The sequence below is a fragment of the Manihot esculenta genome, chromosome 13 (assembly GCF_001659605.2).
Source record: "Manihot esculenta cultivar AM560-2 chromosome 13, M.esculenta_v8, whole genome shotgun sequence".
NCBI classification, from domain to species: domain Eukaryota; kingdom Viridiplantae; phylum Streptophyta; class Magnoliopsida; order Malpighiales; family Euphorbiaceae; genus Manihot; species Manihot esculenta.
Window position 1 is genome coordinate 8,742,241 of NC_035173.2, and position 72,089 is coordinate 8,814,329.

General features: G+C 33.8%; 5 protein-coding genes across 12 annotated transcripts; 4 read left to right on the forward strand and 1 right to left on the reverse strand.

Moving 5' to 3' along the window:
- Positions 1 to 25,324: 25,324 nt before the first annotated feature.
- LOC122721482 (protein PHYTOCHROME KINASE SUBSTRATE 1-like) lies at positions 25,325 to 26,092 on the reverse strand. Its single transcript, XM_043949316.1, has 2 exons — positions 26,088 to 26,092; positions 25,325 to 25,985 (listed from the first exon to the last, which is right to left on the reverse strand). The coding sequence occupies exons 1-2, from the start codon at positions 26,090 to 26,092 to the stop codon at positions 25,325 to 25,327; spliced, it is 666 nt and encodes a 221-aa protein (XP_043805251.1).
- A 4,706-nt stretch (positions 26,093 to 30,798) lies between these two features.
- On the forward strand, positions 30,799 to 40,056 carry LOC110629128 (lysM domain receptor-like kinase 3). The gene is made up of 12 exons (XM_021776037.2): positions 30,799 to 31,760; positions 32,356 to 32,389; positions 32,523 to 32,527; positions 32,650 to 32,805; positions 33,210 to 33,406; positions 34,787 to 34,876; positions 35,860 to 35,953; positions 36,029 to 36,180; positions 36,258 to 36,349; positions 39,147 to 39,285; positions 39,466 to 39,564; positions 39,655 to 40,056. The coding sequence occupies exons 1-12, from the start codon at positions 31,130 to 31,132 to the stop codon at positions 39,817 to 39,819; spliced, it is 1,854 nt and encodes a 617-aa protein (XP_021631729.2). The 5' UTR covers positions 30,799 to 31,129; the 3' UTR covers positions 39,820 to 40,056.
- A 4,078-nt stretch (positions 40,057 to 44,134) lies between these two features.
- Positions 44,135 to 46,308, forward strand: LOC110630314 (ribonuclease 3-like protein 3). Of its 2 annotated transcripts, XM_021777745.2 has the most exons (3): positions 44,135 to 44,560; positions 45,513 to 45,659; positions 45,859 to 46,308. In XM_021777745.2, the coding sequence occupies exons 1-3, from the start codon at positions 44,174 to 44,176 to the stop codon at positions 46,117 to 46,119; spliced, it is 795 nt and encodes a 264-aa protein (XP_021633437.2). In that variant the 5' UTR covers positions 44,135 to 44,173; the 3' UTR covers positions 46,120 to 46,308. The 2 variants fall into 2 exon arrangements, with proteins under 2 accessions (XP_021633437.2, XP_043805442.1); XM_043949507.1 differs by lacking the exon at positions 45,513 to 45,659.
- A 2,160-nt stretch (positions 46,309 to 48,468) lies between these two features.
- On the forward strand, positions 48,469 to 52,333 carry LOC110630064. The gene is made up of 3 exons (XM_021777374.2): positions 48,469 to 48,829; positions 49,949 to 51,226; positions 51,761 to 52,333. The coding sequence occupies exons 1-3, from the start codon at positions 48,647 to 48,649 to the stop codon at positions 51,986 to 51,988; spliced, it is 1,689 nt and encodes a 562-aa protein (XP_021633066.2). The 5' UTR covers positions 48,469 to 48,646; the 3' UTR covers positions 51,989 to 52,333.
- Positions 52,334 to 65,872: 13,539 nt separating this feature from the next.
- Positions 65,873 to 71,548, forward strand: LOC110628979 (uncharacterized membrane protein YuiD). Of its 7 annotated transcripts, none has more exons than XM_021775803.2 (7): positions 67,542 to 67,680; positions 68,737 to 68,803; positions 68,921 to 68,998; positions 69,198 to 69,362; positions 69,908 to 69,958; positions 70,101 to 70,193; positions 71,098 to 71,548. In XM_021775803.2, the coding sequence occupies exons 3-7, from the start codon at positions 68,963 to 68,965 to the stop codon at positions 71,155 to 71,157; spliced, it is 405 nt and encodes a 134-aa protein (XP_021631495.1). In that variant the 5' UTR covers positions 67,542 to 67,680; positions 68,737 to 68,803; positions 68,921 to 68,962; the 3' UTR covers positions 71,158 to 71,548. The 7 variants fall into 7 exon arrangements, with proteins under 7 accessions (XP_021631490.2, XP_021631495.1, XP_021631493.1 ...); XM_021775802.2 differs by having other exon boundaries at positions 67,545 to 67,680; positions 68,743 to 68,803; XM_021775798.2 differs by lacking the exons at positions 68,737 to 68,803; positions 68,921 to 68,998 and adding an exon at positions 65,873 to 66,380 and having other exon boundaries at positions 67,517 to 67,680; positions 69,206 to 69,362.
- The last annotated feature ends 541 nt before the right edge of the window (positions 71,549 to 72,089 follow it).

Here is a 72,089-nt window from a genome sequence, read left to right on the forward strand (position 1 = left end):
AACTCAGCATATGTTATGTAACCCATTGGGGGCACTGATGAGATCCCATAGAGGGATCAATATTATGTTAATGTATATGCACAGGTTGAGTTTGGTTGATGTATGATTGGAAAGAAAAGTTTTAATTTTTATGCATGTTGTTGATTATGTATGAGATTATACAGGTTTACAGGTTAAATGTCAGGCTTGCTACGGGTCCCGGCGGCCTTAAGCCAATCTGGATCCTAGCGCCGGTAGCGGTCCGATTTTCGGGTCGTTACATAGAAGGTCAAGCACAATAGGAAAATCATGTCCACTAGGATAGGATGTGGAGTCTTGTCTTGAATGATGATGTGAAATGCCATGATTATAGGCATGTGCATTGATGCTATGATATGAATGATATGTATGTGATGAGGGTTCATGTGTGCCCACATGAACCATATGATGCTAATGTTTGCTTGTTATGCGCGGTTTTTCAGAAAACAGGATGAGGGGAACTCGTCGATCTGCACGATTGACAGGACTGCCACCTGAGGATGAGGGCACGAGCGCCCGTCCTCCTGCATTGCCTAGGGCAATGTCATGTAGATCAAGCAGAGAAAGAGTGTCAATGGACCCTATAAGGTCTTTTGATGCTAGCAGAAGGGGGACAGATAGAGGAGGAAGTTCTTCAGATGTGAGGGAGGTTATAGAAAAGGTCCAGAGGAGGGATGGGAATCTGGATGTCAGCATGATGGAAGAAGGGACAGGAGAGTCACAGGGAGGCGCTCAGGCCTCGGGGTATGGTTTTCCACCCCATTATCCACCCTTCCCACAGGGTTCAGGGTATCCGATGGGAGGCACCTCGGATTACTCCAGCTTTAACCCCTACCCTACCTACATGCCTTATCCACCTTTCTATCCACCTCACCCCCAGTACCCAGCTTATCCACCCTCACCCTTTTATCCTCACCCTGCAAACCCCACCTCGGGGAATGCTACACCCCCACCTCCACCACCTACAGAACCAGCAGCCCCAGTTACTCAACCGTCTAGACCTAGCTCAGCCAGTGGGAGCAAGGTCAAGATGACCGACTACATGAAACTGGGTGCTCCTCAGTATGAAAAAGGGGATGACCCATTTGTGTATCTTGAAAGGGTTAAGGTGATCACAGATGAGATTGGGGCTGATGACAGTAGAGCCATTCAGATGGTTGGGTTCACGCTTAAGTGCAAGAAGGCACGAGAGTGGTTCAAGAATTATGTGAACCCGAGAGTGGACAGCATGTCTTGGGAAGAGTTTGCAAATGAGTTTGCAGGATGGGCTTTCCCAGATAGTTCAAGGGAACTGAAGATGATAGAGTTTGAGCAGTTGAGGCAAACTGATGAGATGAGTGTAGAGGAGTTCACAGACAGATTCTTGGAGCTGTTGCCATTTGCAGGGCAAAATCTTGACTCGGACCAGAAAAGATCAAGGAGGTATATCATGAAACTCCATTCTAGATATTCCTCCTTGATCCAGTCAGCAGATAGGGAGAGCTTCCATGCCATAGTGGATATGGCCCGAAAAATGGAGGCCAGTGCCATCGTTCAGGGGACAGTTAAGCAGTCAGTGGCACAGCCTTCTGGTTCTAAGACCCCAGGCTCTTCTTCTTTTAGTGCAGCATCTTCAGGTAACAAGAGGTGGAGCAGTACCACCAAGAAGCCAAAGAAGAACAAGTTTTGGAACAAGGTCAAGTCCAGTCTGGGACTAGGGAGTGGCTCGAGCTCTAGTGCGGATAATGCAGTTTGTGCAAAGTGTGGTAGGCCACACAGGGGAGTTTGCCGCGCTGGGACAGCAGCCTGCTTCAGATGCGGGCAAGAGGGACACATGGCTCGGGAGTGTCCCAGGGCAGCTTTTGGAGCACAGTCTCAGCAAACAGCTTCTGGCAGTGTGGCTCAGCCAGCAGCTCCAGCCGTGACTCAGGCTAGTGGCAGAGGCAGAGGAAGAGGGGCAGCCTCTTCTTCAGCGGGTTTCAGAGGTGAAGGTCCATCAGTTCCAGCACGGATCTTCACCATGACTCAACAGGAGGCAGATGCATCTAACACCGTGGTGGCAGGTAACTTAGTCATTGGTTGTTCAGATGTGTATGCCTTGATGGACCCCGATGCATCTCATTCTTTTATTGCTCCGAGAGCCGTTGAGAGGTTGGGTCTGATGATCTCTGGATTAGAGTGTCCTCTCTGGGTCAGTGGACCCAAGTGTGATCCATCAATGGCAGAGTCAGTCTGCCAGTGCAGTCCAGTCTTTGTTGAGGGAAGATGCCTTTCCGCCGACCTTGTGGTTCTAGACTTGAGATATTTTGACGTCATTCTAGGGATGGACTGGTTATCTACCCATGGTGCTACCTTGGACTGCAGGGACAAGGTAGTCAGGTTCAGAGGTCAGGATGGATCAGAGGTTGTCTTCAGGGGAGACAGGAGGGGTACACCTAGAGGTCTGATATCAACTCTTCAGGCTCGTAGGTTGCTTAGGAAGGGATGTCAGGGGTATTTGGCTCATGTGAGAGAGCTTAGCAGTCAGGTTAGAGAGCCCGCCTCGGTGCTAGTGGTTAGAGAGTTCCTAGACGTCTTCCCAGACGAGCTGCCAGGTTTACCACCTGCTAGGGAGATAGAGTTCGAGATAGAACTGATGACTGCAACCCGACCGATCTCTATTCCTCCCTACAGGATGGCTCCAGCTGAGTTGAAGGAATTGAAAGAACAGTTGCAAGAGCTGGTAGAAAAGGGCTTCATCCGACCGAGCACCTCACCTTGGGGTGCACCAGTCTTGTTTGTGAGAAAGAAGGATGGATCCCTTAGACTTTGTATCGACTACAGGCAGTTGAACAAAGTCACTACCAAGAATAAGTACCTGTTGCCTAGGATCGACGATCTATTTGACTAGCTAGCCGGAGCAGGTTGTTTCTCCAAAATAGATCTGAGATCGGGGTACCATCAGCTAAGGATAAGGGAGGAGGATGTGCCGAAGACAGCCTTCAAGACCAGATATGGGCATTATGAGTTCCTTGTAATGCCGTTCGGGTTAACCAACGCCCCTGCAGCATTCATGGATCTCATGAATAGAGTGTTTAGCCAATACCTGGATCACTTTGTTATTGTCTTTATAGATGATATCTTAGTGTATTCCAGGAATGCAGAGGAGCATGCCCATCATCTGAGGTTGGTTCTGCATACCTTAAGGGAACATGGCTTGTATGCCAAGTTCTCTAAGTGTGAGTTCTAGCTGAGGAGCATCTCATTCTTGGGGCATGTGCTGTCAGAAAATGGGATAGAGGTGGACCCCAAGAAGGTAGAAGCTGTGGCTAACTGGCCTAGACCCACTTCAGTGACAGAGATTAGAAGTTTCTTGGGTTTGGCAGGTTACTACAGGAGGTTCGTTCAGGAATTCTCGAAAATAGCAGCTCCTCTGACCAGACTAACGAGGAAGAATCAAAAGTTTGTGTGGACCGACCAGTGCGAAGAGAGTTTTGAAGAGCTTAAGAAGAGGTTGACTTCAGCACCAGTGTTAGCCCTGCCTGTAACGACCCCAAAATGGACCGTCACCGGCGCTAGGATTCAGGTCGGCTTAAGACCGCCAGAACCCGTAGCAAGCCTGCTATACTCTCTGTGTACCTGTAAAACTCATACATGATCATACATTTCCTGTGAAAAATAAAAACTCTTTTCTCTGTACCAAGGCTTAACATGTGCATGCACTATCTCTGTACTCTGTACTCTGTACTCTGTACTCTGTACTCTGTACTCTGTACCCCTGACTAGAGCTTGCTCTAGATGGGTTAACTCATACCTGTTAAGCCTGGTTTTTAACATACAGTAAAACATATATACATATCCCGATCATGTACAAAACATACATCACTAAGTCAAGCACATTTCTAACTTTATACACAACTATTACAGCTCTTTCATATTACATGTCCACTCTAAGCTATTACAAATCTCTTTACTCTTTCTGTACCCTGCTGGACTGTCCCTGCACACTGAACCTGCAAAACTGGGGTTAAGGGAGTGGGATGAGCTCTATAGCCCAGTGAGTAGAACAATAAAACATCTCAGTAAAACATGATCTCATGGAATGCGTCATAACACAGACAAACCACATCAAGAGTAAACCTGTCACCATATAGTCCTAGTAACTCTGTGCCAGGGCGTAGAATCGAGCACCTGGTCTTCCTGTCATATATGTATATGTGTATATAACACCTCTGTACTTACCATTGCCAGGGCGTAGTCAAAGGCTCCTGGACTTTACTATATACCTGCCAGGGCGTAGTCAAAGGCTCCTGGTCTTTACTATACCTGCCAGGGCGTAGTCAAAGGCTCCTGGACTTCCTGTCTGAGACTATTGGATCATTCAGCATTTACCCACATCAACAACTAACTATGCAATGCAACATATTCGTGGATACTAATACAATCACCCTACTGCATAATCATGATGCATGAGATATGCTAAAACAGTCCATTGGGCAAGTTAAACAAAGTTAAGTTTAGTTCCACTCACCTCTGCTCCTCAAGCAGATACGGACTGACTCTGCAACTACTAATCCTGGTGACCTCCTCGATCTCTCGGGTCCAATCCTACACAAATGGACTCGCATGAGGTGTCAAACATACTCATAAACAATTCCCCAAAACCCCTCTAAAACCTCTTAAAACAATCACATAAAACATGCAAAAGAAAGCTGGACAGAACACTTTCGGCGGCAGGTTCGGCGGCCGAATGTCCTCTCCAGAGCCGAAACTCACTCACCTTTGGCGGCACCTTCGGCGGCCGAATGTGCATGACAGATCCGAAAGTCCAACTTCCGGAGGCAACCTTAGGCAGCCGAAACTACCTCCACAAGAGGTTTGGCGGCCGAATCCTCCCTTGGGCGGCCGAAGCTGGGTTCGTCCGAAGGACAAAACCTTGTCTCAACTCATGCACATCCTCAAAACACTCGGGGGCAAGCTGTAGCAGCCTAAGCCACCATGCAAGGTGTTCGGCGGCCGAATGCTTCTTCGGCTGCCGAACCTGAGTTCATCAGGAACTCAGCTTCACCCGCAACCTAGCTCCTCCATCCTTTCCTCTCCTCTAAACATGCATCACTTCATTCCTCAACATACATATACTCATGTATATGAACAGAGGGGTCCAACACTACCTATTAACCCCACCAAAACAGCAAACATAACACATAAGCACACTTCATCAAAACTAAACTTTTAAAAGCTGTTATAAAACATTAAAACAAGTTGAAACGTATCCCTTACCTCTTGAAACTAGAAGCTGACCAACCTGAACGTTGATCTATGGAGCAACTCCCCTTCAACCTCACCAAAGCACCTAAACTCTCCTTTTCTCTCACAAACCTTCAAAACCCTTTGAACACACTCAACCCGTGCATGGGTTGATTAAAACCTTGCAGATGACTCATGGGAGACGTGGCTTCATCTCTGGCCATGATCTGGTGGCAACACCTGTCCAAATCACGGACTGAGGAGCGTGCAATGGCTAACTGACCACCTCAGCTTCGGCAGCCAAATCGCATGCAAAACCATGCAACATTCGGGGGCCGAACTTAAACTTCGGGGGCCGAACATTGAGCACTTTCGGGGGCCGAACATAACCTTCGGCGGCCAAACCTGGCCTTTGTCCCCATAGTCTTTTCACTTAAAAACTTAATCTCATTTTATTCAAAACCTTTAAAATAGCTAAAAACAGGTTAGCAAACCTTACTCTTACCCTTCTAGAATCTCTGACATCCTCGAATTTCACCGGACGGTAGAAATTCTGATGCCTGAACTAGCCGGGTATTACAATCTTCCCCCCTTTAAAAACATTCATCCTCGAATGTTTAAAACAACAATAAACCTACAGTGAAACAAACAATTAAGGAAAGCCTAATACCTTCCTCTAAGATGAGACACAGATATGACTGGAGTAAAACTCCTAGGTTGTCTACACTTCCTGAAGCTGCTGACTCTTACCTGTTTAATCTGTGTCCACACTCTATACTGACTGTGCCGTGTTCTCTTAAAATCTACACCACTTAGTAGATAATGGACATGCTTCTCTGTTTCTCTGAACTATTCTACGCTTTTGCTGCGCCACTCTAATCTTTGCCCGCCTTTCTTTTTCTGTACTATACTGGCTGTTTGTTTTTTTTTTTTTTTTTTAACTCTCTCGCTAACTCTCACTAGCTAGTTCCCAACTCGTAGATCTATCGTGGAGGATCAGCAGCTCCTACTCGCTGTCTCCACAGATCATTAATCCTATGTGGGAACACCTGTCCTTAGTAATGATTTTGTTTAACTGCTCACAGTCGTTACAAAATCTTAAGGTTGCATCCTTAGTTTCTCACACCATCACTGGAACAGTCCAGGGTGAGGTACTAGGTCGGATATAACCTTTCTCTACTAAGCTTCTCTATCATACTCTAACCATGCTCTCTCTCTGCAGGTGCCATCCTGTAGGGTAGAAGGAAAGAAATGGTTCCGCGTCCATACGCCACTTCTATTCCAAACTCTGACTCCCTGACAGATGGTAAACCTGACAGCTCGTCTAGGAAATCCTCTAGAACTCACTAACTATGGGCATTGAGACTAAGTCCCCGATCTGACTACTAAACTCGCTCACAAGAGCTAGAACCTTCTGATAACCTTTCCTGTGTACCTTTTGAGCCTGCTGGGCTGACATCAAACCTCTAGGCACCTATACTCTGTCCCTTCCAAGGACTATCTCTGATCCATCCTAGCCTCTTACCTCTCCTACCTTGTCTCTGCAGACACAGGTAGTACACTGAGTAAGTAGCCAATCCACCCTAGAATGACATCAAATAGTCAACTCTAGAACCATAAGGTCAGCTGGATAGTATCTACTCACTACAATCTCTAAACTGCTCTAACTGACTGACTTTGCCTCAGATGGATCATACTCGGGTCTACTAACCCAGAGAAAACACTCTAAGCCTAGAAGTCATCAAACCCACTCTATTACCAGCTCACTAAGCCACAAGGAAGTAGAAACACACGGGTTCAAAACAAACAACATACACATCCGAACATCCACAAGTGAACATACCTGACGTCACTGTGTTCGATGTGATAGCTTTCTACTGAGTCAGGGTGAAGATCCGAGCTAACGCTAACGGAACTTCCCTCGGGAACTTACTAATGGAAGGCTAACCCTTTCCTTTGCCTCATCTACCCCTTAATCCCAGATTAAACTGAAATCTTCTCCTGAACTTACCCTTATTCTTATTCTTTTCTTTCTCTGTTCTCTTCTAGTTTACTTACTCTTCTCCTTTTTGTTTCTTAATCTGAGCTATACTCTTCTATTTCTTACTCTGTTCTCTCACTTATTTATTCTCCTTGAGGGCTGCACTCGGAGATGAGAGATCGCTCTCCCTATACCTGGATAAATCCAAGGCCATAGCATCGCATAGCAACACTCTCGAGCATTTTTCCTGGCTCACTAACCGCTAGCTACCACTCGTTTGGCTTTTCTTATCTATCGCACTCTGCTAGTGCCATCTTGTAAAGAAAACTCGGAATGGTTCTAGGTCTAGACACCACTCTTAGTTCTCACTCTATTCGTTTCGCAGGTGGTAAACCTGATGACTTGTCTGGGTCAATATTTAAAACTTTTCTCTGGTTGCGGGCACTAAAACTGGTTCCCTCCTGATCTAACTAACTGCTATACTCTCTGACACAAGCAAGAAACCTCTAAGAACCTCTCCGGAACAGCTTAAGAGCCGATAGGAAAGACCAGGACCCCATTCTACGGCCTGGCACAGAGTAAGGAAAGACCAGGACCCCGTTCTACGGCCTGGCACGGTTATGGGACTCGAAGACCAGGAGCCCAGAGGAGGCCCTGGGGCAATGGTAAGTAATGTATGTTATGACAGGAAGACCAGGACCCCATGCTACGGCCTGGCACAGAGTTAGCTTGGACTAATTGGTGACAAGTTCACCCAACCCTTATGTGAATTGTCTGTGTTATGATGCATTTCATTGGAGCATAGTGTTAATATGTTTTATGGTTCTACTCACTGGGCTTTTAGCTCACCCCTCTCCCTTTACCCCCAGGCTTGCAGGTACAGAATAGAGCAGGAGTCCGGATAGAGTAATGAAGTCATGTTTATGTAATAGCTAGCAATGGACATGATCAAATTGTAATGTAATGTCTTAATCAGTATAGATATGTATGAGATGATGTTTATGGATGTTAGAGGTGTGCTTGACCATAGATTGTTGTCATCCCTTTTAATACATGATCTTGGATTTTTATGATGTTTATGTAAACCAACTCAGCATATGTTATGTAACCCATTGGGGGCACTGATGAGATCCCACAGAGGGATCAATATTATGTTAATGTATATGCACAGGTTGAGTTTGGTTGATGTATGATTGGAAAGAAAAGTTTTAATTTTTATGCATGTTGTTGATCATGTACGGGATTATACAGGTTTACAGGTTAAATGTCAGGTGTAATACCCGGATAGACTCCGGTATCGGAATTCCTACCGTCCGGTGGAATTCCGGATGTCGGAGACCTCTAGAAGGGTAAAACCATGTTTTCATGAAATGTTTTAATGTTTTTGAGGTTTTAAGTTGAAAGGAAATGAGTTTTTGAATAAAAACAACCTTAAGGAAAAACTCAGGTTCGGCCGCCGAAACTCGAAGTTCGGCCGCCGAACATGCATGCGTTTCGGGTGTGCTTTAGGCCCCCGAAGGCATAAGTGAGGAAAGTCCAGGTTCGGCCGCCGAACCTCAAGTTCGGCCGCCAAACATGGCATGCATGCGGAGGCACTTTTGGCCCCCGAACGTGGCCTGGCCAGCCACTATAAAAGGGTCCCTTAGCCGAAAACAGACGAGCTTTTCCCCATTTTCGGCCAAGGTGAGTCCTTCCGCCATTCCTCACCATCCTTGAGTTCTTCCCTTCAAATCTTTCAAGTTTTTCACAAGCTTTTGCTTTGTTTTGAAGATTTTCGAGTTTAAAGCAAGTTTTGGAGCTTTGAGGTTCAAGAACTCAAAATCTCCCACCTTCGAGTTTAGGACGTCTCTCTCTCGATCTTCAAGAGGTAAGAGCCGATCTTAAGCTCATTTCATGTTTAAAGTAAGTTTTATGCAAGATCTATGGGGTAGAATGCATGTTTAGCTCATAGTTAGGTTTTTGAGTTAATGTTATGTTTTGAGCTTGTATGATGGATTTGAGTTGTTGTTGTGTGTTGTAGTTGGGGTTTAAGTTAGTTTGAAGCCCCTAGGAGCCAACGTATGTATATTTGCATGATTTGGATGAGTTATATGCATGTTGAGGGATTTGGGAGGCAAATGTGCATAAAGGAGCCAAGTTTCTGCCCTTTGGCAGAAACCAGGTTCGGCAGCCGAAGGAACTTTCGGCCGCCGAACATGGCTAGGGAGGCAGGCCTTTCGGCTGCCGAAGTTGCCCCCGAAAAGAGACTTTCGTCTCTGTCTGGGACTTTCGGCCACCGAAGGTGCCGCCGAACCTGCCTGGGTTTCGGCTCTGGAGGGACTTTCGGCCGCCGAAGGTGCCTCCGAACCTGCCCTGTTCTGCCTTCCTTTGCATGTTTTTGCATGATTGTTTGAGGTGTTTTAGGGGGTTTTTGGGGGATGTTTTTAGAGTTATGTTCTAGTTGTTTGGTCCCTCATTTGAGTCCACCTGTGTAGGTTCGGACCCGAGGAACCGAGGACCCCAGCAGTGAGTTCAGCTGCTTCTGAGTCGGTAGAGCTTCAGCCAGAGGTGAGTGGAATGTCTTTTATGTTTTAAATAAATAAATCAGTTTTAGCATGATTCACGCATCATGAATGCCATGAGATATAATAGGATGCTTGCATTAGAATCACGAATATGTTGCATTGCATATTACGTTGATGATGTGGATGAATGTTGAATGATCCTTTAGTCCCCATATGTTATGATGATGATGATACGGCACGGAAGACCAGTGAGGCCCATTCTACGCCCCTGGCACCATGTAAGAGAAAGACCAGTGAGGCCCATTCTACGCCTCTGGCACAGTTGGTCCATATTATGTTATGTTATGTAAGAGAAAGACCAGTGAGGCCCATTCTACGCCCCTGGCACAGTTGGACCATGTAGGGGACTATTGGTGACAAATTCATCCTTGATGTGATTAGCTGTGATGTGATGCATTTCATGTTATCATATGTTTAAATATTTTATTATTCTGCTCACTAGGCTCTAGTAGCTCACCCCTCTCCCAAATTCCCCAGGTTTGCAGGTACGGGTTAGACAGAGAAGTCAAGAAGAGTCATGAAGTCATATGTATGTAATAGTTAGAATGTGGACATGACAGATTGTATAATGATGTTTGGATATGTAATGTAATGATACTGAGGTTAGAAGTGTGCTTGACCATAGTAGTAATGTAATCCCTTTTGAAGCATGATCTTAATGTTATTGATGTCCATGTTTAGCCAACTCAACTCTTGTTATGCCACCCATTGGGGGCTTTGATGAGATCCCACAGAAGGGTCAAGTTTATGATTATGTATATGTTCAGTGCATGCACAGGTTGAGTTTGGCGTATGATAGAATGTATGAAAGAAAAGTTTTAAATTTTTATGTATGTTCTTGATCATGTATGGGATTAAACAGGTTTCCAGGATGTATGTTTGGCTTGCTACAGGTCCCGGCAGCCTTAAGCCGATCTGGATCCTAGCGCCGGTAGCGGTCCGATTTTCGGGTCGTTACATAGAAGGTCAAGCACAATAGGAAAATCATGTCCACTAGGATAGGATGTGGAGTCCTGTCTTGAATGATGATGTGAAATGCCATGATTATAGACATGTGCATTGATGCTATGATATGAATGATATGTATGTGATGAGGGTTCATGTGTGCCCACATGAACCATATGATGCTAATGTTTGCTTGTTATGTGCGGTTTTTCAGAAAACAGGATGAGGGGAACTCGTCGATCTGCACGATTGACAGGAGTGCCACCTGAGGATGAGGGCACGAGCGCCCGTCCTCTTGCATTGCCTAGGGCAATGTCATGTAGATCAAGCAGAGAAAGAGTGTCAAGGGACCCTAGAAGGTCTTTTGATGCTAGCAGAAGGGGGACAGATAGAGGAGGAAGTTCTTCAGATGTGAGGGAGGTTATGGAAAAGGTCCAGAGGAGGGATGGGAATCTGGATGTCAGCATGACGGAAGAAGGGACAGGAGAGTCACAGGGAGGCGCTCAAGCCTCGGGGTATGATTTTCCACCCCATTATCCACCCTTCCCACAGGGTTCAGGGTATCCGATGGGAGGCACCTCGGATTACTCCAGCTTTAACCCCTACCCTACCTACATGCCTTATCCACCTTTCTATCCACCTCACCCCCAGTACCCAGCTTATCCACCCTCACCCTTTTATCCTCACCCTGCAAACCCCACCTCGGGGAATGCTACACCCCCACCTCCACCACCTACAGAACCAGCAGCCCCAGTTACTCAACCGTCTAGACCTAACTCAGCCAGTGGGAGCAAGGTCAAGATGACCGACTACATGAAACTGGGTGCTCCTCAGTATGAAAAAGGGGATGACCCATTTGTGTATCTTGAAAGGGTTAAGGTGATCACAGATGAGATTGGGGCTGATGACAGTAGAGCCATTCAGATGGCTGGGTTCACGCTTAAGTGCAAGAAGGCACGAGAGTGGTTCAAGAATTATGTGAACCGGAGAGTGGACAGCATGTCTTGGGAAGAGTTTGCAAACGAGTTTGCAGGATGGGCTTTCCCAGATAGTTCAAGGGAACTGAAGATGATAGAGTTTGAGCAGTTGAGGCAAACTGATGAGATGAGTGTAGAGGAGTTCACAGACAGATTCTTGGAGCTGTTGCCATTTGCAGGGCAAAATCTTGACTCGGACCAGAAAAGATCAAGGAGGTATATCATGAAACTCCATTCCAGATATTCCTCCTTGATCCAGTCAGCAGATAGGGAGAGCTTCCATGCCATAGTGGATATGGCCCGGAAAATGGAGGCCAGTGCCATCGTTCAGGGGACAGTTAAGCAGTCAGTGGCACAGCCTTCTGGTTCTAAGACCCCAGGCTCTTCTTGTTTTAGTGCAGCAGCTTTAGGTAGCAAGAGGTGGAGCAGTACCACTAAGAAGCCAAAGAAGAACAAGTTTTGGAACAAGGTCAAGTCCAGTCTGGGACTAGGGAGTGGCTCGAGCTCTGGTGCGGATAATGCAGTTTGTGCAAAGTTTGGTAGGCCACACAGGGGAGTTTGCCGGGCTGGGACAGCAGCCTGCTTCAGATGCAGGCAAGAGGGACACATGGCTCGAGAGTGTCCCAGGGCAGCTTTTGAAGCACAGTCTCAGCAAACAGCTTCTGGCAGTGTGGCTCAGCCAGCAGCTCCAGCCGTGACTCAGACTAGTGGCAGAGGCAGAGGAAGAGGGGCAGCCTCTTCTTCAGCGGGTTTCAGAGGTGAAGGTCCATCAGTTCCAGCACGAATCTTCACCATGACTCAACAGGAGGCAGATGCATCTAACACCGTGGTGGCAAGTAACTTAGTCATTGGTTGTTCAGATGTGTATGCCTTGATGGACCCCGGTGCATCTCATTCTTTTATTGCTCCGAGAGCCGTTGAGAGGTTGGGTCTGATGATCTCTGGATTAGAGTGTCCTCTCTGGGTCAGTGGACCCAAGTGTGATCCATCAATGGCAGAGTCAGTCTGCCAGTGCAGTCCAGTCTTTGTTGAGGGAAGATGCCTTTCCGCCGACCTTGTGGTTCTAGACTTGACAGATTTTGACGTCATTCTAGGGATGGACTGGTTATCTACCCATGGTGCTACCTTGGACTGCAGGGACAAGGTAGTCAGGTTCAGAGGTCAGGATGGATCAGAGGTTGTCTTCAGGGGAGACAGGAGGGGTACACCTAGAGGTCTGATATCAGCTCTTCAGGCTCGTAGGTTGCTTAGGAAGGGATGTCAGGGGTATTTGGCTCATGTGAGAGAGCTTAGCAGTCAGGTTAGAGAGCTCGCCTCAGTGCCAGTGGTTAGAGAGTTCCTAGACGTCTTCCCAGACGAGCTGCCAGGTTTACCACCTGCTAGGGAGATAGAGTTCGAGATAGAACTGATGACTGCAACCCGACCGATCTCTATTCCTCCCTACAGGATGGCTCCAGCTGAGTTGAAGGAATTGAAAGAACAGTTGCAAGAGCTGGTAGAAAAGGGCTTCATCCGACCGAGCACCTCACCTTGGGGTGCACCAGTTTTGTTTGTGAGAAAGAAGGATGGATCCCTTAGACTTTGTATCGACTACAGGCAGTTGAACAAAGTCACTACCAAGAATAAGTACCCGTTGCCTAGGATCGACGATCTATTTGACTAGCTAGCCGGAGCAGGTTGTTTCTCCAAAATAGATCTGAGATCGGGGTACCATCAGCTAAGGATAAGGGAGGAGGATGTGCCGAAGATAGCCTTCAAGACCAGATATGGGCATTATGAGTTCCTTGTAATGCCGTTCGGGTTAACCAACGCCCCTGCAGCATTCATGGATCTCATGAATAGAGTGTTTAGCCAATACCTGGATCACTTTGTTATTGTCTTTATAGATGATATCTTAGTGTATTCCAGGAATGCAGAGGAGCATGCCCATCATCTGAGGTTGGTTCTGCATACCTTAAGGGAACATGGCTTGTATGCCAAGTTCTCTAAGTGTGAGTTCTGGCTGAGGAGCATCTCATTCTTGGGGCATGTGCTGTCAGAAAATGGGATAGAGGTGGACCCCAAGAAGGTAGAAGCTGTGGCTAACTGGCCTAGACCCACTTCAGTGACAGAGATTAGAAGTTTCTTGGGTTTGGCAGGTTACTACAGGAGGTTCGTTCAGGAATTCTCGAAAATAGCAGCTCCTCTGACCAGACTAACCAGGAAGAATCAAAAGTTTGTGTGGACCGACCAGTGCGAAGAGAGTTTTGAAGAGCTTAAGAAGAGGTTGACTTCAGCACCAGTGTTAGCCCTGCCTGTAACGACCCCAAAATGGACCGTCACCGGCGCTAGGATTTAGGTCGGCTTAAGGCCGCCAGAACCCGTAGCAAGCCTGCTATACTCTCTGTGTACCTTTAAAACTCATACATGATCATACATTTCCTGTGAAAAATAAAAACTCTTTTCTCTGTACCAAGGCTTAACCTGTGCATGCACTATCTCTGTACTCTGTACTCTGTACTCTGTACTCTGTACTCTATACTCTGTACTCTGTACTCTGTACCCCTGACTAGAGCTTGCTCTAGATGGGTTAACTCATACCTATTAAGCCTGGTTTTTCACATACAGTAAAACATATATACATATCCCGATCATGTACAAAACATATATCACTAAGTCAAGCACATTTCTAACTTTATACACAACTATTACAGCTCTTTCATATTACATGTCCACTCTAAGCTATTACAAATCTCTTTACTCTTTCTGTACCCTGCTGGACTGTCCCTATACACTGAACCTGCAAAACTGGGGTTAAGGGAGTGGGATGAGCTCTATAGCCTAGTGAGTAGAACAGTAAAACATCTCAGTAAAACATGATCTCATGGAATGCGTCATAACACAGACAAACCACATCAAGAGTAAACCTGTCACCACATAGTCCCAGTAACTCTGTGCCAGGGCGTAGAATCGAGCACCTGGTCTTCCTGTCATATATGTATATGTGTATATAACACCTCTGTACTTACCATTGCCAGGGCGTAGTCAAAGGCTCCTGGACTTTACTATATACCTGCCAGGGCGTAGTCAAAGGCTCCTGGTCTTTACTATACCTGCCAGGGCGTAGTCAAAGGCTCCTGGACTTCCTGTCTGAGACTATTGGATCATTCAGCATTTACCCACATCAACAACTAACTATGCAATGCAACATATTCGTGGATACTAATGCAATCACCCTACTGCATAATCATGATGCATGAGATATGCTAAAACAGTCCATTGGGCAAGTTAAACAAAGTTAAGTTTAGTTCCACTCACCTCTGCTCCTCAAGCAGATACGGACTGACTCTGCAACTACTAATCCTGGTGACCTCCTCGATCTCTCGGGTCCAATCCTACACAAATGGACTCGCATGAGGTGTCAAACATACTCATAAACAATTCCCCAAAACCCCTATAAAACCTCTTAAAACAATCACATAAAACATGCAAAAGAAAGCTGGACAGAACACTTTCAGCGACAGGTTCCGCGGCCGAATGTCCTCTCCAGAGCCGAAACTCACTCACCTTCGGCGGCACCTTCGGCGGCCGAATGTGCATGACAGATCCGAAGGTCCAACTTCCGGAGGCAACCTTAGGCAGCCGAAACTACCTCCACAAGAGGTTTGGCGGCCGAATCCTCCCTTGGGCGACCGAAGCTGGGTTCGTCCGAAGGACAGAACCTTGCCTCAACTCATGCACAACCTCAAAACACTCGGGGGCAAGCTGTGGCAGCCTAAGCCACCATGTAAGGGGTTCGGCGGCCGAATGCTTCTTCGGCTGCCGAACCTGAGTTCATCAGGAACTCAGCTTCACCCGCAACCTAGCTCCTCCATCCTTTCCTCTCCTCTAAACATGCATCACTTCATTCCTCAACATACATATACTCATGTATATGAACAAAGGGGTCCAACACTACCTATTAACCGCACCAAAACAGCAAACATAACACATAAGCACACTTCATCAAAACTAAACTTTTAAAAGCTGTTATAAAACATTAAAACAAGTTGAAACGTATCCCTTACCTCTTGAAACTAGAAGCTGACCAACCTGAACGTTGATCTATGGAGCAACTCCCCTTCAACCTCACCAAAGCACCTAAACTCTCCTTTTCTCTCACAAACCTTCAAAACCCTTTAAACACACTCAACCCGTGCATGGGTTGATTAAAACCTTGCAGATGACTCATGGGAGACGTGGCTTCATCTCTGGCCATGATCTGGAGGCAACACCTGTCCAAATCACGGACTGAGGAGCGTGCAATGGCTAACTGACCACCTCAGCTTCGGCAGCCGAATCGCATGCAAAACCATACAACATTCGGGGGCCGAACATTGAGCACTTTCGGGGGCCGAACATAACCTTCGGCGGCCGAACCTGGCCTTTGTCCCCATAGTCTTTTCACTTAAAAACTTAATCTCATTTTATTCAAAACCTTTAAAATAGCTAAAAACAGGTTAGCAAACCTTACTCTTACCCTTCTAGAATCTCTGGCATCCTCGAATTTCACCGGACGGTAGAAATTCCGATGCCTGAACTAGCCGGGTATTACACTGCCATCTAGTGAGGAAGACTTTATAGTCTTTTGTGATGCATCCCGTGTGGGACTGGGTTGTGTACTAATGCAGAATGGAAGGGTAATTGCTTATGCTTCTAGACAGCTGAAGAAGCACGAGTTGAATTACCCCACGCATGACCTAGAAATGGCAACAGTAATCTTTGCACTCAAGATGTGGAGGCACTACCTCTATGGGGTAAAATGTGAGATCTTCACAGATCATAAAAGCCTGCAGCACATCCTGAGTCAAAGAGATTTGAACTTGAGACAGAGAAGATGGGTAGAGCTGCTGAGTGATTATGATTGCAAGATTCAGTATCATCCGGGTAAGGTGAATGTCGTGGCGGACGCCCTAAGCCAGAAGTCACTAGGCAGTCTATCCCACATCATGGTAGAGAGGAGACCAGTGGTGAAGGAGTTTTACAAGCTCATTGAGGAGGGTCTACAGATGGAGTTGTCTGGTACAGGTGCTTTGGTAGCCCAGATGAGAGTGACACCTGTGTTTCTGGAGCAGGTGGCTCAGAAACAGCATGAGGATCCAGAGTTAGTGAAGATTGCCAGGACTGTTCAGTCAGGCAAAGATAGTGAGTTCAGATTCGACAGCAAAGGGATCCTCCGCTATGGGAGCAGACTATGTGTACCAGATGACATAGGGCTAAAAGGAGACATTATGAGAGAGGCTCATAATACAAGATACAGCGTTCACTCCGGAGCTACCAAGATGTATCAAGATCTGAGGAAAGTTTATTGGTGGCCAGCGATGAAGAAAGAAGTGGCACAGTTTGTGTCAGCCTGCGAAGTGTGTCAGAGGGTGAAGCTGGAGCATTAGAAGCCGGCTGGAATGCTTAACCCGCTACCTATTCCAGAGTGGAAATGGGAGAATATAGCTATGGACTTCGTAGTGGGGTTACCGGCGACGTCCAACAGATTGGACACCATATGGGTGATTGTGGACAGACTCACTAAATCTGCTCACTTCATCCCTGTCAGGAGTGGCTATTCTGTGGACAAGTTGGCGCAGGTGTATGTAGATGAGATCGTCAGGCTGCATGGGGTTCCTGTTTCAATAGTGTCTGATAGAGGGTCCCAGTTCACCTCCAGGTTTTGGCGGAGTCTGCAGAATGCCATGGGTACCAGGTTGGATTTCAGTACTGCCTTCCACCCCCAGACGGACGGACAGACAGTTCGAAAGGACCATCCAGACTATCGAGGATATGCTCAGAATGTGTGTGCTGAATTTTGGCGGTTTTTGGAGGCAGCATCTACCTTTGGTGGAGTTTGCCTACAATAACAGCCATCATGCTAGCATCAGGATGGCTCCATATGAAGCTTTATATGGAAGGAAGTGCAGGTCACCTGTTTGCTGGGAGGAAGTTGGAGAGAAGGCCTTGGCAGGGCCTGAGCTAGTAGAGATTACCAGCAGGGTGGTACCCATAATCAGAGAAAGGATCAAGACTGCTGCAAGCAGACAGAAGAGTTATGCAGACATCCGCAGACGGCAAGTAGAGTTTCAGGAGGGAGATCTGGTATTGCTCAAGGTGCCTCCAATGAAAGGAGTGGTTCGGTTCGGAAAGAAAGGTAAACTGGCTCCACGGTACATCAGACCCTTTGAAGTCTTGCAAAAGATTGGGAATGTGTCGTACAAGTTGGATTTACCTGCTTCAATGGAAAGAATCCATCCGGTTTTCCATGTTTCCATGTTGAGAAATTTCATGCAGATCCGGGCAAGGTTCTTAGTGAGCCTGATGTGGAGATCCAAGAAGATCTCACCTATGTTGAGCAGCCAGTACGGATCCTAGACACCCAGATCAGAAAGCTGAGAAACAAGAAAATCCCAATGGTGAAAGTCCTGTGGAACCACCACAATATAGAAGAATGCACTTGGGAGACACGGGAGTCCATGCTCCAGCAATACCCTTATCTTTTCTGAGGTTAGTTCCTTGTGAGTTTTATATGCTTTGTATGTATGATATGTGTATGCCATGCTATGTGCTAGTTGAGGAACATTCGGGGACGAATGTTCTTAAGGGGGGAGAATGTAATACCCGGCTAGACTCCGGTATCAGAATTCCTACCGTCCGGTGGAATCTCGGATGTCGGAGACCTCTAGAAGGGTAAAACCATGTTTTCATAAAATGTTTTACTGTATTTGATGCTTTTAAGTAAAAAGGAAAATGAGTTTTGTATGAAAATAACCTTGGAGGAAAACCCAGGTTCGGCCGCCGAACATGCAGGCATTTCGGGTGTGCTTTAGGCCCCCGAAGGCATAAGTGAGGGAAGTCCAGGTTCGGCCGCCGAACCTCAAGTTCGGCCGCCGAACATGGCATGCATGCGGAGGCACGTTCGGCCCCCGAACGTGGCCTGGCCAGCCACTATAAAAGGGTCCCTTAGCCGAAATGGACGAGCTCTTCTCCCCATTTTCGGCCAAGGTGAGCTCTCCGCCGTCCCTCACCAATCTTTGAGTTCTTCCTTCAAATCTTTCACGATTTTCACAAGTTTTCATCTTGTTTTGAAGATTTTCAAGTTTTGAGCAAGTTTTGAGCTTGGAGACCCAAGGAAGTTGAAAATCTCCAATCTCCAAGATTAGGTCATCTCTCTCTCGATCTTCAAGAGGTAAGAGCCAATCTTAAGCTCATTGCATGTTTTAAGTAAGTTTTATGTAGATCTATGGGGTAGAATGCATGTTTAGCTTATAGTTAGGTTTATGAGTTTATGTTGTATTTTTGAACAATGTGGCTTGCCAATGCATGTTTGATGTGTTGTAGATGGGGTTTTAGATAGTTTGAAGCCCCTAGGAGCTTGTATGCTTGTGTATGTGTGTTGTAGAATAGGTTTATGCATGTTTGGATGGAATGGGAGGCGTGTATGCATAGAAGAGCTGAGTTTCTGCCACTAAGGGAGAAACCAGGTTCGGCAGCCGAAGGAACTTTCGGCAGCCGAACATGCTTGTGGAAGCAGCCTTCGGCTGCCGAAGCTTGCCCCCGAAAGGAGACTTTCGTCTCTGTCTGGGAGTTTCGGCCGCCGAAGGTGCCGCCGAACCTGCCTGACTTTCGGCTCTGGAGGGACTTTCGGCCGCCGAACCTGCCGCCGAAAGTGCCCTGTCCAGCCCTCTTTTGCATGTTTTTCTATGGTTGTTTCATGGTGTTCTAGGGGGTTTTTAGGGGATGTTTTTAGAGTTATGTTCTAGTTGTTTGGTCCCTCATTTGAGTCCACCTGTGTAGGTTCGGACCCGAGGAACCGAGGACCCCAGCAGTGAGTTCAGCTGCTTCTGAGTCAGTAGAGCTTCAGCCAGAGGTGAGTGGAATAACTCTTATGCTTTTAAATAAATAAATCAGTTTTAGCATGATTCACGCATCATGAATGCCATGAGATATAATAGGGTGTTTGCATTAGACTCACGAATATATTGCATTGCATAATATGTTTGATGATGTGGATGAATGTTGAATGATCCTTTAGTCCCCATATGTTATGATGATGATGATACGGTACGGAAGACCAGTGAGGCCCATTCTACGCCCCTGGCACCATGTAAGAGAAAGACCAGCGAGGCCCATTCTACGCCCCTGGCATAGTTGGACCATGTTATGTTATGTTATGTAAAAGAAAGACCAGCGAGGCCCATTCTACACCCCTAGCACAGTTGGACCATGTAGGGGACTATTGGTGACAAATTCATCCTTGATGTGATGCATTTCATGTTATCATATGTTTTAAATGTTTTATTATTCTGCTCACTGGGCTCTTGTAGCTCACCTCTCTCCCTTAACCCCCAGGCTTGCAGGTACAGGGTAGACCAGGAGGTCAGCAAGAGTAATGAAGTCTTGTGTATGTAATAGCTAGAATGTGGACATGACAAATTGTAGAATGATGTAATATAAAAGTACAGTATAGATATGTAATGTATTGATGTTTAAGGATGTTAGAAGTGTGCTTGACCATAGTATGTTGTAATCCCCTTTTGATACATGATCTTAATGTTTATTGATGATTATGTTTAACCAACTCAACACATGTTATGCCACCCATTGGGTGCATTGATGAGATCCCACAGAGGGATCAATGTTTATAGTTATGTCTATGTTCAGTGCATGCACAGGTTGAGGTTGGTATATGTGAGAATGAATGAAAGAAAAGTTTTAATTTTTATGTATGTTGTTGATCATGTATGGGATTAAACAGGTTCACAGGATGCATGTTAGGCTTGCTACGGGTCCCGACGGCCTTAAGCCGACCTGGATCCTAGCGCCGGTAGCGGTCTGATTTTTGGGTTGTTACAATACTTCTAAAGTTTTAAAGTTTTAAGAATTAGCAATTATAACATAGCATAGTCTGATAGTCTGGTGGTAAGTGTATCTAAGTAAATATGAAAAAATAAAGTCTTATAATAGAAGGGGGAGAACAAAAATTTGCTCAATTGATACTTCTAAAGTTTTAAAGTTTTAAGAATTAGCAATTATAATATAGCATAGTCTGATAGTCTGGTAGTAAGTATATCTGAGTAAATATAAGAGATTTCATATTTTACTTCTCTAATTTCTAATTTTCATTTTAAAAAATCAAAAATATAGCATAATTGTTTAAAATTAACTGCATCAAATTGAGATGATACTTTTTAAAATTATTGAGAATCATTATTGTTAAAATTGAATCGGATCGGCTGGTCAAACCGTTAAATGAAAACTAAATTCTAATACAATTCGATTTGAATAAAAAGTTCTGTATTTAGTAGAATCAAAGTAAATTAATGTGAATCGACTGGATATTTAATAAGTAGAAAATTCAAATGGTTTGAATATAATTTTTTAAATCAAACCGTTCTCTTGGAAAAATAAATGCTTTCATCCCCATATTACTTGATTCCAAAAACCCTTAGGGAGAAAATCTACCATCACCGTCTAGACCAATTTTGTTCTCAATTATATTTTAATAATTGATTTCTAATAATGCTCGTTTTGTTACCGTCGTCCTAAAAAAAATAAGAATAATAATTTAAATAACTAATATTATTAATTATTTAATTTATTAATTAAATTAAATTATTTTATTATCTTATATTGAATAAAAAGTACATAAATGTTTGTGTTGATATTTTTATATAGTTTTAATATATTAATATTTATTTTTCATTTGTCATTATAAATTTTAACTTTAAGCTTTTCTTTATTACATATAATTGAAAATAATTATTTAAAATTTTAAATTATATTTTAAAAATATTTGAATTTTAAAATTTTAGTAAAATATTTCAAGTGGACTGAATAGTCAAGATTACTTGTGAGAATTCTCGAATATATAATTTATTTAATTATTTCCCACAGACACAAAGTGGAAACGATTTATTATAATTAAAAAATTAATGCGGCGGCAAAGGCTGATGGTAAGTAAAGTTATATTATTTTATTATTTTTTAAATATGAGTTAATTTCATAAATAAAAATAATATTATCTTTAATATATTTAATTTTAAAAAATAATAATTTAATAATTAAATATATAGTCTATATATTTAATTATTTTATATGTTATTATTTAAATTAAATAATATATATTATAAAATATTTATGATTATTGTTATAAAATAAAATTTATTATCATTGGAAGTATAGATAATATATTTAATAATTGAATTATTAATTTTAAATATCAAAATTATATTAAATTAATTTAAATATTTAAATTAAAATTCTTGAATAATTCAGTTAAAATCGATTCACAAATATTAAAATTTTAATTTTTAATTTATTCAATTCTATTTAATTTTGAATTCTGATCGAATACTCACTCGGTATTTCTAATATATATATATAGTCATAACCTTTTTTAATAAAATATATTTTCACTTAATGAAAACTAGCTGTCAATTGAAATTAGTTATACGAAGGTTATGCTTCCAGTTAAGAGCATTCTTTGACAAAACAAAAATTAATAGCATTTGGCAAACTTAGTCTCGCTTCTTAATAGGAGATTCGGTTGCTTTCAAGTGTGAAAATTGAGACCGTCGTTTATCCAAATCTAAGAACAAGTTTAGAATTAGTTTAGTTTTGCAAGAGTTATGTTATACGCTTGTAAGAAAATCATAAAAATCTTGAAAAACTTGTGAAAAGTGTAAAAATTTATAGCTTATTTATTTAAAAATTTTCAATAGTGAAGTGTAAACTTGAAAAGAAACTTTGAGCGAATAAATATCGACTAAGAAAAATGAGTCATTATAAAAATTTGAATGTTTATTTATCTCATTATATTATTTTTTTTTATTTCAGCATTTTTAAGTTTATTTTGAATCTCTTGATCTTGCTTGAATTGCTGAAAATTATATATTTGAGTTTCCTTGTGTTTATTGAATTGCTTTTGTTGAGAATATTCAACTTACTTAAATTGACACTATTTACTTTTTATTTCAAATAAAAAAATTTAATAAAAATTTAATTTAATTTTTTAAAAATTTTTATTCAGAATAAAAGAAATGATTTTTTTTATTTATAAAGTTAAAAAAAAAAATTTATGCATAGTTTTATAAAATTTTATTTTTTACAAAATGAATCACATTGAACGGAGGGTCAATGTTTTTAAAATTGTTTTTATAAGTTCTTAGTCAATCAATTCATAAAAGTTTGGGATTTCACTTATGAAAAAGTTTAATTTACCCTTCTAAGACTTTATTTTGCGAAGAAAAAAATAATTAAAACATCATATATATATATATATATATATATATATATATATATATATATTTATAATATTTAAATTTCTCTCTGTGATCCATTTGTAACTCGATACTCTCGTTTTTTTCTCTTTCTTAAACTTAATTTCTTTCTTTCTCTTTCCCATGAAAGATGATCTGCGTCAATTGACTATCGATAAAGAAAAAAAATATTATTATCCCTATTAAGAGCTCCAGAGATATTCTAATTGTCACTTATAATTTCTATATGATGGGGATATTTCTCACATACAATTCAATCAATTTTCAGAATATACAGACTTTTTTGGCAGATTTATGGCGGCAATAACTATTGCATTGAAGGATTTAGTTCCTAGTTACAAGCCGGATATTTTATTTTTTATGGAAATAAAAATTCTTAGTTCTCGTATGAAATTTTTTCATAATTGTTTACATTTTGAAGGTTGCTTCTCAGTCAATAGATAAGAATTGGGAGGAGACCTTTCGTTAATATGAAAGAGTCATAGTTCTGTTTCACTTTTTTTCAAATTTTATTTATTCGGTTGTTTCAGAATGTAATATTCAATGGAGGTTTACTAGTTATTATTGGTTTTCGAAATCACAACGACGTCAGTTTTGAAACTTTATTAGAGTTTTATCTCGTAGAAACTCTCTTCCGTGACTTTGTTCGAAAAACTTTAATGATTTATACTCGTGAGATGAGAAAAAAAGAGTAGTATCTTTGCCAAATTATCTTATGTAAGGGTTTAAACAGGCACTTAAGAAACATTTTTGTCAAATTATTTTATGTAAGAGTTTGATTTTGAATGATTGTAAATATTTATTAGACTCTAGATGAGTTCGTTGTAATACTACTCTAACTGCTCATACTTTGGCCAGAGAATCTATAGGTATAATCGTCTATATGTTTGGGACAATATCCCTCTCTAGTTGATATGATTTTATTAATATAATTAGTAGTTTTGCTTTAAAAAATAAAAAAAGTTTATAATATTTGGTTTAAAATAATTAATTCAATTAAATTAATTTGAAAATTCAATTCGATTTTATATTTTTTTATTAATTTCAATTTTAATTTTAAAATATTTATATTTCAATTCAGTTTGATTTTAATAAAAAAAAATTAAATCGATTATTTACGAATCAAATTAAATTATATCAGTTCGATTCAGATTAATTTTTTCTCTATGCTATTTGATTTGATTCAAATTTTATAAATATTTAAATTTTAATTTTTAATATATTCAATTTAATTTAATTTTAAATCCACCTAATTAAATAACTATCCCGATAAGGAGAAGTCAAAATAGCAGTTTTTTTTAAATATAATTTTTTATATTGACATCCTTTCGAAAAGTGAATGCTTAAGAAATTTGTTTTTTTTTCTTTGATTTTTTTAGGTGTCACCAAAAAGCTGCTTTATATTTTGTTTATGTATTGCTTTTTTTTTTTTTTTAAAGAAAAGGCCAACATAATTAGTATTTTTTAAAAAATGTTTTCTATGGAAATTATTTTTTAAATAAGATAATTTATTTTTTATTATTTAATTTTAATTTAAAAAATAAAATTTATTTATAAATTTATATATGAGTCTTAATAAAAGAAGTTATTTTTCTTAAAATGATTTATTTTTTTTATTATGAAAATATTTTTTATTAATTAAATTTTTAAAAATTAAAAAATATAAAAATATTTTAAAAAAAAACAAATGCAGCCTTAAAATAAATTATTTACACAAATATAATAGTAATTATTTTAATTTGAAGAATCTGATCACGATGACAAAGCATTCGAGTTGGCCATTCAATGAGAAATGCGCTTACTCCATCACTGTATAGCAAAGCAATATACCAGTGTTCAACTCTAGATTTTTTTTTAATAAACTCAAAAAAAAGTGGGGTAATGGTACTAAAAATTTAATTTCTTTTTAATTTTATTCAAATTTGAAATCGAGATGGGTGAGCGTGGGTGCTTTGTGTTCCTCCTCCTGTTTTCCCTTTAGCATCTCTAGCTAGCCCTTTCCTTCCCTCCACTAAACAATATCCTTCTTCATATCCATGAAAATTTTGTTTTGAACGGTGCCTTGGGATTTCTTTGCTGGTCTCAGATTTTGCATTTATAATTGTAAGAAAGGTTTTGATTGGACTTGGTAGGAATAATCGATTTCCTTCATTCTCGGAGCTTCTTCCCAAGAGAACATGGACAGCTTCCTTCCAATTCTGAAAGATTTGCTTCTCTTGTCATGTACCGGGAAGCCAACGACCTCTAATGATTTCTTTTGCTTTACCTCTTCTTGTCCAAAAATCAATTTATTGGGAAGGTTTCCTGCCTCAGAATTTGAAGTTGGAAAACTAAAACAGGTTTCTTTTTTCATTCCAATTCCCAATTTCTCCAAATTTTGGCAATTGACATCCTCCTCCTCGACCTGTGATCCTGAGTGTGGTTTATCATCTCAAGACTACCCTTTGTGAATTCTTCAGAAATTGCCTTGCCTTGAAGCATGGGAGCATTAGAACTTCTTTTAAAACTGATCTCACCAATATGTTCATCATCATCATCATCTTCGACATCAATAGAATCCTTATCAGAACAAGAGCATTTGCAGCCAAGAACAGCAAGAAAATTCTTTCCATGCACCTTATTTGTCTTTGCTTCAGAAGTCTTTCTCTGAACGCTTTGCAGCAGCGCACTCTGGCTGTTCCAAGTGGATTCAGAATTAATACTCGGAGTTTCAGGATGAATGTTGGGTTTCATAGGGACCATATAATCATTTAATTGTCCATCCTTCTTAGGCTGCAGGTGTTTCAAGATTATACTGGTAAGTCTTGGACTGTCCTTATCCACGCACCCATTAAAATATTTTTCCGCACCGAATGTACCAATTTCTCCATCTTCTTTCTTATTTCCTAAGTAATGATGCTCCTCTACCTCTACATCCTGAGCACTAACGTTCCTATTCGATTCTGCAAGTTTCCGAACGAAGGTATCGTCCGAGTTGCTCAAGAAGGAAACATCATTGAGATTTCTACCGCTGTTTGTAAGGCGAAGAAGAAGAAGGCGAAAAAGAAGAATGAAGAAGAATTATTCTACATGTCTTGTTGGTCCAAAAGAAAAAAAATACCAAGCATGTCACGTCATTTAATGATACAAGTCCACCTATCTCGAATTCAAATTTAGATGAAATAACAAATTATTTTTAAATTTTAAATTTATGATTAACTTATACAAATTCAATTTAATCCTTTTGGATATAATAGTAGCAATTTGTAAAAAAATGATTTTATCATTCAATATTTAAAATGATGAATATGTATATGTTTGAATTTTTTTATTCAATATTAAAAATATCAATATTATTTTGATTACATCCTAAAATTTAATTGTGAATAATAAAAACTAATAGTGATAAAAATTGAGAGTAAAACTCTATCTCGACATGTTAAAGGTAGAATGGAAGGAAAACAACTATGAGGTAAGTATAGAGATGTAATTGAATTGAATCGATGCGAATTTTGTAAAACTCAGTTTTATTTATTAAAAAATTTTATAAGTTTGAATTCGAGCTCGAACTCGACCCAAAAATTAAATACTATAATCGATCTCGATTCAAACTCGACTCATGAAAAATTTATTTAAATTAATAACGAGTCTAATTAAAATTCTAATTTGAAAGCTCGATTAAAAAATTTATTAACAAAATTTAATTAATTTAAATTTTTAAATATTAAAATTTTAAACTAAAAGATAAAATTTTTTTAATAAAATTAAATATAATTTAATTAAAATCTATCGTAACCAAATCGTTAATTTAAAATATACTAAAATGTGAAATCTTTATTTATAGAGAAGTTTCTTCCCTTCCATTTTTATAAGTTTCTAATGTAGGATAAATATATTATTTCACTAACATGTAATATCTCATATGTAAAATAACGCGTAATAATTTTATATATGTAAGTTTGTAGTGTAGTAATTAATGAATGGCGATTTTTCAAAGATTTTGGATTTTATTTCCACCAAACATCAAAAGGATTAAATTTATTATTATTATTATTATTTAGATTTTAATATTTTAATATTTTATTTTTTTATTATTTAAATTTTAATATTTAAATATTTATTTATTTATTTATAACATCAAATAATATTTATTATTCAAATAATAATTATGAACTTTTAATTAATTATATAAAATATATTTAATATAAAATTAACCTATAATACTAAATTTAATAATTATTTATTTAAATATTTATATTATATGAAAAATTAATTGAAATATATATAATAAATATAAAAATTTATATATAAACCGTCTATAAAGTTGAGAGAGAGGGAGTTTATTTTTAAATTATATAATTTTAATTAAATTTATAAAATTTTATTTTCAGTATCATATACATTTTCATATAAAATTTATTAATATATTATCATTAAAATTTATCAATATATTATCATTAATTATTCATATCTTATTATTTTATTATTTATATATTATTATTTATTTTATTTAAACATATATTTTAAATTAAATTATTTTATATTGTATAAAAAATACTATACATATAATATAAATATAAAATATTACATAAAATAAATATATTAATGTAAGTATAATCAATTTTTTTTTGAAAGTAATAAGTATAATCAATTTAAATTATATAATTATATATATACATCATATTCAATTTTTATTAATAGAATCATATTAATTTATATTTAAATTATATAAAAATTTTAATTTATAAAATTAAACGAATAATATTAAGTAGAAAAATAATCATACAAATATATATATAAACATATGAAAGTAATAATAATAACATTAATTTATTAAGAGATTTAATAGTTTAAAAAGAGTACGTATAGTGAGAAATAAATATATAAATTAATAATATAGTTATATAAATAAGGGATAAAAATGTAAAAATTAATAATATATATAGTAAATGGATTAAATGGCTTAAATAGGGGTGTAATCGGATCGAGTCGAGTCTTTTAACAAGTCTGCTCGACGAATATCTTAACAAGTCTGCTCACAAGTCTCTTAACGAATCTGTTTACAAGTCTCTTAACGAATCTGTTCACAAATAAATAAATATATATATATATATATATATATATATATATATATATATATATATATTATCTTTTATCTAATTTATTGAGAAAATAATAAATTTAAGAAAAAAATTGTATTTTAAATGTAAAAATAAAAAAAATATAATATATTTTTATTTTTATTTTAACATAAGTAATGAGTCAATTTTTTATTTTTAAAATTAAATATTTATTTTATTGAGTTTTTAAATCATCCAAATTAGAAATTCTCCATTAGTTAATAAACATAGTTAGAGGTATATAAAATTACTATTTTATCCTTGATTAGATTAATAATATTTTAATTTAAATCCTAATCTAATTGTCTCTCTCCTATCCCCTTAAATCCTTAATTCTCATCCATTCTCTCTCTATACCTGACCTTGTAGAGAAATTATTACTAGCGGTGATTCTCTACACAGCAACCGAAATACTATAATAATAGTTCTCCCCTCATCTTCTCTCTCAACTTCATCTATTTCATGGTATTCTTTATAGGATAATGCCATGATTATTGGAAGAGGAAGGATGCATATCAATGCCCTAATAAGAAAGGGCAATGCCATGATGATCGGAAGGAATACCCATGGTCCAACTTTTCTTTGTGAGAAATCACTCACGAGGCTAGCTACTATTGCAAAATTTTAAAAAAAAAAAAAAAGCCATAAACAAATCTACAAACAATAGTGAGGAAAAGCTGATAATCCTTGAATGCCAATAATTATCATGTTTGTATAGATTAGTGCATAAGGAGATTTAAATTCTTCTTTTGGGTCCCAACGTCAAATGCCTCTTACAAGAGGAAGAAGTTGAGATGAGCCATCACACAGCCAATTGCAGCGCTAACAATTTGGCTCATGGACATCACTCTTTAGGTAAGTGCAAGTCAATTGGGCTATTTTGAAATCTTGCGCTAGTATACAAGCAATAAAAACGGACACCGTTTCTTTCTCACACAATTCAGCTAGCATAGAGAGATCAATTTTGTCATAATTATTATAATCGTTGGCCCTCTCATCCTTTTTTAGGCTGAGTCAAGGTCCGCAAGAATAAATCAGGTCTAGAACTCAGAACGATCTTAGGCAGGTCTGTCCGTCGGCCCCGGTTTGGGTCATCAAATGCTCAACGGGTTGAGTCGCATTTGAGCCCAGAGACTAGATATGATGCTAAATAAACTGATCCAGTCCTTACGCAGCCCTTTTTCGCATGCGCATTGAAGAAAATTAAATGACTGCCTGTCTGACGTATGTGAGAAAATTGACACTTCTGCACGTACGGACCTATCTAATAGGGATGGATGTCACTGTAGTGGAAAAGCCGTTAGGCGTCACTAATAAGTAAGGGAAAATGAATAAAAGGAGGAGGAAGCCTTCTTCAAGGACCAAGTTTATACACCCGTAAACTTTATTTTCTGAATTTCAGAATATTAATTATAAGCCATGTTTATGTGGGGATCACCAGCTTCATAAGCATTGCAAAATCCCTGAGATGGAACAATGTGTATTGAGACAAGAATTATAGATATAATGGAGAAGAAGACATACCCAGCTACTCCTATCCATGTGGATATCTTTTTCTTGAGGAAGAGTTCATTTTGCTTTAGATAGTCAATTGACTTGTGTAAGGATCTGTTTGGGTTTTGATTTATAAGGTGAAAATGAAAATAAAAATATTATATTTACTTGAGATGGGTAGGGCGGTAAAGGATGTTTTTGAAATTCAAAATATTTATTTATTTTTTGTTAATTGAATATATTTTATGTTGAAAAAAATTTTTAATTTGGATGAATTTAAAATTTAGAGAATAAAATATTTAATTTTAAAAATATAAAGATATATATAATAATTATGTTAAAATTTAAAAGTTAAAGTGATAAAACTATTTTTAAAAATTATATTGATAAAAAAATCAAAACTTTGCTTTATACTAAAACTTTTAATTATAGATGATTAAACTTTAAATTTTAAATTTATTGTAATTATAATTAATTTTTAAAATAATTTGTTAAATTAGATAAAAAAAGTCTAAAATTTAGCAAAAATTTTCTATATTATATTTAAAATTTTTATTTTTTTTATAATTATAATCCATCTTTAAAATAATTTTAATTATTTTTAAATTAGTACAAGTATCGCACTATGTGTTTATCTTTTTAAATATTTAGTTAGATTTATATAATTAATTTTTAACTTTAATTAATTATATATTCTAAAAGCACTTAAATCTTATTATCCTAATCCTTAATTTAAAATATAAAATCTCCAAAAAAATCTTTTAAATTTATCTATTTTTAAATTAAGAATTATTTTAAAAGTTAGTCATAAATAATTATAAAAAAATAAAAAATTTAAATATAATATTGAAATTTTTACTATAATTATAATTAAATATAAAATTTTAAATTTTTATATTCAAATTAATAAATTATTATAAAAATGAACTATAATTATAATAAATTTAAAAATTTAAATTTTACCATTTTAAAATTGATTATAATTATAATTAAATTTAAAAATATGATTTTTACCAATTAATAGCTTTTTTAAAATAATAGTGGAAAAATATAAACCTTATTTAATTGAGATAATTTAATTAAGAAAACTTCTAAAGCAGGGCCTTATAGAATTACATGCACAATGAAGATTTAGAAAAATCTACTTAGAAAATATAATAAAGTAAATTAAAATTTTTTATTAACTTAGAGGCGTGTTTAACAATCCCGCTAAGTCATTCCTCGCAAAACGTTGCATTTGTCCACATTCCATCGTCTGATAGCATCAACCCATAAGACCAGAAACTAGAAAACCGCGTGAATCCATTCATTCACTGTAGCATTCTCCAGCGATGAACTCAGAACACGACACAGTCAATAATTCAATCTCTTAATCCTCATTCATAGTTAATCTCATTCTTTAATCTTACCACAATGTCCATTTCAGCAAGTCTTAATCATCATCATCATCTTTATCAACCGATTCGATTAATTAATTTCAAACTCAACCAACACCCAGTCAACACTTCACAGCTTCAAATTCCTTCTTCATTGCTCCTCTTTCTCACCCAAAATTCCCTAGATGAATTCATTATCGGAATTCGCTTGTGGGTTTTTCCTGCTGCTTTGTTTCGGCTGCTTCGCAGAGTCCAAATGCACCAGAGGCTGCGATTTGGCTTTGGGTTCGTATTACGTCTGGCAGAAAACAAACCTCACATTCATCTCGGATGTTATGAAATCGTACATTATTGAATCGCCTGATACAATCGTCAGCTACAACAGAGACCAAGTACCAAGCAAGGACAGTCTCACAGCGTCCATCAGAATCAACGTTCCGTTCCCCTGTGATTGTATCAACGGTGAATTTCTTGGCCACGTGTTTCAGTATAACGTGAAATCTGGTGACACCTACGACGTCGTCTCTAGTGTTTACTATTCTAACTTGACCACGGTTAACTGGTTGAAGCAGTTCAATAGCTATCCGGAGAATAACGTACCGGACACCGGTGTGCTTAATGTTACCGTGAATTGCTCATGTGGGGATAGCTCGATTTCAAAGGATTATGGGTTGTTTATTACATACCCACTTCGGCCTATTGATACTCTTGATTCTATTGCAAGTGCGTCCAATATCAGTGCTGACTTGCTGCAGAGATATAATGTTGGTGCCAATTTTAGTCAAGGAAGTGGTTTGGTTTATATTCCAGGCAAAGGTGATTTGAAGAATTTAAGAATCTCTGTGCTTTGGGTTAGTGATTTATGATTAGTGATTTACGTAGAAAGTATTTGATTGGGGTGGGATTTATTAGAGATTTTAGTATTTTCTAAAGACATTTGTTTGCTAAGTTCTTAATGTTAATCTAGGTTCTGTTATCCTCCTAATCAATGTTCTAACCTAAGCTTACATTGGATTCCTCCTTTGTAACAGTGGGAGATTCACTTAGCATGCTTAGTTATTGGCGTAGATTGAACAAAGTTTTGTTGATGCCTTTGTTATTGAAAATTTTGTTGGATTTGCTCTCTTGGATATAATTTATATGCTTTTTGAACTTAGACTGCCTTTTACTGATATTTTGTTGCATATAAGAGGAAATCTTAATTGGGCAAGTGAATATTTAACTTGTAGATGTCGATGGGCAGTACATTTTTCTAAAAGTTAATTGCTCCCCCCACATCATGACACAGATAGAAAGTTATGTTATGCTTATTATAATTAAAATGAGATATATTAATCTCATGAAAATGGTATTTTATATATGCTGGGAAATGCTATGAATGAGACTCACTGAAACTGTTTCTGTATTGCAGATGAAAATAATAGCTACCGTCCTCTGACATCAAGGTAATTTGAGTTACTGTATTCACAATATCTTTATTCATTTCTTTTATTTTACTCCACATGACTACATTGGGATTTCTTATCAATACAAATTATTAAATGCTTGAGTTTTTTCCTGAATTTTTTCCTTTTGCAGCACAGGTGGTTTGAACTTCTCTGCATGTGCTTTTGTGATGATATCTTCATGTTTTGATATTTGGGCAGCAATGCTATAACGCAAACTTCATGCTTCATGAACTTACACTGTACCTTCATATAAGCAGGGATAGCAGGTGGACTTATTGCTGTTATATCCATAGGGGCAGTAGCTGGGGTGCTGATAGTAGGAGTTTGTGTGTACTTTGGATTTTACCGGAAGAAGTTGAAGAAAGCGACATTGCTGTCTGGTTCTCATGATCTCTCTGCTCAAACTTTGCAAGGTTTGATGGAAGTGCTTAATGAATTCACTGGAAGTTTCTCTAATTGAGCCTGCTTTTGCTCACTTCGCGTCTACTTTGTTCTAATTTACAAAATTTCATTTTATGTTTGAGGAAAAAAAAAGTTCTTAGGTTATAAATATTTTATTCATATTGTAAATTTTAATATGTGTTCCAAACGAATCTCTTGCTTGCTGCAAATAGGTGTGTCCTTCAATGTGTTCTTGTTATAAAATACTCTGTTCTTCTTGATCCATTATCCCCCCCTCTCTTCCTCCGCATGAATACCTAGAAACATAATCATCTTGTTTTGCAGTTATTATTTCTCTTGTATATAGGAGGAGAATGAAATAGTATGAATAATTGGGCTTATTCAATAATTGACCTTTCCTGCCTTCTTGGTTCAGCTCCTGGAAGTAACTCCGATAAACCTGTGGAATCGACCGGTCTGGCCCCATCTCCAGTTCTTACAGGCATAACGGTTGATAAATCAGTGGAGTTCTCATATGAAGAACTTGCCCAGGCTACTGATAACTTCAGCACGGCTAATAAGATTGGCGAAGGTGGTTTTGGGTCTGTGTATTATGCAGAACTGAGAAGCGAGGTTTGTAGTCAGTGGTGTTTATCATAGATCATTGTTGAATAAATGTTTCAACTTTGTGCATTTTTCCTTCCATGTTAGCTAAATCAGCATGTTGGCTGAGTTTTAAAAGATCTTTAGATTGTAAAAAGTTGTTATACTATCTGTTTAAATGGTATTCTTACCACATGATGTAAACCAGCAGGGGATGGATATAAAATATACCTGTTATGAGATTGGAGGTTATTTGAATGTGTTATTTATAATAACAATTAGAACACAAGCCAATTGAATGATAAGTGTTAGTGTTACTTAAATGACTTTGAATGTTGATTATGAGCTTTTGTGAAATTTGTTTTTGGGCAACTTTGTTTGCTTTATAGACATTTTGGATTGGGGGAATTCAGGACTTATAGAGGCAGCTTAATACAATTATGTAGGCTAAGTGACAGTCTAGTGAAGTTAAGCACCAAAACTGGGCATGAGGAAGCAAATTATCCTGGAAAGAATGGAAGAAATAGAACATCTTGGTTAATTTGCATCTACACGAGTTAAAGCTGAACTGGAAAGCACTGTTTGTTAACTTTGCTGTTTTAGCATCCTCTATGTTGTTAGTTAGGTAGTCGTTGGATTTTTTTTTTTTGGGAGGGGGGGGGGGGGAGAGTGGGGAGGTTAAGGTGTTCTTTCTTTCCAAAATGAATAAATAGATAGAAAAATAAATGGTCTTTGGAATTCTTTTTAATAGAAGATATTAACTGAGGAACTGAATTATTTTCCATTAAATGGCTATAAAACAAAATCTTTTTTTTTCTTTTATCATTTGGAACATATTAGAAAAACTTTTATTTTGTTTCAACAAATTAAATTGTGATGACCATGAAAATGTGTTTATCTTATGAGAATTTAATATTTTTCTCACTAGACGACTAGCTACTTGAGAATAATAGCAAATTTTGAAAAACAAGTAGACAAAAGAAGAGGAGTGAATTGTGATGGTCATGGTAATAAGTGATGATGATTTCTTTTAATAATGATTCCCCTTTTAGTGAATTTTTGGAAGTCTGAATGATGACTTTCCATTTAATGCAAGTAAAATTTTCCTTGAATATTGCTAAGTTTTTCCATGACTAGGAAAATATTTTTCATTGACTAAGTTTTCTACAAATACCTTGAAAATAGGGAAATGTGTTTCGGCACTTTCTTTAGCTATCTGCCAAGTGTTCTTCTGGTCCATGGTGCATTTGCTAATACTCTGTTATGATGTAATTTCATCTTCTTTATATGTGTGTGTGTGTTTGTGTTTTCTTTTAAAGGATGGAAGCATGCGCTGATTTTCCTTTCCTTTTTGTCTGTATCTGTGTGTATCTCTATTCCTAACACCCATAAATTGGAACTATCATGCAGAAAGCTGCAATCAAGAAGATGGACATGCAAGCTTCAAAAGAATTTTTTGCTGAACTAAAGGTTTTAACACATGTTCATCACTTGAACCTGGTATAATTTCTATCTCAGTTACGAGAAATAGCATTTATGCTTGTAAAGAAGAATAAGAGTTCTTGATTTGTCGTCATGGCTAACTTGGAGTAAATTTATCAAAATTTTATTTTAGAACAGTTTTCAGATTAATTGTTGATGTTACATTGAAGACTTCATAGTTACTTTTTGTCTGTTTCATGAACTTAATAAATGTCTACATATCATTTCATTTATCCAATTGAAATACGAGCTTAATTTGGTTCTGGGTTGAGACTTTAATGAACCCAAGCAAAATTATGTTCTTTGTTTGAATGACCAGATCAGTCTACATTCCCTGCTTGGTTATTATATAAGTTGCTATGCCTTGTAGTCTTGTTATATAAGTTTTGATATGTTTAGTGTAATGTACTAATTCCTTCTTTGCTTTGTGCAACAAAATCTTTTCTTAGAAGAAAATGTTTCTGTTTACCATGGCAATGTATGAAACAGTTTTTAAGTGTTTATGTCAAATAAATAAACATAGAAAGATTTGTGTCTCCGAAATTTCAGAGATGTAGAATTGTAATAAAAGTGCACCTAATGTTACATGCTGAAAATAACTTTTAGAAGTACAAAGCTGTGACATTTATATAGTTTCATTAACTTCACGTTCAAGGTTGAGGAGCTGTTTGAGAGAGGGAAGAAAGTGGGGGAAGGGCAAAGGGAATACTAGCCCACAAATTTCTTTTCTTTTTCATGTGGGTCCTATTTTCTTTTTCCTTTCAATTTCACTCTCCGTTCAATGTACTCCCTCTCTCAAACATAGCAAAGGTCTAATAAGTTGGATAAATATCAAGTTTCCTGCCAGAAGGATTTTGCAAGTTAATGGTTTATTGTTTGCAGTTATGTAAGTTTACACAACAGTTCTTTCTACCTGCAAGCAATTATGAACACTCCAATAAAAATTTTGGATTTTTTTTTACCTTGTAGTCACTACATGATAACAACTATGTTTACTGCAGGTTCGATTGATTGGATATTGCGTCGAGGGTTCTCTTTTCCTAGTGTATGAGTACATAGAGAATGGCAACTTAAGCCAACATTTGCGTGGCTCTGGTGAGAGAATGTGCATTCTGTAGATCATTTCTGATTGTATATAATGGTATTAATAACATCATTGCTTGTTTCCAGGGAGGGATCCGTTGCCTTGGTCTGCTAGGGTGCAAATTGCCCTTGATTCAGCTAGAGGCCTTGAATATATACACGAGCATACTGTTCCTGTTTATATTCATCGTGATATTAAGTCAGCCAACATATTAATTGACAAGAACTTCCGGGGAAAGGTTGTACTAACATCTTTGTTGTGATGGTGATCCATTTGAAAGCCTTTGAAATTGCTACTGAATCGTTTGCAATACAGGTTGCAGATTTTGGGTTGACAAAACTGACGGAGGTTGGAAGTGGATCACTCCCCACACGACTTGTGGGTACATTTGGATACATGCCACCGGAGTAAGAAACTTATCTAATTGACATGAAAATAAAATCTCAGTATTAGCCTATTAGGACTCATGAAGAGTGCAATTTTAAAACTTGTGACGATCCAATTTTAACCTGTCAATTTGCTGGTTTAAATATTTTTGGTAACTATCTCCAACTATAATGATCTGAACAAAGATCCTGAGGTCTGTTGTTATGCACTTAGGGAACAGTGTGAACAAAGATCTGGCAGGTCAGACCAATAATTGTAGAGTTAGGCACAGGAAATAGAGAAACAGAGAATAGATTGGAATAACTGGGCTGTGTATTGAATAACTCTAGCAATTCTCAATTACAATAAACCTTCTATTCCTCATGCTAATCTCAAAACTCAAAAAGGAAAATAAAATGACCCAGGAGAAAGAGCTCCCGCCTAGCAGTATCTAGTCTAGCGCTGACACAGCTGAATAAAATTACTGATACCAAGCATGCCCTACAACATTACACCTAACTTATTTATATGACATACTTCTGACTCATCAAAGGAATATTGTCTCATGATTGCCACTAGGGAGTCTTCTTCAACAGCATAACTTCCTTGCTTGTCTTTTTCTACAGCTGGAAAAATCTGGACTCTTCTATTCCTAGCTCCTTTATTCCTTTGCCCTTCCATTTCTTTCTATATAAACTCTCAATGGTTGTGGATTCTGCCCCATAATTGAAGCAGGCTTATTTGGGCTGCTTCTATCATTTTGTGATCCTATTCCTGCTTCTATGTCTTTGAGGAATTGTTTGAGGCTGCTAATGTCTAGGATTTAGAATATGTTCTGATTGGTATATATGGACAAGTTCCTTTGAAATTGCTCTCATGGAGAGTTATATTCAGAATTTCTGGATGAGGCCACTTTGTTTCTGATCCTTTTGAGCCCATGTATCATTGGATGGAGAGGGCGACCTTTTAGATTGGTATCTCAATGACTAAAGAAAAAGGAAGAATTTCAGGCAGAAAATGACTGGAAAGAGAATCGAGTGGGATATGTCAGGGAGGATTTTGAAAATAATACAAGAGATTTGTTTTAATGGATTGGAAGATAAAAATTATTTTACAGAAGTATTAATTTATTATACAACATAATAACATATATAATAATTAAATGCATAATTTTAAAATATTATTATTTTTATGCATATAATTCTTTGTCCAATAATAATAAATAATATAATTGATTTAATTATTATTTAAATATTTTTATTTTATTAACTATGTTTTATAATTTAAAAGATTATAGATGTAAAACATTAATTTTAAAAAACTATAATTAATAAATTTGAAAAAGGTAATATAGTCCTAATAAAAAATAAAGTTAAATCAACTATCAATTGATGAGAAACAACTCTAATTGTAACTCTAATCTAAAATGCAGCTTCTAGGCTTCATATCAGGTGCCTATTAACTATCAGATAATTTTTAAAAAGTTCAAACACCTGGGTTCAATTGTTTATATGTCTGTCAGTTATCAAATGCATCTAGCAGTCGAACCAAACATCCTCTTAATCTATCGTCAAAGGGCGTTTGGGTTAAAGTTATTGAGTAGCTGATGGAGGTTTCATCATCAACAATTGCTCCATATCTGTTCAATAAAACCATCAACCAATTGTTATTTAGCTCAGGTGATACATCTCCTGAACTGCTGCATTTTGAAAAGTTATGAAATTAGAGCAGTTCGCTATTAGCTACAGCTCTTTTAAAATAAACGACCACTTTACTCTAACAAATTGTTGTTTAGCTCAGCTGATAGATCTCTTGAACTTCTGCATTTTGAGAAGTTATGAAAATTAATCGCAAACCGCTCTTTCAAAATAAAAAGACTACTTTACCCCTCTCTCTCTATATATACTCTTTTTTTTTTCTTATTTTAATGATAAAATGTTTTTATTTAAATAATAAAATAAATGATATAATATAATAAATTAATAATTATATATTTATTTTAGGGAAAATTTTAAAAATTATCATGCGGCTTAACGCATATTCAAATAGGGTCTTAATTAAAAGGCTCCTGTGCTTTTATGCTGTTAACAAAATGAAGTTTTTCCCTTAATACTGTTAAATATTGCTGATAAATTATAATTTATTTCTTGATATTCAGTAAAACCTATATGTTAGTCCTTGTGTTTTTAAATTTAATCATTAAAGTTTTGTTTTGTTAATAAAAGAATCCCTTAATTTAAACTTTATATTTTTAATTAAAATTAATCTCTATTTTTTTAAAAATTGGTCTTGAACATTAAAATTTCTAATAAATTCTTATATTTACAAATTAATCTTTTGATTATTGAATTTTAATATCTAATATATGAAAAACAATTAAATAAAAATTTATTATTTCTTTTCTGTTCTAATTAAATAAAAAATCACTGAGAATGGAAAAGTTAGTCAGGAAAATAATTCTTCGAGCTTGAATATGATGCATATTGTGTCAAGATTTTTGATTTAGTTTGTATTTTATTATTTTATTACCAAACATAAGGTATTAAAAATTTAGATAATATGGGAGATTAGTTTGTAAAAAATATAAATACTTATTTGTAAGTTATTATAATGTTTAGGAATCAATTTGTAATATAGGGAAGAATTATAATAAGGAGGACTATTTTTAGTAATAAAACAAAACTTTATAATTAAATTTAAAAATATAGGGACTAAATTACATGTTTTACTAAAATTTAAGGATCACACCCCAATTATAAGTTATTTTTTAATTGGGAAATTAAAGTCTCCATTGATTTACCTTTTTAATATGGATGAAAATTTTCTGTTTATCCGCAGATATGCACAATATGGTGATGTTTCTCCAAAAGTGGATGTTTATGCCTTTGGAGTTGTCCTTTATGAACTCATTTCTGCCAAGGAAGCTATTGTTAAGATCAATGGTTCTAGTTCTGAAACAAGGGGCCTTGTTGCTTTGGTTAATTTTCTTCCATCTTTCTTTATCAGTTAGATTAGTGTATAAATATAGATGCGCACAAGTTACTACAGATCTGGCTCTGCTAAAATCTGAATTTGAACTAATATATTAAGCATGAAGTTTATCTTAGCTTCTCAATTGCCATGGTTTGAGTAATTGGCTTCATTAATGTGTACACAGTTTGAAGAAGTGCTGAATGAACCTGATCCTAAAGAAGAGCTATGCAAGTTAATCGATCCGAGGCTTGGAGATAACTACCCGTTCGATTCAGTCCGAAAGGTAAGAAGAATATCTTACAGAGAGAAGGGTCTTAGATGCTTAATTTAAGGTTAGAGAGATGCTCAAGTACTGAGTTTATTTTGGTTGCAGATGGCACAGCTAGCCAAGGCATGCACGCATGAGAATCCTCACTTACGTCCAAGTATGAGGTCTATTGTGGTTGCCTTAATGACTCTTTCATCATCAACAGAGGATTGGGATGTTGGGTCCTTCTATGAAAATCAAGCTCTTGTCAATTTAATGTCAGGAAGATAGATAGACAGAGGCTATGGCTATGGTTATCAAGTACTACTGAGGTTTTCCTTGCTTCTTCTTCCTCTTCCATTTTTTTCTTTTTATATTCTTCTCCTTGCAACACCTTTAATTTTTCACTTCCACTCACAAATGTTAATGTTGTATGTAAATGTTTAGTTGAAAATTGGGGAAGCAACATAGAATTGTATTAATCATTTTGATGCATGCTTATAAAGCTTTTTTAATTTTTTGATTTTTTTTTCTTTTTTGAAATGGGAATCGGGTAAATAGAATCTGAGATTTTTCGGATACACTTAAATTTATTTTTATGCATTTACTATCGGACTAAATGTGTGAGTACTGATTTTTTTATTTTTATATTTAAAAATAAATAAATATTTAGATTTAACATTTGAAGAATATACAAGACATAGATTATATTAATTTAGTGTTTAATAGAATCAAATGGTGATAAAAGGGTTCATATAATCTGATTATGATTAATATTTAAGTTAATATTTTAAATTTACTTGTAATTTCTTAATTTTTTTTAAAATAAAAAATTTAAACTCTGAATAACATTCTTTCCATATATAAAAGTAACCAAACTAAATTTTAATTTGATTAAATTTTTGCACTTTTTTAAACCACATTTAAAAGTATTCTTTTAATGTATCAGAATATATAATTTTAGTTTTTGTATATAATCTAATTAATTAATTAAAATAATATATATATATATATATATATATATATATATATATATATATATATATATATATATATATATATATATATATAAAGTAAGAGAAGAAAATAAATAATAAAATTAGTAAGATTGCTCCTGATATTTTTATCATATAGAAATGGGAGATAATTTTATTTTTAAATTATTAAAGTTAATTTTTAATTTCTTAAGTGATAATATAAAATTTTAAAGATATATGGTCATCTATTATTATGACATGAAAAATTATGTTTATATGCCATTGAAACTAAAAGAAATTATTTAAAATATAATAATATTCTATTTTTTTAGAATTAATAAGTTAATTAAAACATAATTATATATAATAATAATAAATAATTAAAATTTTAAATAATTATTAAAAATTAATATAGTATTGTAATATTATATAATATATAAAACAATAGGTCACAATTATAATAATGAGTATATATAATGTGGTTAAAAACTAGTCTAATTAATAATGTAAATTGAATTACATAATTAAAACACAAAAATTACAAGCTTTATATATATATATATATGAACATATAAACAAGTCAAACAGTAAACTTTAATAATTAATCTGACTGGTTAAAAATGGATTAAACGTTAATTCCTCATTTTACATGATTATTTTTTAATTAAAAAATTTAAATAAAGTTTTGTAAAATTAATGGTTAATTAAATTTAATGAATAATTTTACTGATGTGGTATTAAATCCAGCACATTTAACTTTAAATTTGTATGAAAATTTTATTATCTTCAAAATTTAGTCTAATATATTAAGATTCAAATTATTAGATTAAAACAAAAAAAGACACTAATTTATATTAAAACTATACTTAGACCATAAAAAGTAGAGTGGTAATGATAATACAGTTTGTAAGCATAAATTTACTTTATTTTAATATGTTTACGATAAAATTTAGTAAAAAAAAAAATTGAATTTAAGATTTATTAATAACAAAATTTAAAACATTAATTAAGAACTTCATCCACCAAAATTCTTATTGTTGTTTGGACATAACAAAATGCTAAACAAGACACCAACTTTTTTTTCTTCTCAATATATGCTTCCATCTTCTATATGTTGATTTCAAATCATTGAACACTATTGATCAATGCATCAAATTGTATATATATACATGGCGTATCCTTCCTCTCTCAACCCTTTCCTTCCCAAACCCCTCATCAACTTCGTCATCTTCCCATTTAACATTCTTTGGCTATCTTCAGATTCCCTCAAACCACAGCTAACCTTTCTAAAGTTGGTAACTTAAAATACATATCACTCATATTAATAATTATACCGTGACAATTTAAAACTGCACAGCTGAATATCACATTGTATGTAAGTGTGATATATACCACTGCGAACTTCGCAGATAAACTCCCGAACTTTTCATCACCCAACATTAGAGGGAGATTGATGGTGTCTAATACTACCATAATCTTATCTTCTAATCCTACTAATGAGTAGAAGACCTTGATAAGGCTATTTTTATTCAAACCTAACTTATTAACAACATTTATGATGAGGAGATTAACAGAATTATCTGTGTCCATCAAGACTCGCCACACTTCATACCTGTTTAGAAGGATCTTGATGATCAGCATGTCGTTTTAAAAAGATCTTATAACTTTGTTTGTAGATCCGAACCTTACTTCTTATTTGACTTATGGATCATGTTCAACCAATAGGACGTCTTCTGCGATGTGTTTATTCTTTCCTTTACCATCATTAGATTCTCTTGCAATGACATGTATGACCCCTACAGATTCATCGTTAAGAGTAGGAAAAAGGACTGCATCCCCATTGATAGCAACTATAGCAGCAGCTTGAAAGATATCGACTATTTCGGGAAAGAAATTTTCTTTTAAGAAATAAGAAATAAAATTTTAAGAGATAAAAAATAAAAAATTGACTTTAATCCAAATGAACAGAAATGATTCAATGGATTTCACGGCAATGAAATCAAATGATATGGTCAGAAAACAGAGTTGAATTATAATTGGTTAATCCTGCAAAAAAGAGAACGTGAGCAAGTATAGTAGTGTAAAAAAATTATGAACTTTTGTCTCTATGATCATTGAATTTTATATTGTAAGAGGATGAAATTGAATATAATATTTTCTGATAACCCGATAATGATGTAGTTAGCTATTTGATAAGGGATCTTACTGGTTTATCTGGTCAATGATTTCGTGATTACAGACGTTAGCGTCTGCTAGATTATGCATATTAATGATAATTTTCTGTAAAGATTCATACTTTTCAAAAAAAGATGAATTTTGATGAAAAATTGAATGTAAGAGCGTCCGAACCTTTCTCTTTACAGACTATATATCCATTTATCAGATTCTTACCGTACAATTATATTTTATAATAATAACTTACAACTAAAAATTCTCGTTTAATATTAAAAATATTAATTTATATATTATTATCCACAGCTAAATGACATTATCGAGATGTTTTAAAAAAAAAAAAAGCAAAAAAAAAATATTATTCATCACTCCAGCAGTAATTCATATTTTTAAATAAATATAATAATTATGTATTTTTCAAATAATTATAAGTAGCTGTCAATGAAATTATAAGCAAGTTAATTTATTTAACTTGACCGACCGCCTCACCCCATCATATCATATCTTTTCCCTTTTATTAAAAAAATACCGACAAGTGTAGTTAGTAATATTGAAATGTTATCAAACGATTAGTGTCATCGGTAAATTTTGTGATCGAGTCACTACCGATAATTAGTAGGTACTTGTTTGCTGAAAATTTTAGTTTGACTTTATTTTTCAGTAGTCTTATAACATAACAAAATTAAAAATTTCAAAAAAAACCAAGTGAAAATTGATGAAAAAGATTCCAATATGATCCTAATATTTTAATAAGATTGTTGTTATTTTTTCATTTTCAAAATATCTGTTTCATAACTAATTAGATTAAACTGAATTTAATAATATATATTTTTTTATTATTTAGCTAAGAGTTGATTTCATTTTCTTTTTTTAGTAATATCAGTGTTTTAATTATACTCGAATCGTCATTCTTAAATGATCAAAAATAAATACGATTGCACTAATATTTCAGGATCATACTAATAATTATATAATCATTAGGGCCATCGATATCCGATTACAAAGGCAATATAATAATAAAATTATTTTTTGTTAATTTCATTTTATTAGTAATAAATTTAATTTTTTGATTAATTTTAAATTATATTATTTTGTATATAATAGGTATGAAAAATATAAATAATACATTTAAATATTTATTTATATAGATATATGTATAAAATTCAAATCTAATATAAGTATCCTTAATAAATTTGAAATCCTTTACAAATCAACTATTTATGGGTCATATCTTTTTTATTTAAACTCAATATTGCAATATATTTCCAAGAAATTGATGCACAAATTATTACTGATACAGAATCCATCTCATTTAGGCAAATACCATTTTCCTATAGAGAAAATAAAAATAATAATAAAAAAAAAGACGTCAACTTCAACTGCACCAAATCACACGTAACAGGTTCACTATAAAAACCAACAAACCCTTCAAAGACTGAAAATATCCCAAGCCCAACCGACCGACCGACCGACCTTAGCTCTCTGCATTGGTTGCCATGGCATACCACCAAGAATCAGAATCAAAAGAGCCTGCACTCAGGCAGAACTCGGAGTCTACTCAGCTGGAATCGCTGCTGACTCTTGACGGAGTGGAGGAGATTCTTGGTTACAGGTTCCAAAACCGGAGCTTATTGGAAGAAGCTTTTACGGATCCATCGGTTCCGGATAAGTGCTTTTCGTATGAGCGATTAGAGCACGTCGGAGACTCCGTGCTTAATCTTCTCTTCACCAAGGAACACTACTTAAAGTATCCCGATTTGCCACCCGGTGCACTGACCCGGCTCCGCGCTGCTAATGTTGATACTGAAAAGCTCGCACGTGTTGCCGTCAAACACGGATTGCAGCGGTTTTTGCACCACAAAAAGCCGCTCCTTGAGGAACAAGTAAGTCACCCTAAATTGTTTGAATTCAATATTCAATTTCTTCTCTTTTTTCATGCTGCTTTGATTAGGTAGGCGAAGATATGAATGTAGACACTAAAAAGGAAAAAAAATATTAAAAGGAAAAAAACGTTATTATTATTATTATTATTATTATTATTTGTACTAGTGGATCTTTTAAGAGTATACATTGCTAGGTTTATAGAATGAGCAATATAATTTATGTTGGTGTTTTTTTTTAAATATATGTAGTAAATATTTTTTGATAATTCATTTTAATTATCAAGCAGTAGTTGAAAATTGAAAACCAGAATCAGTGTGAATATCAAAGGGCCCTGACAGCTAGCTTGTTAGGTTTGTCATAAGATAGTGTCATTGATGATCATTCACTCTATCTTCTTGTGTGTGTATATATATAAGATTTCATGAGCTAAAATCCTTTTTATTATGTTAAATAATTTTGAAATATTAAAAAATATAACAAAATTCATATAAAAGCAGTAATTTTCATCCTTTTCATATGATAACAGGATTTTTTTGGGTTTTTTTTAAAGAATCTTTGCATCTAAATCAAACTGTTACTTAGAACACATTAGAGAAAAGAAAAAAACCCTTAGCCGGATGTTGAATACATGAATTGGGGGGTCTCCCTTGTAATGTCAGCCACCCAAAGTGCCACTTTGGATTTTTCCACATGGCCCTATATACGCTAGTGCAACATACACACCAAGTTAAAGCCTGGTTGAATATAATATGGATTGGAATGAGTTAGGCTACATCCCTTGTCTATTTGATTTGTCCGCAAGCTCATTAAAAGAGCTTTTAACTTATGTTGGGGATTCTTCCTCTATCTAAATCAATATCCTCTTTGGTCAAATTGTACGATGGCTTGAATATTTTCTGGAATGTGATTTTGTTTTCAATTTGTGTTTTTGGACAAATAAATAAATCGCAGATTCGAGAATTCTCCCAAGCGATATTGGACTATCCACTCCACTCTAATGGATTAGTGGACGTGCCAAAAGTCCTTGCAGATATTGTTGAATCCGTAGTTGGTGCTGTTTTCATAGATTGCGATTTTTCAATGGATACAGTTTGGAAGGTATTGTCCCTATACTTAATTCAACTTTTCATCTTTACAATAAATTTTAAGAAATAACACTAATTCACCAAAACCATTAATATCTTAAATTATCATTTCATAATTGAAATGAACTGCCGGATGAAAATTTTGATTCACCTCATTAACTCACCTGTATGTAATATTAAAAAAAGTGCAATAATCTTTATTTTTTTATTAGGTGTTCAAGGATTTGTTGGAACCCATTATTAGCAGGGAAACGCTCAAAATACATCCAGTAACGGAATTGTATGAAGTATGTCAAAAAAGAAATTTGAAAGTGAAATTTGTGGATATGTGGAGAGAAACAAGGGCATTTGATGTATTGATAGATGATCAGCTTGTGGGCAGAGGAACATATGACCTAAAGAAAGAAATTGCTCATAATAGAGCAGCTAAGGATGCATTACACAATATTAGAAGAATACTGGAGGAGGAATAAGGAGATATTGATGAATAATGATATTTCGTTCGTAGACTTTATTGTTTTTCATTTATGTCATTATTAATTTTGAACAGTTTATTTTATTTTGATCTGGTTATTTTCAGACAATCACGTTAGATTGTATTGGTCCTTGTAAATGAAATTGTGCTTACATTTTTTCTAATCTATAAACATTATTGAGCAAAATTGTGTTCTTCCTCTCGTCTCTCAAGACCTTACCTCTACATTTTACTTAGCTTAATTTATTCTTGAGTTGTTTCAAATTCAAGCTCAAACTTTTGTTTTTAATTCATTTAACAGATAAGTCATAATTTCACAGGTTCATGAGTGGAACTCATGTAATAGCTTTTTCATAAATAGGATACAATGCATACTGTCAACCAATTCTCTTTTGATATATATTTTTATAACTGTTAATATATTTTAGTACTATTATATTTTTTGATATAATTAATTAGAACTGCAATATAATTTCAGTACCAACAAATTATATTTTTTATTTTTTAAAATGATAATTATTTTAATTTAAAAAACTTTTTTGTTAATTTTTCACTTATGTTTCTTTTTAATATAAAATAAAGATATTAAATTTTATTGAAATAATAAAATTATTATTAATAATATATTGTTTGTATTAAATATTAAAAGATGATTTGATTGATTTAAAAAAATAATTAATGACATATTTTATTGAAAATGCAATTAAATTAAATAGAGTTATAAGTAATTTATATATTAAGTACAATAAAAAAAAAGTCAATGTTTTTAAATATCTAAAAATGATTCACAAAAATTATTGTATGTGAAATTTTTAATTCATCTCAATGAAAAATGTATCAACACGCACTCCGAGACTTAGTCTGATGAAAAATATATCCTAATAAACCTGAGAGGTCTAAGGTTCGACTCACCAACCCCTATTTCAAAAAAAAAAAAAAAATGTATCAACACGCAATAAATAAAAATCAAATTAACTGAACTTTTAGCCTATTGGGAAATTGGAGATAAGAGGAGGAGAAGATTTATCTCTTAAAGCACCAGATCACATACTCTGCATTTTCCGAGAACACCTTCAATTGTAAATTCTCTAGTCCTCCATTTAAACTCTTACAATTCATAAATCCAACTCTTGAAAAAGAACATCTTGTTTGTACTATTCCCTTTTATCGACATGTTTCTTCACAGAGGAGGACATGCTTCTTCATCACATGAAAATAAGTGGATGGCTCGCTCATGGAAAATATTTTTTTAAATTTTTTTTAATATTGAAAAAATTTAATGAATTGAATTTTTTTTAATTAAAAAAACTAAGTCATTTAAAATTTTTTTAAAGAAATAAAATCATTTTCTATATTTTAAAATTATTATTAAATTTATTTTTTAAATTGTAGTTAGATTTAAAAATTATAAAATATGAAAAATTAAAGAATAATTTTCAACTATTTGTTAATGTATGTGTATAGATATACATTTATATATTTGAAACTGCTTTTTAGCGTGTGAAAGGGACTATATTTTCAGCTTGTGAAATTTGATCAGGCTGACGGGATCTATTTCACGTTGTTACAAGATTCATATAAGTTTTTTATAATTTATTTTTATATAATTATTAAAATTGTCACCTAAAATATATTGTCACAGCTCAATTTATTTCTAAAACTATTTAAACTAGTAATTAATTGGCCATCAATAAGAAATAAACTAAATTGACCATCAGTGAAAATTGAATTCAGTTGCCACCATAGACATATTGAGTCTTTGTGTTGTGTCTTTACTCATTATACGCGTTCTTTTTATCTACAAGTAGTGTGAAAATCGTTATATCGAATTGTACAATAATTGTTTTATCTTTAAAATGAAATAAATAGTATTTTTATTAAAATTTTTATATCTACATACAATATGTGATATTTAGGTTATTTAAATTATTATATTTGTTTGATGCTTCCATATATATATATATATATATATATATATATATATATATATTCACTTTAATAACATTTTAATCTCTTAACTAATTGACATATTTCGTTGATCTGCATTTCAATACATCAATTTGGCTTTATAGTTTTCGATTTAAGTGGTTAAGAAAATTACTTTTTAAAAAATATTAAAAATAATTTAAAATTATTTTAATATAATTTAATTATAAAATAATTTTTTTAATAACATTTAAAATGATAATTTTTATAAAAATTAATATTTTAACCTTCAAATCTCAATACCCTATCTCTTTAAAGTTGGGCTTTCAAAAAGGGATCTCTAAGTGAAAAAGAAAAGAAGAAAGGCCCAGATCCTTCTGGAAATAGAAATCCAAGTTAACAATTGGTCCTCTTAATCTTTTGCTTTCCTTTTAGCTTAAGGAAAATTCCCAGGTCTCTCTCTCGCTCTCTTTATATATCTGCAACCTCATTCATGACCTCAACACAAAGTCATCAACTACCGACGCGTCGAACGAACCTTAACTTATATATATTGATAGATTCATACCCTTCTTACAGATTTATCCTTTACAGCGGATATGGATTTTGAACTTCGAAGGGCTAGAGAAAAGCTCGAGAAAGAGCAAAGAGAGAGGAAGGAGAAAGCCAGATTGAAACTGGAAAGGGAGAAAAAAGCAAAAGCAGAGGCCAAGAAGCAAAGAGAGGCCATTGAAGCTGCTCAGAGATCCCGAAGGCTTGATGCTATTGAAGCCCAGCTCAAGGTCATCTTCTCTTTTTTTTTTCTTTTTTTTTCTTTTTTCTTTTTTCAATGTTGATACATGCGCACGCACACTCTCTCTTTTTCGGTTTGATGAACATATATTTTTCTCCATTTCAATTTAATTGTTAGTTTTTCTTTATTGATCACTATGCATTACCTGTTCCTATCTCTGTTCAGACTGTGAAGTTATGAATAGATGATTCTTCTGATTTAGGGTTGTTGTTTATTATCATATTTAGGTGATTCGGTTAATTTCCTAATGTATGAAATTGAGATTTTTTTTTTCTTTGAACTTTTGCGTGTGATATAACTGGTCTTCTCTACGTAATTCTAAATTTGATGTGGGTTGTACTGCATTGAGTTATCCTTAATTGCCTCGGTGTTTAAAAAATTTTCCAACATTTTTTGCTATGCCAAATTCAAAGAACTAACAAGAAACGATAAGAAATAGAAGGAAAACAAGAACTTAATTTTACCTCCCTAATATTGTTTGCAATGCTGGAAATAAGATGGGGAAAAATAGAGCAGTGAGTTATACTATTTTCGACCTGGTTTTTCTAACTTTTCCTTGTTCCTAATTCCTTTCTCCCAACCAAACAATCTGATGGAGAGAGTACATGGGGTTTTTAATATTGTCTCGACTGCCAATGTCAATGTCAATGCAACAGAATGTGATTACACTTTACAGTTATGGAAGTTGTGCAAATTTACCAAAATGTAGAGACAGATAGCGACTTGATAGCAGCTGTTACTTATGAGGCACTGTGAAGTCATATGGAGCCATCTTATAAGTTGGATACTTGGATGATCTATTGGGAATCACATCCTTAGACTTGTATATGTTAGATGCTTATCCTATTCTGAATGCTTTTATAACTAGACTGGTTATTGAATACTGAATGGTAAGTTCACCTATTCAACTGATTCGTCTTGGTAAAAGATGGTCAAACAATACTTATAAAATGCATACACTAATATATTAATAGTTTCTAAGGGAAAAAAATGAAAATAAAAATTAAGATCTCATTCACACCCTCTTTTCTGTTCCATATCTATTTTTCAGATTGATTGAATTTAAAATGTATGCTGAGATGGTCATAGATCTTGGTTTTCTCTACAGGCTGATGAGCAAATGCAAGAAAATTTACTTGCTGGGAGAGGAATAATGTTTTCTCGTATACTGGAAGCTGTATCTTTTCATGGTTATGGAGACAAGATTAAATTGCCTCCTTCCTGTTTCACAGACTTGTCTGATCAAGGTGCTTTTGACAAGGGACCTATACATTTGCAATTGTCAGTGATTCATCAAGATGGTCCATCTGAGACAAAGCAGCAGATAACCCACTCAGGTGTTCTCGAGTTCACTGCAGATGAGGGTCATGTTGGGCTTCCTCCTCATGTGTGGAATAACCTTTTTCCTGTAGGGGCTCCAAATGCTCCACTAGTTGAACTTCGCTATGTCTGGCTGCCCAAAGGAACTTATGCAAAGCTTCAACCTGAAGTTGTTGGCTTTTCAGACATCCCAAATCACAAGGCTGTGCTTGAAACAAGCCTTCGGCAACATGCCACGCTTTCTCAAGGTGACGTGATCACTGTTAACCATGGGATACTAACATACAAGTTGCGGGTTCTAGAGTTGAAACCTTCCTCTAGTGTTTCTGTCCTGGAAACAGATATTGAGGTTGATATTGTAGGTTCAGATTCAGCTCCAGAGAGCACAAATCAGCATGTCTTGAAGCCACTTACTTTAGGAATTTCACAGTCTCACATGGTTGAAGAAGGGAACTATGATTATTATAAATTTTCTATTGATGGTGATACTTGGGAAAAAATTGCTTCTGGGGATGTAAGAGTTGAAGTAAAGATAGATGTTGAAGCTGGTGTTGGTGATACTGACCTTTACATGTCCAAGCACCCTCTTATATTTCCAACTCGACATCAACACGAATGGTCTTCTCATGATGTGGGTTCAAAGATTTTGATCCTCAGTTCTGATGATAAGAACTTGGGAATGGGTACTTACAGCATTGGTGTATATGGTTTCAAGGCGACAACAAAGTATAAGCTATTGGTTAGCATTGAAGACAATACTTCTAAGATGGGTCAGCAAGCTGGATCTTCATCATCTGTGGCAATTAACACTGTAGAGTGTAGGAATTGCAAGCATTTTATACCTGCTAGGAGTATAGCACTGCATGAAGCATATTGTAGCAGACATAATGTTGTTTGTCAGCATGCTGGTTGTGGAATTGTTCTGAGGATTGAGGAGGCTGAAAACCATGTGCATTGTGAGAAATGTGGGCAAGCTTCTCAAAGGGGAGAAATAGAGAAGCACATGAAAGTTTTCCATGAACCGCTTCAGTGTCCCTGTGGGGTAGTGCTTGAGAAGGAACTGATGGTAAGCAAGTGGAACCCTTCTTCATATTCTCCCTATTTTAGATTTATAATTTCGATTATGTCATTAATATGAGCACCTCATGTGTGCATCATAACATCTAATAATCAGATTTACTAGTAGGTGGCCCAATTGATTGGTCAAGTCAAGAGTTACATGGACTGTGTGATATTGCATTCCAATCATTGAGGCAGTACACCCAGTTGGTTGCCAAAGATAAAACCACTAACTAGTTAGATAATTTGTGGTGTTTACTTTGGATAATGAAGATAGAAATTCCAGAATTAGTTCTAGGTCTGAAACGTGGAGATAATGTTTAAACCTTTTGAAGTTGCTGATGACGAGGAACTCGCAAGGGTGAACCCTTTATGCCTGGAGTGAGGATTTGAATAGGCATCTTTAAGTTAGAAGTCTGATAAAAAATTTTCAGAAGTCATTGAAAATCAAACATAGCAAGGTTATAATGTATGGCATTTCATCACTGGTATTTTCATTTGTTCGGGAACAGCATTTAATCTATGTATTTGTCTGTGGCAGGTACAACACCAGGCTTCAGATTGTCCCTCACGCCTTATTACATGCCGATTTTGTGGCGATATGGTTCAAGCTGGCAGTTCGGCTATGGATGTGAGGGACCGGTTAAGAGGATTATCTGAACACGAGAGTATTTGTGGGTCTAGAACAGCCCCATGTGACTCTTGTGGACGATCCATCATGTTGAAGGAGATGGACATCCACCAAATTGCTGTTCATCAAAAAGGCTAATGACAAGAACCAAGCTTATAGAGGCACAGGGGGTTGGCCATGTGGTCACTTAGCACGGAAGCATGACCTAGCTAACCCATTTTTATCAGAGTTGGACTCTTTTGCTCTATAGGAGTTGTGGTTAAATTATGCATTTGAGTATTGTCCATATGAAAAGGGGCGAGATAAAATGAAAGGAAAAGGAAAGAACACTGTTGTATCACGTGATTGTTTAATGTCAGCTATGTAAACTTTTCATCTCTTCCTGCGGAACCTGGTCTATTATTATTAAATTATGTAAATTTTTTAATAAAGAAGATTTATGTCCCTGTATTATCAAATGCCAGTAGTCTGTTCTTTTTTCAATCAGCTGGATTAATTTATTCATCCTACTATTGGCTATTTTTTCAATCTTCTTGCACTGCAATCTTTCATCTGATATCTTGCTTAAAAGAAATAAAGACCTGGATATTCATTTTCAAAGTCTAGTCTTGAATTCATTTAAATAGTTTTTTTTATCTAGTTTGTAATTCGCATTTGTCTTCTGCCTATTTCTTAGGCTTTGTTTGGAATACTTCAATTAGAACGCCTTGTTGTGCCCATTGCGAAAATATCGTGTATATTATTTGTGATATTTACTTGTACAGTGTTTGGTTTCAGTGTCTTGGATGTGTGAGCCTTTCAAAGAATTCATTACTATACAAGTAAATTTACGCCTCCTAATATCACCTCTTTGCAGTTATATATTGAAAGCTTCTTCAGATTTTTTGAGTGTGTACATAATTCTTATTCTCTTCCATAAAGGGTTAACAAGATCTTCTCGTGAAGGATTTCCGCTTTGTCTTTGGGAGCCATTCCTAAAAGAAAAAGATAATACCCTTGATCCAATTCATATGCCTGTGATTATGACACCCAATTTGACCATTACTCCTCGTCTATCCCTGTTGTCTTCCCTAAACCATTACTGAAAAGTCAGGGGCTAAAATCATCCTCACACACCACAATCTCCTTCGGTAGGAGTAGATTGACTTTCTGATACCTGAACTTTATAAAAGTGCAACTATTTAATGCATAAAATTTATAAAATAAAATTATTCAACACTTTAAAAAAAGTGAAGAAAGAAAAACTAAAATTTTAATTGATTTTTTGTGTAAAGATCAAGAATAAAATTATATATTCGACTTTCCTTTTTTAAGTAAAAACTCTTCAAAATTCGAGTTTACTAATTTAACTAATACCTCTAAGAGATTATTGAGCGTTTACTAAAAAGAAAAACGCTCACTTTCAAATTTTAAAATTTTTCGAGACTACTAATTGAGAAATTAATAAACGTACAGAGATTAAATATTTATATTTTTATAAAAATCTAAGTGTTAAAACAAAAAATCAAAATATCAACAAATTTTTTCGGCAAAATTTAATGGGCAAATTATATACTATGCCAAAAAATAATAATAAAGGAAAGGAGCATATGTCATTAGTGTGATTGATTACGATGAAAGAAAAGTGAATATCACTATAAGGGACTAATATTGTGAATTGTTGTGCAACAACAGTTTGAAAAAGTGAGTGTTGCATAGCTAACAAAATGAAAAAGAAAATAAAAATTATATCTTTATTTTTTAGTAATGAAATTTTAGTTATTTCTTTTCTCTACATTCTCTCTTTTGTTAAAGTGATTAATGTATTTATTAAAGTCCATAATCCATTTTTTTATTCATTGTTTATATTGCTGCAATTTTTTTGTCATATGTAAATTGTGACTTGTATTTGAAGCTTTGTTTTTAGATATTTGTTTCTTTATTTTAATTAGATATTCTCCAATTTTAGATAATTATTTTCTGTTTTTTAAAAAATTATTTTTCTATTTTAATTCTAATTATTCTTTTTATTTTTTCCATCAAATCAATCATAACTACTATAATGAGTTTTATAATTTAAGTTATCTTAATCATTCTCGGCTCTTGACTAAGTTTTGGATTCTATGAATCTTTTATATAAAGTTAAGGTTTTTTAAGGAGGAAAAGTGCTTGAAGTTAAAGTTTTTTTTTTTAAATGTTTTTGAAGTTAAAATTTGTGAGAATTGCACATATGTGCAAATTTTAATAAAATTATGAAATTTAAAAAACGTATAGCGGGTTTGTTTTGGTTGTGATTTTTTATTTTTTGTTTTTATTTTTAATTTTATAAAAAAAATTTCCTTTAGTAGTGGTTTAAGATCAAAAAATTGAAAACTAAAAACTCTAAATATTGTTTTGCTTATCATAAATTCTATCAAATTATAATTTTTCTTTCTAATTTTTATGAAATTACCATTAACAATTTCAAGATTTTATTTTTTTTTATCGAATTCATCTTTTTAAATATATATTCATTCAATTAATTTATAAAATATATTTTTATTTTATTATTATAAAAAAAAGTTACTATTTAACTCTTGTAATATGAAGAACTCGTTAATTGAATTCTCAATTTTAAAAAATAAATTAAAATTTTTTGAGATTTTAAAAAAAATTTATTAATTGGTCATTCTATTAATTTTATTTGTTAAATATTTTACTATTTAGTCCCGTAATATGAAAGAATTTATTAGTTCGTCTGTCAATTTTGTAAAAATGTCTATTAATTATTTTCTCCATTGAAGGCATTTTGAACTTTTTTACAAAGAAATTATAATTTAGTCATATAATATGAAAAAATTTATATTGGTCTCTTTATTTTGAAAAATAAATTAAAGTGTCATTCAAGTCTTAAAAAAATATACAAATTAGTCCTTTCATTAGCTTAACCATTAAATGTTTTACTATTTAGTCCATGTGATAAAAAAAAATTCATTAGTTAGTCTCTCAATTTTGTAAAAATATATGCTAATTATTTCCGTAGTATTGAGAGTATTTTAAACTTTTTTGCAATACTTAACAACTAAAATTGATAAAGAGATTAATTATTATATTTTTTAAAATTTCAAAAATGTTTTAATGTATTTTTAAAAATTAATTGACTAATTAGTGAGTTTTCCTTTACCACAGAGATTAAATAGTAATTTTTTAATGTATCGTGTCTTATTTTAGTAATCATTAACATAGTCCAACAGATTATGCTTCATGAAATGAATAGAAGCAATTCCACATACATAAGGAATTCCAGTTAAATTTCATTCTCTGCAGAAGCATGCCTTTGATGTTAAATTGACAACAAACATATTCTGACCATTAGAAACTTAAACCACGTTACCAACAACAGGCTTAACAGTCCAAAACCTTGTTTCTAATTTATAATCTTCAATTCTCTTCCTTATAATTGGGCATATGGAATCATCACACTCCAACATTATAGTATATTTTGTGCACATCCTTTCCATTAGACTTGATTTGATCTCCTCCAATATGGATATGATAGGCATTGTCCTTGCCTTGAATATGTATGAATTAAATGTCTCTGCAAGGTTAAAAGTAAATACATCATACTTAGGTCAAGTGTTAATGAAAGCCTTTATAGCAGTTCAAATTTTTCTTTCTTGTCAAATTTCTTCAACTCTACTTTATAACAATCCAGCTTTACATAATGTGTATCCATACTACCTCTTAAAATATTAAATGCCGTTTTCTTTATCTTGTAACACATCCACCTATTGATTATCTCTTGCATTAAGTTAACCATTTCATTATTTCCATAATTAGAATTCCTCTTAAATTTTTGTAAAAATTCCCTTGCTAACCAATCTAAAATTGTCAACCTATTTGTAAGACACCTATAACAATAATGTGTACCTTTGTATATCTTAACTTGAATAGACTTTGTTCCCTTAGGTTTAGCTACATAAATATACCATGAAAAATTGTCATGACATTTTGTTGCTATTCTTAACTCAATAACCCTTGTGAATTTAATTTAAAAGCTATTAATTAGTTATTCCATATTTTGTTATGCATTGCTTAAATTATTAGTAATTCTCAAATATCATACCAACATGAAAGTCAAAGTTACTAAGATCGCACTTGAGGTTATATATTATGCTTCTCTTCCTATTCTTTCTCACTGCATCAAATTCATCTTCATCACTATTATATAGTGTGTCAAAACCTCAATCTGCTGAGCCATATTCACTTTGGTATCCAGCATGTAAGTCATTCACATTATTAGTATTTTCTTCATCTTCCAAACCTAACCCTTTAACGTTGTCCCTATTTAATCTATTCTTAATGTGACTTTGTTTTTGTATTGCATCCAAGTATGCATCATCATTTGTTTCCAAATCATTACTTACACTCCATCATCAGATTCACTATCATTGTCCCCTATACCATCATCACGTGCTTCAACATCTTTTTCAATTGCAAGACATTCATTCTCATGTATTAGCACATTAAATACATTCTCCTTACCAAGATCATTAATGGTATTATCATTTTGGAATAAGTTCACTGGATCACTTTTGAATTCAATAAAAAATTTTAAAAAATTAAATTCAGCACCTTCTTTCCACATTTGCTTTACCTCTGTATCATTAGAAATAAGGGTCTAATATTGCCAATCACCTATAAATTTACAATAGTGCAGGCGTAAGAATTCTCCATAAGTGGTTAGAGTCTCATATTTCCATAACACTACTACGAAACCCAAATATCTTAATGCTCGGTGAAGAACGGAAGAAAGGAATTGCCACCCTGATGGAAGCACAAAATAAACAGAAGGACGTGGTTGCGCAACCTACTCTTAAGCAGAGGTCTACTATCCTTTTTAATCCATAACCTAATGGTCTAGGCTCATGATAGTGGATATGAGAAAGGAAATGTGTTAGGCACCCTTCTCGCCTGGATTTTTCCGGAGAACCAATGTCAGCTCCTTACATTGATTCTTATATTTTGTTTTTAAGTATTTATTGGGAAATCCGTTTTAGAAAATATGCAATCTATTCATTACACGCACATAGCACCCATTTCACATACATCCATTAGCCTAAGCATGCCAAATTTCTACTTTAACTTGAGGTATTGGAGTTACCAAGTTGCTCTAATTTATCATGCTCATGTGCTAATTTCATGCCATTGACCAATTTTTACCAAAGAGGGAAACCTAATCATGCATAATTTCTAAGTTTATATTTAGCACATAGCAAAAAAGGATCTCACTAGGTTTCTAGCATGCATCCTTAAAGTCCAATTCAATGGTCATCTTATCCTAAGGTCATTATTGCTTAATCATTTTCATGGCAAAGTGTAAATCACCCCCTAAGTATGCATAACCATGTCTTTACTAAATTTACTTTTAAATTACCAAGTGAATTATCTAACTTATTAATTTAATTATATGCATATTAAATGAGGTGCATAAATCCATCCAAAGAAAGAAAATTAGAAATGAATTAACCAAATCTAAATCCTAAGCTAAAGAAAGAGGGAGAAAAATATAATTAATCCTAAAAGTCATAAGAAAGAGGGAAGAAGAAAATAATTAAATTACAAACCCATAAAATAAAATTCAACTAAGGCTAAGCTATTATAAGGCCTTTAGGCCCATTATCCTTTGCAAAGGGGCCTTTAAGACACTCCAATGGGTCTCCATATTCAAATGAATTTTCATCATATACTCCACAAATCCGTCAAAGAAAGAAGTTTGCTCATCAAAAGGAGAAGTGCTATTTGGCCAATGTAGAAAAGAATAAGAGAAGGAGATCTTATTTCCTTCTTCAAGCTTTCTTACCATAATTCAACTTACCATAATTGATTCTTCAAGCTTTTTTACCATAATTCAACTTACCATAATTGAAAAAAAGGCAAAAAGAGGAAATAAATAAACCAAAAAAAAGTAAAAAAATAAATTTAAAAAGGAAAAGGAAATAACTCAAATAAGGAAAGAAAATAATTCAATAAAGGAAAGAAAATAATTTAAATATAGAAAGAAATAAATTAAATATGAAAAGAGATATTTTATTAAGGAAATAAATAAATTAAAAAAAGATAAGAAATATTTTTTTATTAAGGTAAGAGATTTATTCTAACATGGAAGAGATATTTACAAACATAGTAAACAATAAAATTAGATAAAGAAGGAAATTATGTAAATATGAAAAAAAAAAAGGTTAAACATGGCATGCAAAAAAGAAAAGAAAAGAAAATATGGCAAGAAATAAATTAAAATATGATAAAAATAAATTAAATGATGGAAGAAATAAGAAGAATTAAGAGATTTATAATAATTAAATAAATCATAAGATATAAATTTGAAGAGAAATAAATCTAAAAAAATAAAAAAGAAAGTAAATTAAATCTCCCAATTATGAAATTAAGGTTCGACAATATTAGCCATCAAAAAGAACCCTAGTCGCCTTCTACTATCTGTTCTAGTACTCAAATACTAGTTAACAATATGAATTAAAAAATATAAGCACAAGAAAATAAAAATAAATAGCCAAAAATATAAAAATACAAAGATTGGTCTTAAAAAAATCCGTGCTTGATTGTCTTCTGGCACCAAGAATCCAAATTCAATAAGAAATGATAAACATGCTCAGAAAATTATGAAATTTTATGGATATGTCCTACATATGTAGAGTGCATGGAAAGAAAAAAAAAATATTAAAAAGATTTGTATGTTTTGAATTATTCCAATCACAATAGGTTTATTACGGTACAGATTATTATAATCTGCACGCTAATTTTATTTATAATATGATACTATATTAGAGCCAGAAATATAAAATCTCAAAAAACAATTATTGTATACTTCTCAAACTTAATTTTAGGCTCAAAAATTACCCTATTTTTTTCTTTACCCTAACTTTTGTATGGACCACCCTTTGTGGCTTTTCAACCTATCGGATAATCTCACACAAAGTACCACTCCAGCCTGTCCAAATTGACGGGTTCTTGAAACTCATTGCCATATAACTCATACAACTTGACTGCACCTTCAGCCATAGGTCATCCCAATTTAGCTTAAATTTCCCATGGAGATCAAAAGGCATGAGTCGCGCTTGCTTAACCATCAAATCTCCTATTTTGGTTGATCTTTGCTTTACCTTTCTATTAAAGGCTTGAGCTATCTTCTTCTGATAGGCTTGCATGTAATGTAAAGCTCGAAGTATTTTCTCATCAAGAAGGGCCAACTCATCACACTGCTTATGTACCCATTCATTTTCAAGTATCCTAGTCTCTAGTACAACCCTCAAAGATTTCACTTCCAACTCGGTAGAACCTCTTCGGTCCTATAAATCAAAGAGAAATGTGTCATACCAATAAAGGTCCTAGTTATCATTCTATATTCCCAAAGAAAATAAGGCAACTTTTCTGACCAATTCTTTTAGGTTTCTACTATTTTTCTAAAAATAGTATTGATATTCTTATTGGCTGCTTCGACTACCCCATCAGCCTATGGTTTGTAGGAAGAGGACTTGTGGTGCTGAATGTGGTATTCATTAATCAGATCCTAAAATTCACCTTTGAACTATGTGCCATTATTAGAAACTATCTCATAAGGTACCCTATATTGAAAAATTATATCCTTATTGATAAAACTGGACGTCTGTTTTGCCCCCACTGTCTTATAAGACTCAACCTCTACCCACTTGGAGAACTAATCATTAGCCACTATAATAAACTTGTGCTCGTTAGATGTAATCGGTGTGATCCTCCCAATTGTATCAATTCCCCACAGAAAAAGGCCAAGGTGAAGACAAACAGTGCAACTCACTTGGCGGTACATGGTTTAAATTCCTGTGAATCTAGCACTCATGGCATCTGATAAAATGAGCACAATCTGCTTCTATGGTAGACAAAAAAATACCCTAATTTTAGGACTTTTTCTACAAGTACTCTTTCATAATCTCCACAATTTATTTTTCTATAACACACAACAGAAGCATCCTATGCAGTTGCTCTAATTAATCATGCTCTTATGCTCATTCATGCTATTAACCAATTTGCACCAAAGAGGGGAACCTAATCATGCATAATTTCTAAGTTCATCTTTAGCACATAGTAAAAAAGGGTCTCACTAGTTTCTAGCATGCATCTTTAAAGTCCAATTATATAGTCATCTTACTCTAAGGTCATTACTCCTTAGTTATTTTCATGCCAAAGTGTAAATAACCCTTTAAGCATGCATAACCATGTCTCTACCAAAGTTGCTTTTAAATTATCACGTGAGTTACCTAATTTATTAATTTAATTATCTGCATATTTAAGTGAAGTGCATAAAGCCATCCAAAGAAAGAGAAGAAGAAATGAATTAACCTAACTCCAAATCCTAAGCTAAAGAAAGAAGAAAGAGAATAGAATTAATGCCGATAGCCATAATAAAGGAAGGAGGAGAAAAAAATTAAATTACAAATCCATAAAATAAAATTCGTCAACTAAGGCTAAGCTATTATAAGGCCTTTAGGCCCATTACTTTTTGTAAAAGGCCTCCAGAACACTCCAATGGGCTTCCATGTCCAAATGGACTTTTACCTTATCCTCTATAAATCCATCAAAGAAAGAAGCTTGCTTATCAAGAGGAAAAGTGCTATTAAGAGAAGGAAATTTCCATTTCTTCTTCAAGTTTTCTTACCATAATTCAATTTACCACAATTAAAAAAAAAAAAAAAGAAGAAATAAATAAATAAATAAGGCAAAAAAAAATAAAATTAAAAAATGAAAGGAAATAACTCAAATAAGGAAAAATAATTTTAAAAAAAAGAAGATAATTTAAATATTGAAATAAATAAATTAAATATAGAAAGAGATTTTTTATTAAGGAAAGAAATAAATTAAAAATGGAAAGAAATATTTTTTATTTAGGTAAGAAATTTATTTTAATATAGAAGAGATATTTACAAACATGATAAACAATAAAATTAGATAAAGAAGAAAATTATACAAACAGAGAAATAAAATAAGTTAAACATGGCATGCAAAAAAGAAAAAAATAATAAAATGTGATAAAAGATAAATTAAAATATAGCTAAATTAAATGAGTTAAGAAATAACAAGAACTGCACTCACAAGGTTAACCCGGTGGTAAATGCATCTGAAAAGTCTCAGGTTCTACTCTCTAATTCCCAATCTCTATTTCAAAAAAAAAAAAAAAAGAAATAACAAGAATTAATAGAGTTATATTACTAATTATGAAAGAGAGGTTGGCAATAGGAATTCAAATTCAACAAGAAATAGCAAATATGCTCAAAAAATTATGAAATTTTACAAAGATGTTCTACACATGTAGAATGGATGGGAAGAAAAAAGAAAAAAATCAAAAATTTGTATGTTTTGAGTTATTTCAATCACAATAAGTCTATTACAGTATAAATTATAATTTTTACGCTAATTTTATTTGTGATATGACACTATTAATGGCCAAAAAAATAAAAAACTCAAATAAAAATCATCCCATTTGATGATATACAAATTAAGTTATTAGTTTTTGAAATTTCAAATAATGCACATATTCAAATTCCAAATTTGGTTTTATAAAATTTATAACTAATTAAAAAATAAGAATAATATATAAAAATTGAAAGGAATTTCATAAAAAATTTAATAATAATAATATTTAGAGAGTCATAATATTTTTGGATTAGCATAGAAAAATGAACATATCATATTACTCATAGTTTTATGTATAGAATTTGCATTATCCTCAAATTTTATATCGAGAGGTTTCCAACACACTCAAAAAATTAATTTTAGAATATAAAAAATATATTTTTATGGTATGAAATTATTTTTTTTAGTAAATTGCCTTAAGAATAAATAAAAAAAAAAGAAACAAGTAAAATCAAAGAAAGTGGAAAAATCAAAGCAAGTGGTTTTAAGACTAGAAGAGGGAGACTTTTTATTTTTTGAATAAAAAATTGAGAGAATTTGGATAGTTAAAGGTGGAAAGAAAAAAAAGGAAAATAATAATAATAATAATAATAATAATAATAATAATAATAATAATAATAATAATAATAATAATAATAATTAGAGATGAAGGAGAGGAAGGAGCACGCTGTTGCTCCTTCCTTTTTTTCAATTTCTTTTTTTTTAATTTTCTTTAATTTATTTTTTATTTTTTTTCTTTTTAATTATTTAATTATAAAATTAATTTATTATTTAAATATATTATTTTTATTTTATTTTTTAATATTTTTTCATGGCATAAAATATATCTCTACAGTCCTACAAATTAATTTTTAAGTGTACCAAAACCATAATACGATTCTCATTATTGGATCCTTACTGAAACGTGCATATACCTCATTACAAAAAAACTATAAATAGTCTACCTTCAATACATCGCCATATCCGAACTCTTTACATTTTTGTATAATATCTACATAATTAATTTTCTCATAATGTAAACAATTATTATGTACAACTTTATTCTATAATATACTTTATAAATGTTGGTTTAATAACACATCACCAACTTAGATTTCGCCAGCAAAACTGTATTATCGTAAAAACAATATAAAATATTGAATGAAATAATCAAAATACATTAAATCCCTTAAATACTATGTACATAAGTCAAAGAATAAAAATGCAAATAAACTATATTTTAGCTAAGGTAACTTTATATATGCGTAATAACCATAAAAAATTGTTCTAAAACTCAATAAAATATTCAGAACACTAATTCATTACTATTTATTTAAATGTATTTGACTAAAATAAAGAATAATATTTTGTTTGCTTTTGACTCAGATATTCCTCTCATATTTTCATTTTCTTGTCTACTTTCCTATCATTTACGAATCCAATATTGTATCCCTTTACCAATATTCAAGTCTGTACAAAAGCAATAAAGAATGCTTTCTTGACAGTGCTTTGTCTCTGTCACTCTGAGCCACCTCCACTGTTAATTGAAAATTTTTTAGTGTGGATTTAAAAATAATCGAATGGTTAGGGTTTTTTTTACGTTTTAGTGTAGTTGAGGTTAGCTGAAGTTAATGCTTATTAACTTAGAGTTTAGTGTTGGTTAGCTGGGAGGTTTAATCTTGGTTAGCTTTAGCTTAGGTGAAAAATTGAATAATTAAAAAATTGATTTGATAGTCTGGTTAAAATTATAACAAATTTAAAAGGTCTCATTTAATTGTTCAAAATTAAAATCTTAGGATATAAATGTGAACAAGTAAAAAAATTTAGAGAAATTTTACAGTATTACTAAAGACACCCGTAATTAATTGAGATTTTTAGTTGTTTTGAAAGCTTTTTTAATGTAGTTTAGGATGATTCAAATATTTCACAAATTGGAGTGCTCTATTAAAAGTTACAATGGTTTTAGGCAAAATTATTCCAAATGGTTTTTGGTTAGATTAAAGCAAAAGTAACTAAAGCAGTTGACCATTCAGATTGTTTTTTAACCAGGTTGAGTAATTTATCGATCGATTCACTAAGAAATATATATAATTCTTTTCTCTGTAGGACTCAACAGAATAATTCTATGTGATCTTTCTTTTGCATGAATTTTACTACTATGTCATCAACGTAAGTCATCACTATGTAATAGTTGTTACTTATTAAAGTTGCAAAAGCAGTATTTTTCGTATCCACAAGGTTTATCTTGATTTGATTGTAGTCATTATACCCATCCATGAATGAGAACATTCATGCCCAGCTGTTGCGTCTATGAGCATATCCATATTTGGTAAAGGGAAGTACATGGGACAAGATGGATTGAGGTTGCGTGAGAAATTTCTACCCTCTGATTAGCCCCAAAGCTTGCTCCAAAGGTTTCATTTCGCTTTAAAGGATAGATAGAGGGGAGAGAAGCATACAAGAAAGCCCTACTCCTAATGGTTGCGGAGTTCTACCAATTGTTTACTCTCAAGGGCTTGAACGAATTCGAGGAAGAATCCCTTGCTTGATAGGACTTGAGGTTATAACCTATGAATACTTATTTCTAAAATTTGAAACAAAACTTAAATCCTTAGATATCATATACCCTTGATTTCTTTTCGTTTTTTACTCTTCCATTTCTCTTAAGCTAAAAATTATGTTAAGAAATCTTCTGGGTTTGAAATTGAAAATTTAGAGAGAAATTTTATTGTAAGAGTTTTTTTTATTCAAACAACTAAAGATTTATGGTGAGGACTTGAGTGAAAAAGATTTGACAGAGAGAATTAAAATTTGTAAAGATTATGTTGAATCCAAATGATTGAAGAGGAAATTTGTAAGTATTGTGCAAATTTCAAGTGGTTTAAGATTATAAAAGGTTTTGTATCTAAAGGTATTTTTTATGTTAATTTTTTTTATAAATGCAGTCTATTGGATTTTCTCCGAGCCAATATATTCAATATCCTTATATTCAATTAATTCTAACAAATAAGGTTTTATCATCATCTCTTTATTTGGCATAATTTATTTTATAAGTAAAGAATTTAAATATTTTTTTATAAAATCACGTAAAAATTTAATTTATTTAAAATTAAAATTTTTTTAAATTAAAAAAATTAAAATTTTTTCATTTCAAATGAATAATTGTTAAAAAATAATTTAATTGAATTAGATTTTCATGTAATTTTTTTTATCTCAAATGAAGGATACGTGAAAGTACGGCTTCTTGTAAACTTTCATTGCCCTTCTTTTCATTCTCTTGGAATATTCAGAAAGCTCCTTAAATGAGGTAATTATACTATAAATAGTAACCATGTCTCTTGTATCTTCCGAGCTCTATATTTTTAGCTTCTAGAATCTTCTTCTCCTTTCAAAGTTGAATAATTTGTTTCTTTGCCCATTCTATTTCTAATAGCTCACTATGATCCATTTGAAATCCCTGTTCAGCAACAATATTTAGTGCTAATATTTAGCATTTCGGTTAAGTTAAAAAATTAATTATTTTCTTTTTAAATTGAAAATTAAAGATTGAAAAATAAAATTGAGATCTTTCAGATTTATTGAGATGTATTTATTATCAAATTGAGTATGAGTATGTGAATAAAAAAAAATTTTATAATGAATATTGAAAAACTGCATTTCCTAATATTTAGTATTTAAAAATTACTAGTTATATTTTTTTTAATATTTATATCCTTTTATTTTTTTTATAAATTTATAATTTTAGAGCTTAATATAAATCCTCTTTATTATTATTTTTTATACTGTTTCGGTTTGTTATGTTTATAATAATATTATTAATTATGTTTATAATAATATTGTTAATTGTTTGTGGCATATTAAAAGATGCCATCAGTTTATTAGTTTAAGAATAATTTATATTTTTTATTGTTAATTTATTAAAAAAATATTGACTTATGCTAATTATTTGCAATATATATGTTAATACTTGAGTAATATCCATTAATTCATGTTCTTTATTATTATATTCATTAGTATAATAAAGAAATATATTTAATTTTTCTTGCAGACGCCTGTAATACAAATTTTAGATCTTTGATAAAATTATTCTTGTTTCGCTTTTATTAAATTTTTTAAAAAATTATTATTTAATTTTTATAATATGAAAAAATTTATTAATTGATTGGAGAAATTTTAAAAAATATGTTAAAATATTTTTAAAATTTTAAAAAAAATTTATTATTTAATTTTAATTATTAAATATTATAAACAAATTAAAAAATTTTCAATGCGAAAAGACTGCATAGTAAATTTTTTAAAAATTTAAGGGATAATTAGTAAATTTTTTAAAATTATAAAAATTAAATAATAAAATAATTAAAAATAACATTAATAAAAAATTAATTAATAAATTTTTAAAATATTAATATATTTTTAAAAATTAGAAAACTAAATAGTAAATTTTTTCATAAATTAAATAATTCTTCCAAAATTTTATGACTTATTTGGCTTAAAAATTGATTTTAGATTTATTTGACTCCTTGTTCAGGGATCGATTTGCACTTTTTGCCGAAGAAATATATGCACTAGTTTTGATATATCATGTATTGTTAGAAGTTTTAGATTTCTCTAAACCAATTCTAAAAATTGAAGAATTTAAACGGCTAGATTAAAAAATTAAATCACTTAACCTTTCTATTGGATTAGAGTTCATGTGAATTTTATTTTTTGCCAATTTCTCGAGGCAAATATTTAATTCATATTAGTCCTGTTTCTGTTTAGTTTTCATACAATCGGTAGATCACCACATTTCCAAGAGCGGACAGAACCCAAAGTCTTTCGTTTGACGTTGCTTGGTCTTCATCATAGCACCTTCCCTTAATCCAGTTCCCAGGAAACCACCGGTCCAGGGAAGATCGGAATTTGTTGAAGCCGATCTTTTGAGCATTCGATCCGGCCAAATAACGAGAGTTCAAGGGGCTTGACCAACGCCCGAGCACTTTCCTTGGCTCCAAGAATTTCCAGCAATTAATTCTCAGTTCCATCGGCAGCACCACCATCGACGGTGTGCGTTTCCGATATTTAAATTGAATCCGCACCAGGTTCTCATCCCTTTCTGTGAGTTTTCTGAAAAGCGCATTCGCAGTAGGTGGGTCTCCTTCGTTTTGAACTTTTTATTCACGTTTTCCTTCGATTTGCATTTCTACTATCAACACACATCCTATGAAAAATCTGTTTTAAAAATTCAGTTGATTTGGTTGGTTACTAACCGAATGGGTACTCTGCTGCTTTAGAATTATATTGTTCATTAGATTAAAGTAAATGCTTACAATGAGTAGCCTGAAAGACAGATCCTAGTTTTGTTGTTTAACTTTTAATTACTTGAGTTTGATGTCAGTGTTTTATTTGGTTGTTTCTTCTCCATACTTTATGTAGATTGAATTTATGAGCTTAATTTAGCTATCTGTTAAGTTCTTGATCTAACCATAGGAGTAGAATAATTTCTGGACTTAATTGTTTCTCTGCATGTTGAGAACATGTGGGTATTATGTGATCTATCTTATTTGAGAGTCTTGATGCCTAACAGAGCTGAATGGCAAAGAAATAGTCATTTAGGCAACACCAACTAATTTGAGATCAAGGTTTAGTTTTTGTATTGTTGTATCTTAATCGGGAGTTACTTGAAATTTGTCAATATGGGTGTCTGGAGATTTATGGATTGGCAAACAGATAGCTTGGGCTGGCAACGCAATTCCTTTGTTTGTGTTTTCAGTTATGTTGATGGATACTGATACATGCATCAACAATGAGTTATGATTTCTCGTGTTTGATTTGGGAAATCATTGAAAATCCCCTGGATATATTGATACCTTTTAGGTAGAGAGCCTAGAATTGATTTTGCACTTTGATTTAGAATTTATGTGGTTGGATATTTGTGGATTTAGATTCTTGTTTTTTTTTTTTAACCATGGACTACTGTTCCTACTCTCTTGACTTGATAAAATTGATATCTATTTTCATTTTATGTAAATTGAAGAAAGTTTGTTGTTACCTGATGATGAGAAGGGCAGGTGAGCTTCAAAAGATATAGTTTTGCATTGATAAATGTTTGTTGTTACCGGATGCAGATTTAATTTAAATAATTCATCTTCATTTCCTTGTTTGCTTCTTTTTGTAAAGAGCAAGTTGAGAAGAGAGGAAAAGGGTGAGATGAGACAGAATGCTGCTAAGAAAGATATCTTATGGGGAGTTTTTTTTTTTGTTTTTTTTTCAAATATTGAACAGATCATTATGGATGAGGTGATGACAGTAACAGATGCAGTATCATCTGGAAGCATGTCTCAATCATCATCATATTCATCTTCATCACTGTTGCCGAGCAACCTCCCTCTCCTATCTGCCCTCCTCGCCTGTGCTCTTGCTCAGTTCCTGAAGCTCTTCACAAACTGGTACGTTAAGTTCAATCAAGTTATATTTTTAGTTTTCATTAATCAGATCCTCTGGAGGATTCTCATTCCAATTCAAATTCCTAACTTTTTGTTGCTGACTTTTTAAGTTGTTGAGTTTTCTGGTCGTTGAGACGATTTTAAGACTTAAAACCCCTACCTGAATTTGCTGGACTTCAGATGAAATCTAAGAAGAGTTTGTTTGTTTTCATAGAAAGAAACTGAATTTTTATGTCCATCGGAGTGACATTTTTTCTCTATAGTTGAAAAAGCTGGAACACAAGTATATCTTCCTATGACTGAACTTTTGATACTCTCTCCGTCCCATAATTTTTATCCGCCTTTCCTTTTTCTATTGTCCCAAAATTATTGTCCACTTTCCTTTTTTGCACTATAATAACATATAAATTGACTATTATAATCCTATTTAATTTTATCTTATTTCCAATAAATCTCTCAAACCATCTCTTAGCATTTTATAAAATTTAATATCTTTGAAATGGGTATAATCGAAAAGTTAATAAAAATTATTGTCTTAATTAATATATGTGAAAAAGTAAAGTGGACAAAAATTATAGGATGGAGTGAGTATTTTATATATATATATATATATATATATTTTGGGCCGTTGTAATACGGAGGGAAATAGGAGTGTATCAATTTAAACTGCCTGAGCCTTGAGGAAGCCAGTGTCAAGGATTTCTATTCTCCATATACTTTTACAAATACCGCATTGGAATTCAAGTTTGAATATGAACTTTTTGTTCAAATAGTAAAGGAGGAGGAGAAAACAAATTTGACATTATTTCAAAATATTTCAAATAAACAAGTTGCAATTCACTTGGTATCATTCTATTCTCTATTAAGAAATGCAACCAACCAAACAAAAGCATATATATTTTGATTTAAAAGTTATAATTGTTACCAAACACTGCCTCAGCATGCAGATAAAGGGAAAAGCAAATTAAAGCCTATAGATGTGATTTTATCCACATTTCTTTATTATTATTATTCTTTTTTATTTTCATCATGGAGGATGTGAGGCACTCATATTTGTAGTTGTAGGTAGACTGAGATGATGTATATGGAATCATCAGTGGGATTTTAAGGACAGAGGCTTTATCAGGTGATTCTTTGAGTCTGAATGGAGGTTATTGATTTTGGAAGGAAGAGATGTAGCATAATTATTAAATGATGAAATAGAAGGTTGTCTTTCAATGTAAAATTCCTTTTCATTTGTCAGCATGTTTTTGGGACTTGTACTGATGAAGTAAAATGAACATGCATGAAGTATTTGGTTTCAACAATTGTTCTACATCAGGTAGCTTCCTTCTCCCAGAGATTGGACTTGATCTCAACTCCCTTTCTGCTGGAGAGATTTTATTCAGCTTGATATGATTATATGACTTCATCAAATCATTTCCTTTTTTATTCCAAATGTTCTTCAATTAATTACTATAATTTCAGACACTTATGGTCGTGCTATCATGTGGCTTAGTGTTGCAATATATTTTTCCTAGATGCTCAGGTTTAAAGAAAAGAGATGGGATTCTAAAAGGATGCTTGATTCTGGTGGAATGCCCTCTTCTCATTCTGCTACTGTGACAGCTCTAGCAATGGCTATAGGTCTACAAGAAGGGACAGGATCACCAACTTTTGCAATTGCAGTCGTCCTGGCCTGTGTTGTATGTGCCTTTTTCATTATTTCCCACCCTTTAGTATTGGAATGCATGATAACAAGTAGATTTTTCAATTGCAGTCATGATATGTGCTGTGGCCTGACTTTTTGCAAGTTTTCATAATTTTAAGTAATTTTTCCTTCTAAATGACCTCTGAATCTTAATGGTTCTCTTTATATATTGATTGAACTTAAAATTTCTCTTAGTTGGAAATGTATAATTAAATTGGAGCTTTGATAAGACTTCAGCATTGATTTTCATTGGCTTATGGAATTAGTAATTTTTGGGAAATTATAGTGTTATAAAACTGCTTCAAATACATAACTAGTGATAAAAAAAACAAGAATTTCACCATTGCACATGATCTTTTAGATTTTTTTTGTTATGGATCATTTTCATTGTATATTTTGCAAAAGAATTTAAATGGGACTCTACCTGTGTAAATTGTTAAAAAAAGAAAAATCTCAGCTGCTATTTAAATCACTTGATTAGTATTTATCCAAAAACAATGGAGAAAGGCTGGCATGGTTGATAGGTTTTGTACTTTGTAGGTGATGTATGACGCATCAGGGGTCAGACTTCATGCCGGTCGGCAAGCAGAAGTAAGTTATCTGGCCATATTCTTGTAAACCTGTTGCAATTTTTCGTTGCTGTTTATATATTGAAAGAACACTCTAGCATGATACTTTTTCATATGCTGCCCAGCATGGTTATTTCATTCCCTCTCTCCCTTTCTTATTGCAGTTGCTGAATCAAATTGTTTGCGAGTTTCCTCCAGAACATCCATTATCCAGTGTTAGACCTTTGCGTGAATTACTTGGGCACACTCCGCTTCAGGTCAGTCTCTATTAAAAATTTTGCTTCAATTATAGATCACTCGGCTACGTTCTTTTCATGTTTCATTGAAGGTTCACATATTTAAGAAAGGGAATATACTTTTTTATATTCATGGGAAGGACAAATTGCAATTATATTGCACATGTCTGTGTGATAAATGTAGAGGAATACTGAGAATGACTTGCAGAAAGTATAAAATTTGATAATTAGTCTGAAAAAGGGAAATGTGACCTTGTGGAGACTTGAATGTTTAAGGACAGATTTGCATACACATTGTTTGTGACCCAAATAGTAAAAAGGGATAATTATGATGTAGTCTCTGTGATGTATAGAAACTCATTAGTTAGTCTATTAGTTTTGATAAATGTATTAAAATGTTCTTGAGGTTTTAAAATTAGTCTCAGCTAATTTTAGTTGTTTAAGTGTTACAAAAGTCTAAAATATCCTTAATACGGGGAATAATTAGTAGAAATTTTTACAAAGGGACTAACTAATAAGTTTTCCATACCACAAGTACTAAAAGTAAAACACTTAACAGCTAAAATTTTAAGAACGTTTTAATGTATTTTTTAAAATTGAAAGTCCAACTAATAAGTTTCCCATGTCACAAAGACTAAATAGTAAAATTCTCTAATAAAAATATAAACTGCGGTGAACTTGAACAAGCATTTTGGCGCATTATAATTATGTGGCTACTGATGCAATTGAAGTATCTATCACTGTATTCAAAACCTTGCAGAATTGTTTGTTCCCGTCTTGTTGCCAGGCAACAGTTAAAAAGTTGGGCAACACTTCTATTATACCTCACGATAAAATTAGTTAGCTAGGTGACAATTTCCAAACAAATGTTTTGAGATTTTGACCACCAGGCATAAAATGATAGTTTTATCTGTGTTTTGCATAGGTGGTTGTTGGAGCTTTGGTGGGATGCATTGTAGCTTACCTGATGAGAAACACGGACTAGTTAGTGTTCCGTGTATACACAGTTGCATCAACAGAACTTGTTTCTGATCGTTGAAAGACTGTCGAGTAATGATCGGAGGCAATGCCTGGACGAGGAGATTTATGAACTTGGTGGACTTGGTCATGGATATACAGAACACCATATCTCCACATTGAATGAACAATAATCTTCCTGAAGGAATTTAGTTTAAAAATCAATCAAACATTTGTCCAGCATAGATTCTTCTCCCAACTGTTTGATGATTAATTTTCAAAGTGAATGAAACAACTTTTCACGGTTTCCCTGCTCCCAACTTTCTTTTGCTTTATTGAATTGACTTGGATGTAGCCCAAAGTTTATTGTTAACATTATAATTTGCATTATAATAGTTTGCAAATTGGCCTTTATTTTATATTTAATATTTGAATATATTTGGATAAATTACATTTTGATATCTAAGTTTTAGCATAATTAATGGATCGATTTCTGTATTTTTAAAACCGAACACTTAAATTCTTCTACAAGCAGTCCGTCTAAATTAGAGATGTCTTCATCTATTTTTAATATTAAAAGTGTGAAAATATCTTTATTATCTTTTTAAATAGACAAAGTATACTTAAGTTTTTAAATTTTAGCATTGATGACCACTGGGTTTCACCACCCCGGTATAGGGTTTAGCCCATGATAACGACCCTGATCCAAAGGTCATGGGGCCTCTTCAACGAGTCGGCCTGGACCATCTAGCCTTGAGGTCGGGCCTCTCGTGGGTCTCAGTCCTTTCACACTAAGCTCGGTCCTGAAACGTGACAGGAGAAAGGACGGCAGGCCCAGTCACCTCACAGCCCTGTCTAGACGCGCGCCGGGAGGAATTAAATGGCCGCCTGACGTGGAGAGGGCGTCTGACGATTTCGTACGTACGGACCCGTATGACAGAGACAGGTGACACTGTAGCT

Excerpts from the sequence above, each read along its gene's own strand:
- LOC110630314 (XM_021777745.2), top strand. The coding sequence starts at position 44,174 with ATGGCATACCACCAAGAATCAGAATCAAAAGAGCCTGCACTCAGGCAG. Across the intron at positions 44,561-45,512 it reads AGCCGCTCCTTGAGGAACAA|ATTCGAGAATTCTCCCAAGC; the intron begins GTAAGTCACCCT and ends AATAAATCGCAG. Across the intron at positions 45,660-45,858 it reads CAATGGATACAGTTTGGAAG|GTGTTCAAGGATTTGTTGGA; the intron begins GTATTGTCCCTA and ends TTTTTTTATTAG.
- LOC110628979 (XM_021775798.2), top strand. The coding sequence starts at position 67,523 with ATGGATGAGGTGATGACAGTAACAGATGCAGTATCATCTGGAAGCATG. Across the intron at positions 69,363-69,907 it reads CAGTCGTCCTGGCCTGTGTT|GTGATGTATGACGCATCAGG; the intron begins GTATGTGCCTTT and ends TGTACTTTGTAG. Across the intron at positions 69,959-70,100 it reads ATGCCGGTCGGCAAGCAGAA|TTGCTGAATCAAATTGTTTG; the intron begins GTAAGTTATCTG and ends TTCTTATTGCAG.
- LOC110630064 (XM_021777374.2), top strand. The coding sequence starts at position 48,647 with ATGGATTTTGAACTTCGAAGGGCTAGAGAAAAGCTCGAGAAAGAGCAA. Across the intron at positions 48,830-49,948 it reads CTATTGAAGCCCAGCTCAAG|GCTGATGAGCAAATGCAAGA; the intron begins GTCATCTTCTCT and ends TTTTCTCTACAG. Across the intron at positions 51,227-51,760 it reads TGCTTGAGAAGGAACTGATG|GTACAACACCAGGCTTCAGA; the intron begins GTAAGCAAGTGG and ends TGTCTGTGGCAG.
- LOC110629128 (XM_021776037.2), top strand. The coding sequence starts at position 31,130 with ATGAATTCATTATCGGAATTCGCTTGTGGGTTTTTCCTGCTGCTTTGT. Across the intron at positions 35,954-36,028 it reads CCAACATTTGCGTGGCTCTG|GGAGGGATCCGTTGCCTTGG; the intron begins GTGAGAGAATGT and ends GCTTGTTTCCAG. Across the intron at positions 39,565-39,654 it reads CGTTCGATTCAGTCCGAAAG|ATGGCACAGCTAGCCAAGGC; the intron begins GTAAGAAGAATA and ends TTTTGGTTGCAG.